The sequence below is a fragment of the Miscanthus floridulus genome, chromosome 3, assembly GCF_019320115.1.
Source record: "Miscanthus floridulus cultivar M001 chromosome 3, ASM1932011v1, whole genome shotgun sequence".
Classification (NCBI taxonomy): Eukaryota; Viridiplantae; Streptophyta; class Magnoliopsida; order Poales; family Poaceae; genus Miscanthus; species Miscanthus floridulus.
The window spans coordinates 148124260-148196197 of NC_089582.1; the positions used below are offsets into that span (position 1 = coordinate 148124260).

General features: G+C 46.2%; 3 protein-coding genes, 1 non-coding gene and 1 pseudogene across 4 annotated transcripts; all 5 read left to right on the forward strand.

Moving 5' to 3' along the window:
* The first annotated feature begins 15553 nt into the window (after positions 1–15553).
* On the forward strand, positions 15554–17108 carry LOC136547468 (peroxidase 42-like). The gene is made up of 4 exons (XM_066539415.1): positions 15554–15835; positions 16035–16217; positions 16323–16485; positions 16579–17108. Exons 1-4 carry the CDS (start codon positions 15632–15634, stop codon positions 16965–16967), a joined length of 939 nt encoding a protein of 312 aa, XP_066395512.1. The 5' UTR covers positions 15554–15631; the 3' UTR covers positions 16968–17108.
* A 3142-nt stretch (positions 17109–20250) lies between these two features.
* Positions 20251–22759, forward strand: LOC136547469 (peroxidase 22.3-like; annotated as a pseudogene).
* A 5561-nt stretch (positions 22760–28320) lies between these two features.
* On the forward strand, positions 28321–30556 carry LOC136547471 (WEB family protein At2g38370-like). Its single transcript, XM_066539416.1, has 2 exons — positions 28321–28549; positions 28747–30556. The coding sequence occupies exons 1-2, from the start codon at positions 28367–28369 to the stop codon at positions 30319–30321; spliced, it is 1758 nt and encodes a 585-aa protein (XP_066395513.1). The 5' UTR covers positions 28321–28366; the 3' UTR covers positions 30322–30556.
* Positions 30557–31199: 643 nt separating this feature from the next.
* On the forward strand, positions 31200–31281 carry TRNAS-UGA (transfer RNA serine (anticodon UGA)). Its single transcript has one exon. It is a non-coding gene; the product is annotated as a tRNA-Ser (tRNA).
* A 6617-nt stretch (positions 31282–37898) lies between these two features.
* LOC136547472 (CBL-interacting protein kinase 29-like) lies at positions 37899–39735 on the forward strand. Its single transcript, XM_066539417.1, has one exon. The coding sequence runs from the start codon at positions 38038–38040 to the stop codon at positions 39376–39378; it is 1341 nt and encodes a 446-aa protein (XP_066395514.1). The 5' UTR covers positions 37899–38037; the 3' UTR covers positions 39379–39735.
* Positions 39736–71938: the final 32203 nt, after the last annotated feature.

Genomic DNA, 71938 nt, shown 5'->3' on the forward strand with positions numbered 1-71938 from the left:
TGTTTCCCGTAGTGAGCTTTCTCCTTTCTTCTCTATCGATTCCACAGCAAAGAAGGTCGATGCCGTCTGCGTGGCCGGCGAGAGGCCGCTCGAGCTTTCACGCGCCGGCGAGAGGACTGAATCTCGACCGCCAAGCAAGTATCATCGTCTCCACACCGGTGAAGGAGAAGAAGGGGAGAATCACCAACATGTGATGCTAGTGGAGTTGGCATTGGTGGCGTTTTGATGCAAGATGGTAAACCCATTGCTTACTTTAGTGAGAAATTGAGTGGGCATGTTTTTAATTATTCCACGTATGATATAGAATTATATGCTCTTGTTCGAACATTAGAAACACGACAACATTATCTTTGGCCTCAAGAGTTTGTTATTCACTCTGATCATGAATTGTTAAAACATATTAGAACACAAAATAAATTGAACCGTAGACATGCTAAGTGGGCTGAATTTAATTAATCTTTTCCTTATATTATCAAACACTAGAAAGGGAAGGATAATGTTATTGTTGATGCTTTGTCTAGACGATATACTATGTTGTCCCAACTTGATTGTCATATTTTTGGACTTCAAACAATTAAAGAGCAATATGTAAATGATGATAAATTTAAAGATGTCTTGAAAATTTGTAAAGAGGGCCGAACATGGAATAATATATGATACATGATGGATTTTTGTTTAGAGCTAACCGCCTATGCATTCAGTTAGTTCCGTTCATCTTTTGTTGTTGCAGGAGGTATATGGAGGTGGATTGATAGGCCATTTTGGTGCCAAGAAGACAGAGAAGGTGCTGGCCACATACTTCTTTTGGCCACGGATGAGGCGAGATGTAGAATGGTTTGTGGCTCAGTGTGCCACAGTGTCAAAAAGCTAAGTCACGGTTGAACCCACATGGTTTGTACATGCCTATTCCGGTTCCTTCTATTCCTTGGGCTGTTATTTCTATGGATTTTGTTTTGGGATTATCAAGTACTAAGAGGGGTAGTGATAGTATTTTTGTGGTAGTTGATCGTTTTTCTAAGATGGCATATTTTATTCCTTCTCATAAAAGCGACGATGTTGTTCATATTGCTAACCTATTCATTCTAGAAATCGTTCGCTTGCATGGTATACCTTCTACTATTGTTTTAGATCGCGATGCAAAATTCTTGATTCGCTTCTGATGCACTTTGTGGAATAAATTGGGGACAAAGCTGATATTTTCTACAACTTGCCATCCCTAAACTGATGGACAAACTGAGTTAGTGAATCACACATTATCCACCATGTTGAGAGCAATTTTAAAGCACAATTTGAAGATGTGGGAAGAGTGTCTGCCGCACGTGGAGTTTGTATATAACAAGACGGAACACTCTACAACCAAGGTAAGTCTCTTCCAGGTAGTGTATGGCTTTAACCCCCGTGCTCCTATTGATGTTTTGCCTTTACCTACCACTGAGAGAACACATAGTGATGCTAGAAAGTGTGCTGAGTTTATTCAAAAGTTACATGAAACAATAAAAGCAAATATTGAAAAGACGAATGATAAGTATAGAATTGCTGGTAGTGAAGGTAGAAAAGAAGTAAAACTTGAACCGGGTTATTTGGTTTGGTTACATTTGAGAAAAGATAGATTTTCAGAGCTACATAAGTCTAAATTAATGCCAAGAACTGCTTGTCCTTATAAGATAATTGAGAAAATAAATGATAATACACATAAACTTGAGTTGCCACCCGAGTTTGGGGTTAGTCCCACTTTTAACATTTCAGATTTGAAGTCTTACTTGGGAGAAGATGAGCTTCAGTCGACGACAACTCTGTTTCAAGAGGGGAAGGATGATGAGGACATCACTCCTTCGGATGCACCCACTAATCCTCCAAACAATATGTAAGGTCCAATGACCCGAGCTCGAATGCGCCAGCTAAATTTAGAGGTGAGCTCGTTCTTACGCGATCCTTTTCATACTTTTGAGAATAGACTACTACCTAATGATATTATATTTCTTAGGAACATTGAAGAGGGTCATGAGGAACTTGGATGAAGAGATGGAGGCAAAGATGACCAGCAAGGACGTCCAACACAAGCTCGAGGTCCATGAATTCGAGTTTGCCTTGACCTTCAGGACCAGTCTGCCATAAACTAGTCATCCAGGACGCGTCTAGACTCCGTTTTCGACGATCCACATATGGATAAAAATATAATTTCATAAGGAAACCAATGAAAGTGGTCCCACATCAAAATCCCTTCAGAATCAATGGGAATCGTCGAAATAAGTCAGCGTCCAAAATCTGTCAGGGTGCTGCGTCACCGTATTTGGTCCAATGGGTCGTGTATCGTCTTTGAGCCCGTTAGGGGGGGCACGTCCAGGGTAGGCAACGACCCTAAGACCTTTATAATCATACGCCGCCGCCGTCGTTAGGTTTTGAGTTTTGCTTAGATCATTATGTCCATTGACAATCGCCGTTCATCGGTTTGTGAGACCCCACTTTGAAAACTTAATCATACAATCTGCAATTTGTCCCATACTTTGAGTTGCGTACTTTCAAGTTCTTACTTGTGTTCTTCGTTTTGCAGGCAGGGAATTAGCCTTCTTGGAGAGGTCAACTAGATTGGTGACACGGATTGATAACCAGAGGACTTGATGGTGCTAAGATTGCAGGGTTCGGGTCTTTCGATTTGAAGCCGGATCGGTGTGTCGTGCTCCACCTAAAACTGATAATTATCATTAACCTAACGGAAGATCGGGAATCATGTCCCCATCAAACCACTCGCCCTCATATGCTAAATTGTGATGCACACGGATTCAGACTCGTCTAGCTTGGTCATCATGCTTTTGCAGCTCCAAGCTGTAATGGCAACGTGTTGGAGGAGAGTATAGTCTACATACCTCCGCTGGCCCCTGGCCTCACACTCCTATCATAGATCTATGTTTGACATCCGTACGAGAGACGATGAACCGATGTTGAACCCCAGACCTCAAACTCTATGGTGGGTATACATTTGCCATCTGTAAAATCGAGAAGGATAGGAGTGAGAGACTATAGACCGAGAGATAGAAGAAGAGATATGGAAGAGAGGGATGATGGACCCAGTGACGGACAAAAGAAATTACCGTACTTTAATATTAGGTATAAATGTAGCAAGTCTCATGCAGATGAATAGTTGGGAGATTATATTATGAGTATCAATTATGTTTATAATCTCTACCTAGTTGTGATCGATAAATTTTTACCAATTACTCTATATGTGTTTTTATCTATTGCATTGCACTTTTGTGGATTTTTAATATGTATTTATTTGAAACATTAGCTTAAGTTATATACATTAGTTCCTGTTACATCACTTTTTTTAACATAGTAAATCTATATTTTTACTTTTAACTTTTCACCTTATTAAATTGTTGGAACTTATGATCCATGTGTCAAGCTCAAATCCCTAGTGCGTATTGTATCTTTTATTGATTTTTGATGTTTTATTAAAAATGTACTTAGGTCCTAGACTTTATTTACTCCTAGTTAGTACAACTATATATATGATGAGATAAAAGCTAATGCCATTGGTTCACATACTATTCCCTGACCATCTCCATCTATAAACATACTCCTACATGGCACTTGACACGTACGCTTCTGTAGAGAGTTAATTAGTTGGTGCCGGCCATAGCAATTATTTCGAACTGGACATCCGTCGGGGGCCCTCACATTGGATGCTTAATTAGCTAGCTTGAAAACAAAACTGAGCCCATGTGGATGTTATTCAGCCACCTAACATATGTTGTGTTTTTTTTGCATGCCGATGTATCACATGCTGTTCAACACCGTATGCTGCCGGGTCGAGCTAGTGCGTGGCTACCAGCTGCACGGCGTGACGAAAATATAGTTGCTAATAGTTCGGCATCCGGTTTTGGATGTTTTCTGATCCCTAGCTAGTGACATGCAGGCATCAGTGGGCCCTATAAATATGCATGGACTACACCATTCTCTTTGCACACCACAGGCATTTCTGTCGAGCACGAGCAGAAGCAACAAGCGGCTGGTACGAGGGCTTGTTCGGCTGCTGGGTTTCAGCTGCTGCGGCTGGCTGGCCCTAGGTGTCGGCTACAGTACTTGTGAGGGAGAGCAGCCAGTTCAGCCGGCAGCAGCTGTGCAGTAGGTTGCTAGTACCTGCCGAGAGAGAATATAGCCATGGCGAATTTTTTTCATTTTTAATACTTTTTTAAAACTATTTTTAAATCTGATATTGCTTTAATTATTTTTAAATCTAATATTTTTTGCAGCGCCTATTCGCATGGCGAATTTAAGCTACCGCGCCATGGAGAGACGCGGCAGGGACGCGCTACCCATGATAGCGCGGCAGCGCAAAGCCAGGATTCATGACCCGGTGAGGTCGTGCTCGATTGCGACGTCTCAAGCAGGGTCAGCTGCAGCACAGTAGGCAATTGATTCAATCCCACGTCGTAGCTGCAGCAGGCTACCTCGTCCTCGTCGTAGCAGACTAGCAGCAGCAGGGCTGGGTCTTCGGCTCTCCGCTGGACGGATGCATGGAGGATCCATCTCTACTCTACGCCAGCGTCGGCTTCTCTCTTTTTACTTCCATCGTGTAATAAGTAAAAAGAGAGAAGCCGACGCTGGCGTAGAGTAGAGATGGATCCTCCATGCATTCGTGCAGCGGAGAGCCGGAGACCTAGGCCTGCTGCTTGCTGCTAGTCTGCTACGACGAGGACGAGGTAACCTGCTGCAGCTACGACGTGGGATCAGAATCAATTGCCTGCTGTGCTCACTACTACATAAATTAACTGTAGGGGTGGCTCTAGAGCCTCTGTAAGGGCGGTTGCGCCAGCCGCCCTTCCCAGGGTGTTCCTACAGAGGGTGCCTCTGTAGGAGCGGTTTCCTGACCGCCCCTGCAGTGCCCTCTGTAAGGGCGGCTGGTGATGCCTTCAGTAGGGGTGGCTGGTGGTAATATCAGCCGCCCCTGTAGTGGACTTCTGTAAGGGCGACTGTATCACCAGCCGCCTCTGTTGTGTGTATTTGTAAGGGCGGCTGTATCAAGAACCGCCCCTACAGTGGATTTTTCAGCAAAAAATATATATAATTCAAATTCAAATCTGACCACGTATATATATATAATTTAAATTCGAATCTGACCGCCACAAATATACATATATATATCCACAAACACAAGACCATTATTTAGAATATCATCACAAGTCATAATTCACAAAAATCCATCATTACAACATAGTTCATTATGAAGTCCATCATTATAACATAGTCCATTAAGAAATCCATAAGTCCACATGCAAAATAAAAGTCCAAACCGTTCCAAAGTCTGATCCAAACCATACCACAACTCCACATATACATGAAGTAATATCAAAAGCCACTACAAGTCAACATACAGACGAAATTCCATGTTACATGAACTAAGAATCTGGACTAAGCTGCTGCATCACTACCTCAATACATCTTGAACTAAGAAGAGAAGCTTAATTCATATATAGCAGCTAGCTCAATACCTCACTACCTCTACCTTCCCATGACTATTTTCATCCTAATCACCACTAGTTACAGTTGTGAATATGACAGTCTCTCTGAATCAGAAAAATATTACTTCCAGTGGAAGATCTATCAAAATAAGCAGCAAGACATCAACTAAATCAGCTAAGAAAACTTACCCATATGCAAAATATGGCTCAACCCTGCGACGCATGTTCAGGAACACGCCATTGAAGATCTGCAAAATTAAATGCTCGGTTTTATGAAGAAAACAAACACAACAATAATCACAGTATTTGGTGTCATAGTAGCCTTGCAAGAATTTTCTTCAATTCATATCAGAATTTGGTGTGCATATATTCAGTTTCATCTCACATCATATGCAAAATCACAATAATTTTCCAAGTTTTTTCCTGAGGTAACCAGCCATATATTGTTAAGGTTTGATAAATTGCACAACATGATCAACAGGACTACAATGGTTAGAGTTGTCGTCAAAAAAAAAAAGACTACAATGGTTAGAGGTACAGAGGTGGACAATGCATATACAAAAATTCAGAACTGGATTGTAACCTATTTACTGTACAAAATTTGTTTAATAGAGAGTAATGCCCAATGCAAAATAAAATAATCTGAGAAGTTTGTGCATCCCAGAACCTAAACTGAGGATCATTCCTCTTACCCATGTTCAGATCATTCCTCTAAACTGAGAATGCATCTAGTGTGTAGCAAAATGTTTTAAATCAAGTGGCATCTGATGGTAGCAGTTGGTGACCTGACAAAATTAAATGATTGTAAGGAGTGCAGGACCTACAAAAGCTCGCCTCAATGTCATCAAATGACAGGGTCAGATTATTCCCCATTAGCAGTTTGGCCAGTATAGGAGGTTGCTGGTTCAAACAAGAAAGAAAAGGGATATTACAGTGATGGGTGTTACAGCTCCTTGTAAGAAATATTGACCTTTAATAAAGGATTCAAATAAGGATCCAGCATCATGCATACAGGCAGCTGTAACAGAAAAAATATCCCTACCTGTGAAGCAGCACTTAGATCAGAACTCTTCTCCACACTGCACTTGGCTCTCCAACCTTTCACTCATTATGTGGCTACAAAGTAGATGCTACTTTTTCTATCTCCTTTAGTAGATCCTTCTCAGAGCAAAAACAGAAATGGTTTAAGCTATAGAGAGAGAGAATATATGAGCAAAAATCAGTTTTAAGTTACAACTATAGGATGTCGTAATGCACCAAAAAACATAGTATCTTGCAAAGGGGTACCAGACATGTGTATGAGAAAGCCAACTCAATATCAACATATGTATGAGAAACTGGAATTCTTAGCTAAGTGTTACGGATCTAAATAAGGGGTAAAGATTTTCTATTATGAGCTTCTACCCTGTAAGCTGCAACAGTTTAATTAGTATCCAGAAATATAACAAAATGCATCAATGCTTAGATACAGACCATGTGGCATCATTCATAAGTCAATTGGTAAATCGACCTCATACCGGCACTACGTGATATTGAAGGGTCCTTTAATTCCTTAAGGATACGTTTTGTTGCCATGATAAGCCCCTGCATTGACCACATTTGCATACTGTGACTGGTTAGTCGTAAATGACCAATACAATAGTTCAAACAAATCTTATACAAATGCTACTTAAATAAAATATACTGGCACTCTGGCAGCATGAGTAAACAGATTAGTTTGGTCACCTGCATCCATTGAGCCCGCCAATCAGGTTAACAAGTCCACAATTAAGCCTAAATACTGTAAGAGAGCTAACGAAAGAGCTCGCAATTCCTCGCCAGATGTGAGAAGATATTCCGTACCTGCCAGGGAGTGGAATCGGGACGCCAGGTTGTGGATCCAGTCGCCGCCACCCCAGATTCTCTTCTCCTTGTCGAATCAGGACGCCGGGCCACGGAACCAGCCACCACAACCTCGGATCTGCCACGCCCCAACCGGATCAGGGCGCCGAGGATCCTAGTGTAGCCTTGGCCTTCTACTACCATGGAGATGAGCGCGGCCGGGGGCAGGTGGAGCAGGAGACGGCGCCATCGATCCCGCCGACCTCACCCGAGCCGGCGGCGACGCCATGGTCGCGACGTGGGTGGCGAGGAGGCACATGGGACGGCGAAGCGGGCAGCGGGGAGGCCTCTGGTGGCGGCGGCGTGGGCTTCGGGGAGGCCCCAGGGGCGGCGGTGCGGGCGTCGAAGAGGGCCGGAGCTAGGGGCGCGTCGGAGTTCGTTGCGGCTGCGCATAGGGTTTGGGGAGGATTCGACGGGTCCGATATGAGAGAGAGAGAGAGAGAGAGAGGAGGCGGCGCGTGTTCTTGGCGGCGCGCTTGTCGAGCCCGAGCGCCAAGCGGAGAAGGCGTCGGCGGCGAGAGAGATGGGGAAGACGAGGAGATAGACGGAGGAGACTAGAGAGTGACCAGGGATGAGAGAGTGATTGGGGGGAAGGGGTGGGATGCTCGCGGTGCCACGGACTTGAGTCCTTGGTAAGCTACCTGACAAAATTAAATGATTGTAAGGAGTGCAGGACCTACAAAAGCTCGCCTCAATGTCATCAAATGACAGGGTCAGATTATTCCCCATTAGCAGTTTGGCCAGTATAGGAGGTTGCTGGTTCAAACAAGAAAGAAAAGGGATATTACAGTGATGGGTGTTACAGCTCCTTGTAAGAAATATTGACCTTTAATAAAGGATTCAAATAAGGATCCAGCATCATGCATACAGGCAGCTGTAACAGAAAAAATATCCCTACCTGTGAAGCAGCACTTAGATCAGAACTCTTCTCCACACTGCACTTGGCTCTCCAACCTTTCACTCATTATGTGGCTACAAAGTAGATGCTACTTTTTCTATCTCCTTTAGTAGATCCTTCTCAGAGCAAAAACAGAAATGGTTTAAGCTATAGAGAGAGAGAATATATGAGCAAAAATCAGTTTTAAGTTACAACTATAGGATGTCGTAATGCACCAAAAAACATAGTATCTTGCAAAGGGGTACCAGACATGTGTATGAGAAAGCCAACTCAATATCAACATATGTATGAGAAACTGGAATTCTTAGCTAAGTGTTACGGATCTAAATAAGGGGTAAAGATTTTCTATTATGAGCTTCTACCCTGTAAGCTGCAACAGTTTAATTAGTATCCAGAAATATAACAAAATGCATCAATGCTTAGATACAGACCATGTGGCATCATTCATAAGTCAATTGGTAAATCGACCTCATACCGGCACTACGTGATATTGAAGGGTCCTTTAATTCCTTAAGGATACGTTTTGTTGCCATGATAAGCCCCTGCATTGACCACATTTGCATACTGTGACTGGTTAGTCGTAAATGACCAATACAATAGTTCAAACAAATCTTATACAAATGCTACTTAAATAAAATATACTGGCACTCTGGCAGCATGAGTAAACAGATTAGTTTGGTCACCTGCATCCATTGAGCCCGCCAATCAGGTTAACAAGTCCACAATTAAGCCTAAATACTGTAAGAGAGCTAACGAAAGAGCTCGCAATTCCTCGCCAGATGTGAGAAGATATTCCGTACCTGCCAGGGAGTGGAATCGGGACGCCAGGTTGTGGATCCAGTCGCCGCCACCCCAGATTCTCTTCTCCTTGTCGAATCAGGACGCCGGGCCACGGAACCAGCCACCACAACCTCGGATCTGCCACGCCCCAACCGGATCAGGGCGCCGAGGATCCTAGTGTAGCCTTGGCCTTCTACTACCATGGAGATGAGCGCGGCCGGGGGCAGGTGGAGCAGGAGACGGCGCCATCGATCCCGCCGACCTCACCCGAGCCGGCGGCGACGCCATGGTCGCGACGTGGGTGGCGAGGAGGCACATGGGACGGCGAAGCGGGCAGCGGGGAGGCCTCTGGTGGCGGCGGCGTGGGCTTCGGGGAGGCCCCAGGGGCGGCGGTGCGGGCGTCGAAGAGGGCCGGAGCTAGGGGCGCGTCGGAGTTCGTTGCGGCTGCGCATAGGGTTTGGGGAGGATTCGACGGGTCCGATATGAGAGAGAGAGAGAGAGAGAGGAGGCGGCGCGTGTTCTTGGCGGCGCGCTTGTCGAGCCCGAGCGCCAAGCGGAGAAGGCGTCGGCGGCGAGAGAGATGGGGAAGACGAGGAGATAGACGGAGGAGACTAGAGAGTGACCAGGGATGAGAGAGTGATTGGGGGGAAGGGGTGGGATGCTCGCGGTGCCACGGACTTGAGTCCTTGGTAAGCTACGTTCTATATTTTTTCGGTCTGTGACCTCTACGTTTAGGATTTGTTTTTTAAATGTATAATTTGTTTTTTAAACATGTACCAACCTCATAACTATAGAATAGCTTTGCGACACAACAATGCGCAAGCAGCGTGTTGAAGAGTTCAACTCAAAGGGTCTGGAAAATCTCTAACAATGAAGCTAAAAGGAGTTCTTTTGTTTCTTCATGTGGCATCTCCCTTAAAATCAAAACTACTAAAATAATTTTGAGACACCAAATGATGTCAAATGAAAATTTGATAAACATCAAAGTTGTAGAGGTCATGAAGATCTATAACTTTTATTTTGGTCATCTTGTCATTTGACAAAATTTGAACCTTTCAAATTTGAAATTTTAAAAAATGACAAGTTCGAACTAAAATTTGAGACCCAAAATGATTTCAACATAAAAAGTGATGAATACCAAAGTTGTTCAACTCATTAATATCTACAACTTTTATTTTAGTCATCTTGTCATTTGACAAAATTTGAACCTTTCAAATTTGAAATTTTGAAAAACAACAAGTTCGAACCAAAATTTGAGACCCAAATTGATTTCAACATAAAAAGTGATGAATACCAAAGTTGTTCAACTCATGAATATCTACAACTTTTATTTTGGTCATTTCTTCATTTGACAAATTTTTAGCACACATTGTTCACTAATCTTACACATGTCTCATATAGTTTATAAAACCTTATTAGAGACGTGTCACATTTATAAACAATGTCGTTACCACTTTGTCATATGAAGAAATGACCAATACAAAAGTTGTAGATCTTGATGAGTTATTCAACTTTGGTATTTATCACTTTTTCAGCTGAAATCATTTGGGGAACCAAAATCTTGTCTGAAGTTGCATTTTTTTGAAATTCAATATTTAAATTGTTCAAACTTTTCATATGTATATATTGACAAAACCAATAAAATAAATTGATAGAGAATGATTTTAGAAAATTTTAGGAAAAAAATCATCAGATTTGGAGTTATTATGAGGAAGAAAAACTAGTTACAAAGTTGACCCACAGATTAAAAAAAGAAATCACACTGTTCATTATGATCATGTAAGGATCATCTACAACAGTGTGATTTCTCTTTTTAATCTGTGGGTAAACTTTGTAACTAGTTATTCTCTCTCATACTAACTCTAAATGTGATGGTTTTTTTCCTAAAAATTTCTAAAATCATGCTTCAGCATTTAAGTTTGATCAAACTTGGATGTGACAATTTTTTACACATTTTAAAATTTAAAATTTAAAATTTGACAAGTTCAAATCAAATTTTCAAACCCTAAATGATTTCATATGTAAAAGTGATGAATACAAAAGTTGTTCAACCCATCAAGATCTACAACTTTTATTTTGGTTATCTTGTCATTTGACTAAATTGGAACCTTTCAAATTTTAAAATTTGAAAAAAGACAAGTGGGCACTGCAGGGGCGGCCGGTGATTGAGCCGCCCCTACAGATCAGCCCCAACTGTAGGGGCGGCTCAGGTTATCAGCCGCCCCTATAGTGCCATCTGTAGGGGCGGCTGGGCTGCTGGGGCCCGAGGACGCCCACTGTAGGGGCGCCCCCAACCCCAGCCGTCCCTACAGTAAAAATGCTCCGTTCCTGCTGTTGGGGTGCCGCCGGCTTGGCGGCACAGACGTTCCCGCGTGCGACTACAAGCGTGGGCGAGCGACGTCCGGGTGGCGTGGGCCACACATGGGCGCACGAAATGGCACAAAAATTGAACTGTAGGTGCGGGCGTCCGGTGTCCGTCCAAATGTCCGGGCACTAGCAGTGTTGTTATTTATATCCACATCTACGTATGTTACGAGTTCTCATGCAAATGCATCGGAAGATTATTCAATATCACTTATGTTTTAGGGAAAAAAGTTCAATAAATCCTCAAATTTGGTCTATGTTCAAATAACCCCTTAAACTAATAATTGATTTGATTTAGTTCCCTGACTATTTCAGTCAGTCCAATTAGTCTTAGTAAGATTCCTTTTCCCTACGTACAAGTTGAGTTTTAATTTAAAATTTTGTGATATAATAGGAGACATCATAATTTATGTGAAAAATATACATTATGATTATTATGTTTATAATTTATGTACTCATAGTGTGAACTTACTATTAGATGTCCTAGACTATCAAAATATGATAAAATAATGATGCGGATAAGGTGGAGTGGGTGTGTGTGCTCTGTAGTATTGGGCCTGGGCTTTTGTTTTTGTTGTTGAACCTTTTCTTATATCTCGGTTTTCTCATCTACATGGTTAACCGAGGTTAGGAACCAAAATAACTATACTAAGTCCAATTAGTTGGATCTGGGACTACTAAATTTTTAGTTTCAATCTTAGTCATTTTGCTTCGGTTCATCGGTTTCGGTTAATTAAGCCCACCCCTAGGGCCAAGGAGGGCCCAATATTAGTTAGCATGGACCACACCAGTGAGCACTTCATCTAGGCGCAAGGATGCATCCTACTGACCGATCTTCCTATGTGGTTGATTGTCTAGGGCTCCAATGTATCTTCAAGGTATAACCATGATGCCTTTTCAAAAAAAATGTATAACCATGATGCCATCTATATGCATCTAGTTGTGTTTGAGCTACATATCTTGCAACATTATTACCTATGATGGTTCTATGCATGATTCATGTTCCTTTATTTTATCATCTAGTTTCTAGGATAAGATGCATAGTTATGATCCAAGTCTGGTGACTAAACCGTTAGCAAAAAAGTATATCATAGTGCATTGCTCTAGAGTGATCGCATTGTAGCATAAGTTGTGATTTGTGAAGGGTAGCTAGTATATCTATTAGACTAGAGAAAATGCGTCAGTAGTGTATGATGGAATGTGCTTTGGTTGGATAGTTAGGCCTAGCAGATCTTGTGAAAGTAATAGAGTGGCAGAGTAGGTGTAGCCATCATCCGGCGAGTAGGACATGATCAGGGGGGTGATAGGCTAGCCTATGGGTCGACTTGAAACTTGGGGACCGCCAAATAGGAGGGAAGAGGTTTGAAGAAGCAAGTATGGTTCAAGTACAACAACGCTTTGTTGCCTTTGGCCACAAATTAGTATTGATTATGATCTCAGGTTACCAACAATATACCTTGTTTGCAATCCCTAGGCATTACCTCTCCTCGCACAAATACCGCTTGTTTCTAGGTCCTAGTGACTAGCCTTTTGCGTGTGATTGGGTCTAAGCAGCCAACAACCCTTTAAGAATATGTACTATGTAGTAGGCTGAGGTTTCCTTCTATATATACTTAGCTCATTCTTCTCCTTTGTTCCATGAGTAAGATATAAACTTTGGAATACTCCTAGTGAAAAGTACTACAGCATCATTATGTGTTGCAATGTAAGTAGGTTGCATAACTGATGTCACTAGTTAGGATGTGATATACATGTTCTAGGTCATGATGCAAGACAAGCGGCGTGAAGACCGGCGAAGAAATGGAGCCAAAACAAGCAAGTGCAAAAGTTGCACACGTTGGATGGTCCAACAACCATGAAGTTAAATGCACCAAACAATTGACAGATTCTTCTGTGATGTCCAATGAAGGCATCGTTGTGGAAATTGCCTCACTAGATGGTCTAGTAGTGGAGAAACAGAAAGCGCTAGCCTTGCCACAAGAAGCGGTTGCAGTTTGGCAAATGATACCACGAGCTCTTCGGGAGTTTTCCCTCTCTTGACTTGCTCTTTACCTTACACATTTAAGCTTTGACATTGCGCTTATCTTTTGTGACCCTTACCTTTCCTAGACTAACATGTAATATATGTTAGTTGTTATGATTTTATCAAGGATGCATAACTTTTTGTGGGTTGGCCGTTAAGACCGAGCACACTATATATAAAACCATAAGTGAATAATATGGTAGCTAGTTTATGAATTTTCTAGTGTAGATCGAGTTGAGCCCTAGGTTTAAGTTTTAAGTGACCCAGTTCACCCCTCTTTCGCTCACATGCTACTACAATTGTTTTATAAAAGAACATAGAAAGCTTAAAAATAAATTACCAGTATTGATATATCATAATGTTTCAGTTAAAATATATAAATTTGTCTAAAGTAATAGCTGACATGCTGTATTGTAAGAGAGTATCAATATAATACAAAGTGAATTGTTTATGTCATCGTCAAAGAAAACTTCTCTTACGACTTGTACATATGCATATTTACTTGGTATACATGGTGGTACCTAACATGTGTGCTTACTTTTAATTTAACAATGGTTGAAGTGTGTAACTAGAAACATATATAAATCATGCTTTGTGGTTATTGAATTATTTTCTATAATACCTTATATCGGTATTTACACGTAGATTTGAGGTATATTTAAGTTTATTTTTTATAACAGCAAAGTCAGGAAATTTAGATACAATTCAAATAGATTATTTTATTATGTTATTAGATGGTAGATGTGAATAATTAAGATTTAAAATTAGAAAGTTGTTTTAGATTGTCTTTCATTACACTGGTGGTTTCAGGGTCTGCTATTAAACCATCTTAATAATGGTGTCGGCAGAATTGAGACGCAATTTTATGAGTTATTTTGAATTATCTTTCATGATGGCATATGCCACTAATTTAGATACAAATTTAGGAGTTGGGTTATGTGCTTTCATAATAGTGACATATGTGAGTATTTTTTTAGAAAACATAATAAATCCAATTGTTATTATTGGTAAAGATGATTAGAGATTTAGAGTTAATCAAATTAAAGGTCATATATTTCTGGTTATTGTGAAAAAACTTAAAATTTATCTTTTTCCCTAACGCGCCTAGCGAGGAACAACGTGGAATCGTGGATGATCTCTGGTAGGTCCTCAATTAGTAGATTAAGATTAGGAAAAGGAAAATTTCGTGTTAGTCTTCCTAAAGTAGCGCCAACATATATAACAAAGCATATAAATTAAAGCTATCTTTTCAAAAGAAAATATATAAAAAGGTTATCAGTTATATATTAGTTAGAGCATCTCCAAGAGTTCCCAACAATTTTTTTTGCAAGACCATGGAGTTTTCTAACTCACCAAAAATTATTGGGAGGAATAAATAAGACCATCTCCAACAGTTTCCAATAATTCACTCATAAAATATAGAAGACAATTTTACATCAAAAATCATGTACTATTTCTAAATTATCCTAATCACTTTTATATATTATTTCTCTCTTGTACATTTGCATCAAGAACCACTTCTACCATTTATTTTTTTTCCACGCCCTTCCACCTTTAGATTGGCACATGGATACACGTGTCTCCCACGCGCGGATATACCATGCGATCGGTCTATTTTTCCAAGCGCGGAAAGATTGAGAACAGTTGGAGATGAGTTTTTTTCCATTCTTACCAAAAATTCTGAAAGCTTTATTGGGAACTCTTGAAGATGCTAGGTTAAAGATTGAGGTCATGCATCAGCGGCCAGCTGGAGCTGACAGGGAAGTTCAAAAGAAACACACCAGTATCTGCTCAACATCCGCTAATCTTGTCAGTATGTATGGCTCGCGCATACTTTTCGTCGCGCGCCCTTGTGTTGGATGCTTGCACAAAAAACTGCGCTAGCTCATGATGAATCTCAGCCGAACATAAATTATCTTCTATTTATGCCAATGTAACACAATTCAGATACTGGTCAACACTGTGTGCTGGGTCGAGTGGCTAGCTGCACTGCGTGACGAAAATGGTCGCTGGCTTTCGGAGACTAAGCATGGACGAAGTTTGGCGTCCGATTTGGATGTTTTCTGGTCCCCTAGTGGCATGCAGTCATCGGTGGGCCCTATAAATATGCATGGAGTAGGGCATCGCCTTTGCACACCACAATCACACAGCCAACGAGCTAGCAGAAGCAAGCAGCTGGGGGCTAGCTAGTGTGTGTAGCTACCGAGAAAGCAAAGCATAGCCATGGCTGCCTCTGCTTCTTGCCTGTTGGTGGTGCTAGCGGCGCTGGCCTCGGCGGCGTCGGCGCAGCTGTCATCGACGTTCTACGACACGTCGTGCCCGAACGCGCTGTCCACCATCAAGAGCGGCGTGGACGCGGCGGTGATGCAGGAGGCGCGCACGGGGGCGTCGCTGCTCCGGATGCACTTCCACGACTGCTTTGTGCATGCAAGTCTAGCAACACTCGCTCATCTCTTCTTATTCTTCTGTTTTCTAACATAAGTGATAAGTCGATCGAGATATTATTATCCAAATTAACTAAAGTTTATCTTTATATATATAGGAGTAGTACGTTGGCAGCAGTAAATATATATACACACAGGTACAAGCAGCTAACTAGAAATTTGTATGTAAACCTCAACTGCAGGGCTGCGATGCATCCGTTCTGCTCAACGACACGTCCGGGGAGCAGAGCTCGACTCCGAACAAGGGATCGCTGAGGCGCTTCGATGTCATCGACAACATCAAGGCGCAGGTGGAGGCGGTGTGCCCGGGGGTCGTCTCCTGCGCCGACATCCTCGCCGTCGCCGCCCGCGACTCCGTCGTCGCGGTGAGATAGATCCCTATGCATAAGCATATTCCATTCCAGTTCCAGCAGACACCCTGTTTCCGTGGTTGCTGACTTGCTAGTTGTTGGTTTGGAACTCCTGCCCAGCTCGGCGGGCCTTCGTGGACCGTTCTACTGGGGAGAAGGGATTCGACCGCTTCATTCCCGAACGAGACAACCGACCTCCCAGCTCCTACAAATAGCCTCCAACAACTGTTATCTGCGTTCAGCAACAAGAACCTCGACGCAACCGACATGGTTGCTCTCTCAGGTGCATATGCATGCTCTAGCTATAATGCATACATACCTTTGAATTGAATCTTTGGTTGCAGTCTGACGACGACGCGCGCATTGCACTTTGCAGGAGCTCACACCATCGGACAGGCGCAGTGCTCGAACTTCAAAGACCACATCTACAACGACACCAACATCAACGCCACCTTCGCCACGTCGCTCCAGGCCAACTGCCCCATGTCTGGCGGCACCAGCCTAGCGCCGCTGGACACCATGACCCCCACCACATTCGACAACGACTACTACACCAACCTTCTGTCGCAGAAGGGGCTCCTGCACTCGGACCAGGAGCTCTTCAACAACGGCAGCACCGACAGCACGGTCAGCAACTTCGCGTCCAGCACATCGGCCTTCACCAGCGCCTTCACGTCGGCGATGGTGAAGATGGGGAACCTCAGCCCACTCACCGGAACCAATGGGGAGATCAGGCTCGCCTGCGGGATTGTGAACTCGTCCTAAGATCGTGCAATCGTGCATGGACTACCAACGAAGATATATATATATATACACATATCAAGTGTACAGAGACGGGCTTTACTCCCGGTGGGGAACCCCCTCTAGTCCCGGTTCCCCACCCGGGAGTAAGCATCCGGGACTAAAGGGGGGTCCTTTAGTCCCGGGTCAGATAACACCAACCGGGACTAAAGGTCCTCCCAGCTTTAAAAAAAATAATACCTCCCACCGCTGCGTCCCGTGAGATTCGAACCCAAGACCTCATGCATTGCCTCGCGCGTAGCTTACCACTCCACCTACACAACACATCTGACAATGGATGGGATGCTTCCCTTTTGAACTAACCCATCGGGGGACCTTTAGTCCCGGTTGGTGGCTCCAACCGGGACTAAAGGGTCTACCTTTAGTCCCGGTTGGTGTTACCAACCGGGACTAAAGGTTGAGGCCTTTTAGTCCCGGTTGGTGGCTCCAACCGGGAGTAAAGGTCCACCTTTAGTCCCGGTTGGTGTCTCCAACCGGGACTAAAGGTCCCCTGCCACTGTGCCGAGCGCAGTAGCCGTTGGGCAGGGACCTTTAGTCCCGGTTGGAGACACCAACCGGGACTAAAGGTCTCTCTAGTCCCGGGCGCAAAAAATGCCGGGACTAGAGTCCATTTTAGCCTCGGATGAAAGGTCTGTTCTCTACTAGTATATGGAACGGAGAGAGACCGTACTTATTGCCGTGTATCGATCTACATATATATGTAACGAGGACCTCTCATGCAAAGGCATTGGGAGATTAATTAAGTATAAGTACTACTATCACACTATCACTTTCCCTAGCTATATATATGTTTCCACATTTCCTATAGTTCATCATATGCTCCAAATTGACGTCAAGTTCAGGCAACGCTCAAATCGCCGAACATCTGATTCGGTGGCTGGAGTTAGGAGAGGAAGGTCACCAGGGAATTGAAGGAGCTTAATGGCCAGACTTAAAAACAGGTCGAGGGTCTGTATGCAAACCCGGCGGTTGCGGCGGTTTGAGGGTGGTGTGGTGAGGCGGCGAGAGCCGAGAGCATTATGTAACGTAAGATTCTTAGTTATGTGTTGTAGCATGGACTGATGGACTAGTTACTACGGTAATTAAAATGAATCACCTATATCCATTTACTTCTATCTACCGGTCCTCCTAAGAGCAGCTCCAGTGTTGAGTTGAAATCGAACCATGGCAAAAGAAATCGTACACAACACATTGTAGACATCGACTGCTACCTGTCAGACGCAAAATCGGACTCCAAATAAACTTGCGTCGAACCCTAAAATATTTGCTCACCAATGCATAAAGACAAGGCGATGCACAATCAGAAAGAGAGAGTACTTTTTTATTGTTTCTGGGTACTACAAATCGATGCCCACACTACAGCTTGCCGAACTCTGTTTCCATTCGCTTTTCGTCCACAGCACGGTTCGACGCCACACTGCATATGCCCTAAATTAGCGCCAAAGTACATGTAAACCGTGTGCTAACGTTGGGGCAAATAACAGTTCATGCTGTCAGTTTCCATACCCTACATAGGAAAAATCTGAAGATACCTTATTCATCAAAAAGAAAAGAAAAAGGCTAGCTCCTACAGTATCAGTCAGGCTGAGGCCACCAGCGCTGCTAGCTGGAGCCTGACGATAGGGTTCCTATTCGCTTGGTTGATAAGTCATGGCTGAAAGTACTGTTGGTTGATTTGTTGTGAGAGAAAAATACTATTCATTGGTTGAAAAAGTACGGCTTATAAGCTAAGCAAACAGTATGAGGGAAGTGTTCAAAAGATAGACTAGTATCTCGTCAACATCTGGATCGATGGGCTAATCTTAGGCCTGTTCGGCAGGACTGAAAAATACTGTTCCGGCTAATTGTTGTGAGAGAAAAATACTGTTCTGGCAGGACGTGAACAGTGATTCTGTGAGAGGAAAAACAAGCCAGCCGAACACGCCCATTGTCGGGGCCAAGACATGCAGCTAGAAGGCGTTTTCAGCAAGTGTGAAATGACTGCACAACGGTCAGAGCAAGATGGAAGTGTCTTGGACGAATGCTGACCGGCCTCTTGGCGAAATATCAACGTCGATAGATCCTTTCTCCCTGTCTCGTCCACTAGTGCAAAATTTCCACACAAGACATGGAGCATGAAAGACTTTGGAGGCTGACGTTTGGCCAGCTTACGACGAAAACGGCGTCCTGCAAAGCTACAAATGCATTTGTTATATATACTGCTAAGATCCTGAACTGAACTGGCGTGCTTGCAGTTTCAGTTTAGTAACCGAACAGAATAATGTTGCCTTATGGTAATTTATCTAGCTGATGAACTCCACGTCAGCGGCCAGTTATTGAGTACAGATACTCTCATTAAAAATAAATGGCTGAGCACACAGTGCACACATGACACATCACATGCACTGCCGTACAGCACGACTCCATGGAATTGCTCCCTGCTGCTCCAAATCGTCAATTCGAAAGCTCTTTATTCGATTTGCTTTTGAGCGAACGGTCACTGAAATTGAATCAGGGAGAGATTGAGGAAGCAGATGGAATTGACGAGGATGCTTCATTGCTTCTAGTAGAAGGATTTGATTGGGGATGGCATTGGTTGCGTCCCTGTTCGGATTCATCGATCCTTGCCCTACCTCCAACCTTCAGCATGCAGTTCTTGCCTGACGGACACCCCTGCGCTGCTGCGCATGCGTGAATAGCAGCTGGAGGAAGAAGACAAGCTGACTGACGCGGGTTAAGCGGTTCGGAACCGTATGCAAACCAACCCGTATATGGCCTCTGAGTAGGGTTTGCAATGGCCTGGTTAACGGGTTGGGTCCGGTTTAAACCGGACCATGTACAGGGCGAGTCTTCACTTCCCACAACTATAACCGGACCATGTACAGGGCGAGTCTTCACTTCCCACAACTATATGCATGCGCATTAATGTGCTGGGTGCATATGGACTAAAGATTTCCAAACGGGCCGCACGGGCACTACACGGCACGAGCACGGCTGGGCACGGCACGGCCAGGCACGGCACGGTCAGGCACGGTAGCCTTGCCGTGCCGCCGTGCTCAGCCTCTGGCCCAGGCACGGCACTAAGCACTCCAGACCGTGCCGTGCCGTGCCACTGGGCACGGTAGTCCAGCGTGTTAGTGCCGTGCCTTGGCACTAACCCACAAAACCACATCAAAATTTCAGAAAACAGAGAACAGCTCAAATATGAAGAAATCAAAATCAAGAAGAGAACACCAGGCAACAAAATATCAAAAGGAAGGGCTGTGCAATGGCTGCCTCAGATCCGGCGTCCTGGTACCTCAACGCATCATAGCGGAGCCCCAATGACGCCGGAGTCCGGCGAGATCGACGAGCGCGACGAGCGCGACGAGAGAGAGACGAAGACGATTCGTTGGAGATCTCAACGACTAAGTTACATCGCCGGTCAGAGAGAAGAGAAGGGGTGTACAAGGCCGTGCCGTGTGCCCGTGCAAGCCACCGCCGCTGTCACCAGCCACCGGACGGCGAAAAGAAGAGAGTGAGCGGCTAGGGTTTCGAACGAGAGAGCAGAGCCGAAGAGCGAGGTGCGCGCGGCGCGGAGGGGGAAGAAATGAGCACAGTAGCTTCCCCCGGGCGGCTCCTGGCTTATATAGGCGTCCCACCGCAGCCCTTCATCCAACGGCCAGCGCTCGCGGGGGGCTTCATCCAACGGCTCTTAGCCGTGCCGACCCCATGCCGGTCTTTGGAGCGGGCCGTGCCCGTGCCGTGCCAACGGGCTAGCATAGCGGCCCAGGCACGGGCACGAGGCCGTGCCGTGCTTGGCACGAGCACGGGAGAGGCCGGGCCGGGCCGTTTTCGGACCGGGCCAAATCAGCACCGTGCCCGTGCTGGCCCGATGGGCCAGGCCCGTTTGGAAAACTTTAAGCTGGCTGTCCAACTCCTACAGGCCTACGCCACTTGCCCGCGTGTCTTTGGTGACCATGGAGGACACTTTCAGAGACTGTTCCACTCCAAGACTGCGACATGCACAGCACTGAGGTCGATCTATCTCATGCATCCTGCGATTATTTTTTATATATGACAGTGATATTTGTTTGGAATATTCTTCCTCGAGCAACGCATGCAGAGGATGAACTTTCAGAGACTGTTCTACTACAATGCTCGCTGAGTTGGCGTAGGTGGGGAGTGGCAGCAATAGTTTAACCGGACCTGTGTGACTCTTGGCCCTGGGGTTCGCCCGTTCGTGCGTTCTGAACTACTAATCGAATCGAATCGCATCTCGCGTGTGGCCCATTTTGCACGAATTTTGGTCAGGACTCGCGGTTTTTTCTAGACGAGTTAGGCGGCAAGTTTGGATGGGTGCTGTTGCCACACCGGAGTGGAGTGATAGATTGCACTTAACTGTTACACTGATGATGAATTGGCGCCAAATCTGTAACCATATCTATATATATAGCTGCTTTGGTCTGTAGGTAATTAGTCATACAGAGAGACAAGCTAGATATATAGGTGCTTTGATCTGTAGGTAAACAAAACAAACGCAGTCTGATCGTGATGGAGTCGGCTTCTCGCCTCAGCTTGCTGGTGGTCGCGATCTTGGCGCTGGCCACGGCGGCCACCGCGCAGCTGTCGTCGACGTTCTACGACACGTCGTGCCCCAAGGCTCTGGCCACCATCAAGAGCACGGTGACGGCCGCGGTAAACAACGAGGTGCGCATGGGGGCGTCCCTGCTCAGGCTGCACTTCCACGACTGCTTCGTCGATGCAAATCTCGAGACTCTCGCTCTCGCATGGATCTTTGAAAAGTTGCAGTCACACGTAGTACGTGGATTATGCATGTGACCAGATTTCACTACGTGTGGTGTGACTGCAGGGCTGCGACGCATCTGTTCTGCTGGCGGACACAGGGAGCTTCACCGGCGAGCAGGGGGCGATCCCGAATAAGAACTCGCTGAGAGGCTTCAGCGTCCTCGACAACATCAAGACGCAGGTGGAGGCCGTGTGCAACCAGACTGTCTCCTGCGCTGAAATCCTCGCCGTCGCCGCCCGTGACTCCGTCGTGGCGGTAAGTTTTTATATGCATGATAGATAGCTAGTACTTGTGTGCATAGCTAGGATGATCGATAGAGGTTTACTGGAACTCGATCTGCAATTCTGCATGCAGCTGGGAGAGCCGTCATGGACTGTTCTTCTAGGACGAAGGGACTCCACTGCAAGCAAGGACAATGCAGAACGGGACCTGCCGGCTCCATCCTTCGACCTCGCCAACCTCACCCAGTCATTTGCAAACAAGAACCTCAGCGTCACTGACATGGTTGCTCTCTCGGGTCTATAGGATGCCTACCATTCATTCATACGTCTGCCTGCACGAGGACGTACTCTGACGAGAGGAGAACACAAGCCATGCAATGATGCATGTCGGCTTTGCATTGCAGGGGGCACACGATCGGGCAGGCGCAGTGCCGCTTCTTCCGCGACCACATCTACAACGACACCAACATCAACTCCACGTTCGCGGCGTCGCTGCAGGCCAACTGCCCCCGGGCCAACGGCAGCGGTCACCCACCGCCTTCGACAACGCCTACTTCAGCAACCTGCTGTCTCAGAAGGGGCTGCTGCAACCCGACCAGCAGCTGTTCAACGGCGGCAGCACCGGCGCCGCAGTCAGGAGCTTCGCATCCAGCGCGTCTGCCTTCAGCAGCGCCTTCGCGACGGCCATGGTGAACATGGGGAACATCGCCCCCAAGACAGGGTCCCAGGGCCAGATAAGGGTCACCTGCTCCAAGATCAACTCCTAAGCGGGCCAAGCGACCATATGCAAGAGATAGAGACGCCCTGTGCCTCTGTGCGTGCGTGGAATAAAGCTGCCTATATAGGCCCTGGTGGTGCCAATAACACTGGAACATCAGAATAGCAATTGCTTGCATGTGTGCGTGTGACAGTGTGAAATGCAATGCATGCATCTACGTGTGTAATGAAATCCTCGTGCAAAGGCATGGATATTTGGAATACAAAAGTTTACATCTATAAAATCTTAACTTTAATTTCTTTATGATTTCATTTTTATACGAGGTTATAGTACTCCTTCTCTATCAATGTATGCCCGGCATGCTCATGTCGATGGCTTTTTTTTTTAAAAAAAAAAGAGAGGTTATAGAACTTTATATATAGCCCACAACCTTTTTCGTTTGGAAACGTCTTGGTGCTGAAAATATAATTGATAAAATGTTCATATTTGTACCTATTGCGTCTATTGTTCAGCGTCAATATGAATTCAAACAGAAAGGTTGTGAAGTACAATTAAGGTTGTAGACTTGGTCCACAATTTTCATGTGAATTTTATGGGAGTTGCAACATTTCAAGTGCCTAATAACAACTAAAAGGATAACTCACAAGAGAAAATTTATACTTTTTTCTATATAGTCAAACAATGACAAAATTACATGTTGCCTAGAAATGAGGCTTCTAAAGTATAGGAGAAGTGGAATTTTATCTCCATCTTGCTCACATGGAAAAATTATGAATGTTTAAGAAGAGAAATTTTGTCGCTTCAATTTGTGAGATTTTTTTATTGGTGAAAAATGAAAAATCGCTATTTATCTTTTTTTCAGGGAAAAAATCGCTTTTTATCTGTTGTCCGACTCGGTAAATGGACTCGAATCCAGTCCCACAACAGTCGAGCCGTTCTGGATCCAACTACTCTACCCGATTGGGCTCTTAGCCTGTACGCGGAGTGGGCCGGCTTGGCAACTATAGGCCCAGCACGGCCTCTTACTAAAACCCTCTGCTTCCGTCTCCGTCGGCGGGTGCACGCAACTCCTGCGAAACAAGCAGGCAGAGCCGAGCGAGGAGCCACCGGCAAGCGGCAACCGCCGCGGCGAGTTTCTCGCGGCTTGCTGGCGCTGCTGCCTGCTGCGGCGGAAGCGGCAAGGCTTCAGGCCAGCGTGGTGGTGATCACAGCGGCCGGAGGCGTGGCGTGAACCAGCAATCCGTCTAGAACACACGCAGCGCAGGGCCAGGTTTCAGGTTTCGTCAGGTTTGCGACTCCAACACCGGACCTAACCTAAATTCCCGTATTCTCCATGTTCAATTGGAAGACCTAGGGGAAGTTAGATTCTTCTCGATTTCGGCAGATGAGAATTGGATTCAGTTCTCGTCAATTAGTTACACCCATGAGCCATGTCCTGTACTGGCCACTGGGCACGCCCCTGGATATGGGGAAGTGGGGAATTGAGTAACATATAACATGGCCGGCCGTCAAAGCCTTTGATTCGAGGAAGATAAGTGGGAGCGAAGTGGGGGAACACGGATCCCAAACCCTTTTTTTCTCAATATGCATGCATTTTACACAAATGAACATGATTTCATATGTGCTTGCTTGGAACTGAGCAGGAATTGAAATTCATTCAAAATTTCACAGGTTGATGTGAGCTGCTGATCATCATTGGTTGTATTGTATCCTTCAGCAATGGTTTACTGCGATCACTAGTTGTATCCTTCAGCAATTGTATCCTTCGACCTTTCCATCATAGATTTGAGACATGTTTCTCTCTCGACCATTTGTACCCCCTACTATGAATATTTTTCGATACTAATAACACGAGCAGCAGCAAACTGGACATAGGGACATTCTGCCCGAATCAGTATAAACCTTATGTCCTTTAGTACACCATCCGAGCCTAACGCATAACAATTATAAATTTACTAGTTGGTGTTTGTTCGAAACACCGACAGGTGTCCTCCAGTCAGTTAGAGTGTCAGGCTTTGCCACTGAATCTTCGTCAAGCTCCATGACTTCGAGGTCAGAAGGAGCCGATGGTCGGTCAGCCCCCGAGCCTAGGGTAGGCGGCCCATCATGGGTCTGTTCTGGCTCCTCTTAGTGGACCATGGGTTTGTACTAATCGCTAGTATAGTTGGTCAACGGGCCGACCCGACTTGGCATGGCATGGGCATGGGCCAGGCACGGCCCGCAAGAGGTCGGGCCGGCACGGCACGCTGTGCCACCCGGGCCGTGCCTCTTTAGGCCTCGTGCCTAGCCTTCAGCTCAAGCACGGCACTATGGACCGTAATTCGTGCCGTGCGGGCCCACGAAGCACGGCCAGATCTACGGGCTAGGTCGGCCCAAAGCCCGGTGATCTTAAGGCACCTCAAAATTCTTCTCATCTAATAGTTAGCACATATTCATTCATTTAAATTTCAAAATCTCAATTCACAAGTCAAGAATGTCTAAGTCACAAACTGATCACAGATTCTATTCCAACACTCAGCAAACTCCAAATGACCAAATTCTTCTCAGATTCTAACTTCTAAGTAAAGAACTAAGTAAACTCCAAAATTCTTCTCATTCTCATCCAACACTCAGCCACAAACTGATCACAGATTCTAACTTCTAAGTCAAGAACAGAGCAAACTCCAAATGACCAAATCCAATAAAACAAAAGGCACCAAAGGAGATAAGATAAATGAGTTGTTTGTGCAATGTTGCCTCATTAAAAACCTTTCTAGGTAAAACTCACCCTTATGAGAAACCCTAGAAAAGAAAAAAAAAAGTGTGCAGTATAGCTCTTAATAAGTTTTCCGTCATTGTTCAAAGGTCCCAAGTCACACTTGTCACAGTCACAGATGACAGATACAAAATGGAGATAACACATTAACTACTAGGTACCAGCAACCCTAGATGTACTAGCCCAGATGAACCAGCCCTAGCCCCAGATGAACCAGCAGTACCAGCTGCACCGCCGCGTGCTCGAGCAGCGTGCGGATCTCGTGATGGGCCCGACAGTCTTCGGGTGTCGTGGGCTCTAGGAGCCCTTGGAGCAAGGCCACCATGGCAGCTATATTCTGGCTTGCTCGGGCGAAGTGTAAGAGGCCTTTGTCATCCTCAATGATCCTCCAGTTTACGTCGCGGGCGATGGCACGTGCACGGCCACCGTCCCCATGGCGTTCGATCTCGCGCTCGAGCTCCACACGCTCTTGCTCCTGCTGGAGTCACGCGTCCTCGATCTCCTTGTGTCGTGCCCTCAGCTGCTCCACTCGCAGGTGAGGTGGTGCCCCTACATCTCCCTCAACCTCATCGTCGGGGTCATCCGTAGGAGTAGCCCTCCCTCGTGGACGCTTTCGACGTGTCCCTCGGGGTTGTCTGCCATGAAGCATTCTCACGAGGGATGATGGCTTCCCCTATTGGAGTCAGAGTAAGAGATCCTCTTTGAATCTCCCATGAGAAGGTCGTGGAAAGATTCCACGGCGTAGTCCGTCATACCCAATAATTCGTTATCCATGGGGGATGGGTGCATGCGCTGTGCCGCGAGGTGACCAATGGTCCTTGCGACGTTGTGCGGACTGAACAGGAACGCTGTCGGGGCGCTCCGGGTGAGGTATTCCGAGAAGAGCGGTTCCCCTCCAGCAAGCTACGTCATGACGTTGGCGAACAAGAAGGTGATGCAGCGTAGGTCCTCCTAGGACGATCGAGGTCCTAGGAAGGCGTCGAGCTGGCGCTCCAGCCTCCCGTAATCAAAGCCGAGGAGCTGGTCGCTCTTGAGAGCACATGCCTATGGGGTGTGCAGTTGTAGCTCTTCGACGGAGGTCGGTGGAGTGAAGAAGTTGAACGAGGGTGGGAGCCTGCGCCAGCTCTCCCTCTGTGGTGATAAAAAAATCTAGGCTCTCGAAGCGCACGTGCGCGCTCGGGACCCAGCTGACGCCGTGGCTAGCCATTCGTGGCCTGTTGTGAACGACGAGACGCGCAAAAGGCCCCTACCTGGCGCGCCAACTGTCGGTGTTTTGAACCGCCGACTAGTAAATTTGTGTTTGCGCGTCTGGCCCGGATGGTGTGCTCCGAGGACATAAGGGTTTATACTGGTTTAGGTGAAATGTCCCTATGTTCAGTTTGAGGCTGCTCGTGTTACCGGCACTTGGTTTTAGTAGGGATTACAAACGGGCGAGAGAGGGAGAAAGTCACAAGTGTCTGATGGAAGGATCGAATAGAGTTGAGTCTAGTTGAACTCCCTGAACCGCTCAGTGTTGAGCTGTGCCCTTCGTGGGGCGTCCTGCTTCTCTTTTTATAGTTGAAGGGGAAAGCGCAGGTTACACGAGAGAAAGAGAGAGAGAGAGAAAAGCGAGGAGGAAAAAGGTCTCTGGGGTTGCGGCGCCCTTCATCTCCTTTACATGGGTCCCGCCGATCCTGTAGATGATGACGGGGATAGCTCCACGTTGCGACCCTGTTCATCACTGGCGCTATACGTGGGCGTCGTCAGCCGGTCGTGGCGCTCCATTCCGTCCCGGCGGGCGTCATGGTTAGCAGATACCCCCGTTGGAAGTCGTACGGGATTAGGTAGCGTAGCGCCGGCACGGCCGACACTGTTGGTGACGTGAGTCCTTAGGTATGGCCTGTCGTGGCCGCGGGTCACGTCAAGACGCGCCTACTCCCTTTCTGGTGTCAGAAATTTGACCCTGGGTTCGTACTCTTAGACCCGTAGTGGTTGGAGGCGGTACGGACCCCCGTCGGGCGAGGCGGAATCCCTCTTCGAGGTGTCTGGCGAGGCGAAGTCCGCGTCCGAGGGGTCAGGCGAGACGAAGCCCGCACCCTCGGGGTCAAACGTGATAGAGCCGCGCCCGAGGGGTCTAGCGAGACGAAGTCCGCGCCCGAGGGGTCGGACGAGACGGAGCTCTCACCCTCAAGGTCAGACGTGACGGAGCCCGCGCCCGAGGGGTCTGGCGAGACGGAGTCCGCGCCCGAGGGGTCAGGCATGACGGAGCTCGCCCCCTCGGGGTCGGGCAAGACCAAAATACGCTCTTGACCATTCGAGCGAGTCAGTGTTCGCGTCCATCAACTTTCTTCTTTCAGGTATCCCTAATACTGTTACCCGACACTTGGTCTGCCTTTTTTTGGACTTAGTCAACCTTAAACTGTTGAAGTACTTGAAAGAGCAAGATTTTGCTTTTTTTTTACCGAGGCAGTATTTGCCAAATGTTGTGGTGCTTGAGGCAGTATTTGCCAAAATCTTGTGGTGCTTGCACAACGCAAAGTCCAATTTCAAACGTCACCTTTGCTGTCGGTAGCAAAAAGGCCAAAAGGCAAGGAAAAGCCTGCAAGTGCACAGACGCAGGAGAGGAGAGCTGGAGACGAAAGGCAGCAACGCGCCAACGGCTCCCAAACGGCTAAAATAATTACTGTACAATTTACTGTATCGGCGGACTGGTCAACAGTCACCCATGGCGATAAATAAATAGAACAAAATCCATCCAAACCCCGCGTCCCCGCCGTGCTCGCTTCCACTGGCTTCGATTCCTTTGGCTCTCTCTGTCGTCGGTCGTCCTCTCCTCGCCCCCGCCCCCGCCCCCACCAAAACCCCTCGGACGGAACCCAAGAAAGAAGAGAGGCATCATCTTTACTCGCCGCACGAGCCCCCATGAACGGCGAGGCCGAGGCGCAAGGACTCGCCCTCCCCGGCGGCGGCGGCCTGGAGGGCAGGGCGGAGGTCGACACCTCGGCGCCCTTCAAGTCGGTGCGCGAGGCCGTCGATCACTTCGGCGGCAGCGCCGCCTGGAGCTCCCACCTCATCAAGCGTATGTTCGCGCCCCCAAACCCAAAGGTAGCCAATCTGTGTTCCTCGCACGGCGCCGCCGCCGCAAATGTCTCTTGCGTATGGCGTGTATCGTGCTTTTTGTTGGTTGGTTCACCACTCGCGATTGTGTCATCTGTGGTTCCTAGATTTATTGGGTGGGAAATGCGGCAGGTAGATAAAATTTCGCGCTGATATGTTCTTTCTCCTACTACCTTCTGCTGCAGAAGCAGGAGGGGGCCGAAGAACTGGCCGATCTGGAGGAGCAGACCGCGCAGCTAGAGAAGGAGCTCAGCGTCAAAGAAAGGGAGACGCTTGATGTGCTCAAAGAGTTGGAGTCCACCAAGAAGGTAGTTGCAGACTTAAAGCTAAAGATACAGAATGAGGATGCCGGTGCATTCTGCATCCCTGAAGAGTGGGTTCAGGGTCAAGCCGAGGCGCCCACTGGTACTGAAGAGCCCGCAGAAGTGCAGCCTGAGAATGCTGAAACTGATGCGGTTATGGGCGCGCTACATGTGCAGCTGCAGCAATCCCCTAGTTCTTCAGTGCTGCCCATTGGCACCGGAGAACCTGCAGAAGTGCAGCCTGAGAATGCTGAAACTGGTGCGGTTATGGGCACGCTACATGTGCAGCTTCAGCAATCCACTGGTTCTTCAGTGCTGAAGGGCCTTGAGCAGGCGAAAGCCAACCTAAACAGGACCACGAGTGATCGTGCGGCTATCAGAGCGTCTGTTGAGTCGCTGCGGAACGACATTGCCAAAGAGAGAGTCTTGGCGGAGAGAAGCCGAGAGAAGGTTTGTGCCAATACGACGTTGATTGATTCTCTGGAGGATGAGCTGGACCGGACTGCACAGAAGCTGCAGACGCTGCGGGGTCTGCAGAGGAGACGTGATGATCCATCAGACATCTTCGCTGAGATCAAGAAGATGACATCTGAGCTAGAGCAGCTCAGGAGTGCGGCGAGTGCGTCGAAATCTGAAGCTGCTATGCTGTCTGCTGAAATTGAGCAGATGAGAGCTAGCATTGGCACTGCTGAGGTGAGGTGTCGTGCAGCCAAGAAAATAGAAGAGGCAGCAAGAGCAGCAGAAGCTCTTGCCCTCGCTGAAATCAAGATCCTACTAAGCAATGAAGCTTCAGCTGAGGACCTTCAGGGCACGGAAGGCGTGAGCCTTTCATTGGAAGAGTACTCTGAGCTTGCTGCCAAAGCTCAGGAGGCTGATGAATGCTCAAGAAAGAAAATCGAAGCTGCAATGGTGCAGGTCGATGAAGCCAACCAGACAGAATCTGACTCTGTCAGAAAGCTGGAAGAAGCTCAACTGCAAGTTGAAGAATGTAAGAAGGCACTACAGGAGGCCAAGAAGACGGTGGATGCTACTAACCAGGGGAAGATCGCAGTAGAAGAGGCTCTTCGCAGATGTCGATCCACAACTGGACACAGGAGGCGTTCAGTCCATGACCCTCCCAAGTTCAAACATCCAGCTCCGCGTTCCAGAGATTCTCAGAATATGGATATCGTTGACACTTCAAAGGGTCCCTTGAAACCAACATTGTCGATAGGGCAGATATTGAGCATGAAGCTAATGGGACCAGATGGGTATGACAAAACCGTTCGGGACGATGCAAGTGAACCTTCTAATATGTCGCTTGGACAGATTCTGAACCGCAGGCGTGCAGTTGTGTATAGCAGTGATGCAACTGCTCACAAGAAATTCTCAGGGAAGAGGAAGAAGTTTGCCTTTACAGGGCTGTCAGTTTTCTTGGCGAAACAAGCCAAGAGCAAGAAGAAAAAGGGATCACATTAGAACTACTGAAGTCAACTTGGGCTGGGAAAAGAAAACTGTTGTAGTCTACCTTGCTAGCTGTTAATTTGACTTAGTTCTTGTTCTTGTAATTTACTAGCATGTATCGTTTATAGATGCCTAGATCATTGATTCTTCCGTAGCAGGTTAGTAACTGATATTTCTGTTTAGTAGTAGTTATCAGGTTTGCTCTGTGAACTTGAAACGTATCAATATGACTAGTAGTTGATATCAAGTATATGAGGTATGTATTCACTACAATTCAGATGTTCTTCTCTGCTATCTGATTCCACAAGCATTCACTGGTATCTCTGCTTTGTGCACTTGGTCTTTTCGACCATGGTTTTCTTTGTTTCTAACATCTCTTGATGAAACACGTGCAAAGCACGTTGTTGAAAAAAGAAAAGCTTTCCCATTTCAGTTGTGCAGTCCCCTTAGTTTGGTGTTCCAGGATGGGTGGATATGGTTCTCTTGGTTGGGATAATATGGATAGGATGAAGCCATGAATGGACATGGAATGGTCCAATACAACCAATGAATATGGCGTTCTTTGTTTTCTGGTCTCAAGTTGGACAATCAGTTTGGAACTGAGTCACGCTTTGGAGAGGTGAGCAAAATAAAATGCAGCTGAGAAGAAAGTCATCAGCAAGCAGACTAGCTAGCGCATTGCCTACAAAATCACTTGCTTATACAGAACGGTGGACGCCTGCTAACGGAGAAGGGGAAGAAGTCCTTTCAGATTTTTGGCAGTCATTTTCGCTAGTCTCTGTAGCAGGACGAGCTTCAGGTGGGTCAATTTTGGGTTTTGGTCGTGTTGGTTCGCGGCGTTACCTGAGAGCATTCGCTCACAAATAACAACAGAAAATTGAGGTGAACCAAAGGTCGATATGTCCGAGTGGTTAAGGAGACAGACTTGAAATCTGTTGGGCTACGCCCGCGCAGGTTCGAACCCTGCTGTCGACGCGTTACTTTTTGTCTTTTGTGTATTTTTTTAAAAAAATTATGTACTACTCTTGGTGAGCATTGGGCTGGCCCTTTTTCATCTTGGGCCTCATTCATCGAACGATTCTCGTGTTATGCGTAGCCCATGACTCATTGGCTGCAAAGTTTTGAAGCTCCGTTGTGTGCTGTCGCTCTCGCTCCCGGCCGGCGCTGTCGCTCTCGCTCCCGGCCGGCAACCGGCAGTGAGTGCACACAAGGTTCAGGTTCGTCTCAAGTCTCAATTCTCAAAGTCTCAACTGCCGCGGGAGCCGGGAAGGGAGTACTAGTATAGGCCCCGTGCGGCGGCGGGCGACCGGCAACAAGTCCGAGTGGCACTGGGTCTCGCCCGCCGCTCGCCGTCGCGGTCAGGTCACACTGCTACACAAACGAATATGCGCAGCGTTGCACTTTTGCACTCCGTGGCGGGCACCTATTTTTGCCCGCTGCGGTAAATCCCACGATTTACCGCGGCGGGCATTTTTTATTTACCGCAGCGGTCACTTTTGCCCGCAGCGGTAAATCGATTTACCGTGGCGGGCATCTTAATATGCCCGTCACGGTAAATACCCTATTTACCGTGGCGGACATCGTAAGGTGTCCGCCACGGTAAATCGATTTACCGTGGCGGACATATTAAGATGTCCGCCGCGGTAAATACCCTATTTACCGTGGCGGACATCGTAAGGTGTCCGCCACGGTAAATCAATTTACCGTGGCGGACAACGTTGAAAGCCCGCCACGGAAAAGCCCTACACGTATATATAGGTACACTTAGGCGCAGTCGGCCTCTCTTCCTCCCCACTCTCTTCCTCCCCATGCGCTCCAGGTCAGGCCGCCCCGACGGCGGCGGTGGAGGCCCCGACGGCGCCCCTTCCTCTCCCTCCTTCGGCCGTCGGTGGAGGCCCCAACGGCGCCCCTTCCTCTCCCTCCTCCGGCCGGCGTGGAGGCCCCGACGCCGGCATGGAGGCCCCGGTGGCAGCGGCGGATCCGGCGCAAGGTGTGGAGCCCTCTTTCTTCTCTCTCAGATCAATGGTGGATCTTGTCCCTCTCACACTCGCACCCTTGCAGATCCCCGACGACGGTGGCGAGCAGCGGGTGACGGGTGCTCCTCCGCGCACGGTGGCGAGCAGCGGCGTGGCGGATCCACGGCGGGGCGTCGTCTCCCTCCCACCCAATCGACGGCGGCGCAGATCCGGTGGGCGTGGCGCCCACCCCGGCCCTTCCTCTCCCTCCGGCGGTGCGGCGGGTTGGAGCTGCGGCAGATCCAATCGACGGCGGCGGCGGGATCTAGGTTCAGTGCGGCCCGGATCCAAGCCCGTTTGGGCTTTTTTTCTTTTTTTTGTTTTTCCTAAACGATTTGCCGCGGCGGGCGTTCTTATGTGGCCGCCGCGGTAAATCGAGTAACCGCGGCGGGCGTTCTTATGTGGCCGCCGCGGTAAATCGAATAACCGCGGCGGGCAAAGCTGTCCGCCGCGGGAAGCCACGATTTACCGTGGCCTTTCGACGCCGGCGGACCGGTTTGCCCGCCGCGGAAAACGCAAAACGCCCGACACGGATAAATATTCTGTAGTAGTGTCACCACCAGAACCTGGGTCGTGCAGTGGATGCGAACCAATGCTAATGGGCCGCCAGCCATGAGTTGAAGTTGGAAGTTGGTCCTGGCAGGCGGCTCATCAGTTTCCGCGGCATACGGTGGAGTCTATCCACCAGCCGACTGCCGAGAAATTCTGGTGTGAGCACAAGTCCGATGGTCTGGTGGACGATGATGACGCTGGAGGAACGAAGAAACTTCCCCCCCTTCCCTGGACCCTGGTGATGTACTGTACTAGTACTAGTGGTTCCCTGGACCCAACTGTATGCATGCTTCCCGCACATGCACGAGAGACTGTGTACGTGCATGTCTCCGCCGCGTGCCTGTCATCTGTGTGCGTGCTACGTGCATGTTTGACGCCAAGCGAAAGACGTACGTACGTACGGCGTCACTCTTCTCGACCGATCTCGTCGCGCAGCACGCACATACCGCCCGCCGCGGCGGCCACATCTCTCTTCTCGATCCATCGATCGAGAGTCGAGGATATATATATATATAGGCTCCGTTCGTTTCGTTTAAGAAACAAGCCGAAACACCGTTCCGGCTGATTTGTTGCAAAAGAAAAATACTGTTTCGACTGAAAAAAAAAACAAGCTGAAAAGTACGGATTATAAGATAAACGAACAAACATAGCCATAATGTTACATATACAAACATCTTCATAATATGGACGTGTAAAATATATATATATATATATATATATATATATATATATATATATATATATATATATATATATATATATACACACACACGTCCACGAAGATGTTTGTATGTGTATTAGTAGCCTATATAATACTTAGTAGTACGTACTGTATGTATAGAGAATTAATATACTAGCGACAAACTGTCATATATCATCATCGTCGGTGTGTGTGTCGCTAATATGCGTCTCCAACTCCAACTTTAGTTGCTGTTTTGAGTAATAAACAAGTACACAAGTAGTATCTCGATCAGGTGGTGTCCATATTAGCCTTACTTTGCGACGGTGGGACGTGGCCGCCACACGCGACGCGGTGCACCGGCCAGAGAGACTGCAAGTTAAGTCGCTAACACACGTACTGTGTGCACAGATCTTGCCTAGTATCCTACTATAGCTAATAATGCCGGCCGGTACCGTAGCACATTAGCACATGACACCCATGGATGGGTCCAGCATGCATGACCGTGACGTCCAAAGGCCGGCCTCCAGCTCGCGCCTCGAGCTACCTATGTATGGTGACGAACTGACGAACGACATGCTTGACATACAGTGTATGCGAATCTATATTATTACTGTCATTATTGGTATTATTTGTGTATCTATGAATTGAACGAACGCGATTGTAGGTGTTTACCCTTGACTATTCGATCACCTTTGCTGCGTCTTCCCTTGCTGTCCATGTCAGGTGATATGGCACCAGCTGATTCCATCGGTCTCCGTCGAATTGTGGTCGAGGTTAATTGGTGGAAAACTGGGTGCGTGGCTTTTAATAAAAGTCGGAATATCTAGAGAGGGATAGGAGCTCAATTGACATCAGCGGAAATTAATAACCAGGAAACATCGGTGAAAATGATGCATGTAGACTATAGATTGAACCGGTTAATTATTAGGGGTTGTTTGGTGCCGTTTCTTTAGCTCTGACTTCTTGCACACGAGCATTGTCAAGCACCGTAGATCACTATAGCATGGAGGAAAAAACTGCTCTAGCTCTGGTAAAACAAAAAAAAAATTGAGAAGGGAAAAAAGGCGCTGAAGCTACGCTTATAATTTGATGAATTACTCGTCCAAATTTGTAAATCTTGTTCTTTTCTGGTATAAATATCCATGTCATTTCTGGAGGGATGGAGTGATCCACAAACTTTTCAATGATGGAGGAATCCGAGTCTGAAACGTTCATAGGATGATCCACAAGCCAACAGCATATGCCCTTATATATGCTCCTTTGCGAAATGGGAGCAGCAGCCAGCCTCACACACAGTCCATTGGGTGGAGACTACTAGCGGCTAGCGTTTGCTGCGTGTAGCTTAAGCAACATTTTTTTCTTTTTTTTAGAATCAATGCAAGAGCGAACGGTCAAAATATATATAAATGGCTTCGATATATGTCTTTGGCGGGGTTATACGTTATGTAACAGCACTGCACGGCGCGACGAGCGCCGGAGCGCGCGATCGAGGGGCGGCCGGAACAGTCGAATCGAGCAGGCGCCTCTCTGCAGCTTGCCGGCCGGGATGATACCTGTTCAATTCTCGCGGCAACAACTGTTTTGTGTTAACTCTTGTCATGTCGCCCAATCGCAGGAGACGACAAAAAGGTGTCCCGCACGCTTGCCAAGCTGCCGCCTGTCGACGGCGCCTGCACGGCCGGTGCACGCACGCGCACCGGGAGGAAACGACGTCAGAGCCCCCGAGTTGTCGTCTTTGCACGGCAACAGCCGTCACCGTCACGGTCGCCGCGCCTCTTCGTTAATTTCCACAGCAGATGGCGATACTCAACTCAAACTTCACTTTGCGGTGTATCCAAAATAAAGCCAAAGGGAATGGAATTTGCTGACCTGACGAAGATCTGTTTGCACGGAGCGCAAGAGCGCACGCGTAAACGCGGCAAACGCAGATACCACGTGCGGCCCGCGTGCCCCCGCCGCGGGTTCCCGCGCGACGCGGATATCACACACACGCTCTCTGTGGTGATGCCAATGCCATGCTACCGTACCGTACCGCACCGTACGGCCCGTACCACCCTGCATATCTGGCAACTAGCTAGCGACATGAAGGTGCCAACACGCACTTTTTTCTTTCTTGCTTGCTTGCTTTTTTAAAATAATAAATAGAGAAAAACTTGTGCTCCTCCTCTAGATATACTACTGCTCCTAGATAATTTCTACGATCCTACCTCCACTGCGCTCTGCTCCCTTCTTGGCTGATCGGTAAGACTTATTGGTTTCAGCCAGCCTGTTCGCTTGTTGATTTCAGCCAGTCCAAACCAGCCAGCCAACAGTGTTTTTTTCTCACAATAAACCAGCACCAGTCAGCCCAAACCAGTTCAGAAACCCACCAGCGAACTACTATCTTGGAGAAATTTCCTCAAAAATGGAAACTTGGAGAAAAGATGTGCCACTATGCTACGTTTTCGAGATGGAAAGTGTATCTCATCATTATAATAATAATTCGATCGACCTGGAGCTTTTGTTTAGATGTTTTATTTCGGCACTTGTTCTGGCCAGTCATGCAGTTGGAGAACAGCTGCTGCTACCTAGCACCAGTTGTACTATTTGTTGCTCTTATTATTAGTATAGTAGTTTATTTTCCTTTAAGCAACTCTTTCCAAATACGGGCCTCCATGTCGCACGTGTACACTCACTCCTAAAAATACACGCACATGTAAACTCTATCCATTTGATCACCTCGAAAGAGTGATCTGAGAGGTCTCTAAATACCATTAAATTTTAGAATAAATATTAATAATATTTTTTTAGTAAACTAACATAAACTTAAGAAAGTTTGACCCAGTCCGAACTCAAAATTGCTGGTGCACCCTACACATGTGATTCTAAGTTCTTTCTTATTTGTAATCAATATATGCCTAAAAAAACGGGGCTTTAGAATAAGAATGAAATATCGTACCGGCACAATTTGCACGCGATGCGGAACAAAAACTCTATTTCAGAGTACATTTGACACGTCCCACCAAGATGGCCACACTCAGCTTATACATTTGACACATCTCGGTGAGTGTGGTCTCCGTACAGCACGTGGCAAGCAAACGGTGTTCCAGTACTCTAGTTATTTATAAACAGATTAATTAACAACTCTCCAAAGAAGACTCCGTGTGTTGTTTTCCAGCCTACCGTTGTTTAATGGCTTCACTTATTGGTCTACGAAGGTTGCTGCATACGTACTTTAGAAATGGTGCAAGTGTTGATGTTTAGAAATGAAGAAATCCAAACATATTTTCAACACTTCCCAATTCTAACTTCTAAGGAAGCTCATGCTTGGGTCGCGTTTTACTTGCTCCGTTCCTTGTATCTTGCCGTTTTACGAGGCTTGTTCCACTCTCATCTCAGTGGAGTATACTAATGATGACAAGTACACGAGACAAACGACTATAGGTCTGTTTGATCATCACTAAACTAAACTTTAATCATCTGAAATTTTAGTTCTAGATCATTCAAACGTATGAATTAAAACATCGATTTAAATTTTAGTCTAGCCTAACTAATTGTTAGGCATACTCTGTAGTGTATGTATCCAGACAATATGGTACTAAATTTTCGTCATCCGCTCCCTCCATTTCGAATAAAATACATCAACTTCTGCTATGGCTTCGTTCGTTTCGCTGAAAAAACAAGCTGAAATATTGTTCGGGTTGTTTTGTTGTGAGAGAAAAACACTGTTCCGGTTAAAAAATAAACTAAAAAGACAGATTATAAAAGAAGCGAACATGACCTATGCATCTAGACAAATGGCCAGAAGGTGATTTATTTTGGTACAGGGAGAAAAAAAATTTACCTTGATTTTCACTGGACTTACAACTACTCCATGCATCACATAAAAGGAGTTAACACTTACAACTACTCCGCCTTGCGATTTACACAACTCACCAAATTTAATTTGGTGATTGCTTTGCACTTTTAAAGTTTGAACGCAACAAGTGCCAGTTCGACTCACATCTCACACGTACCAGTAATAATCATGCCATACGGCATTTGGAAATTCCGGTGGGAAAATGCATGAATATATATAGAGTATATACTCATATATATACGTACGGATATACAAAAAAAGGAGGAATAATTACGATCACCGGCATTTGAAAGCACGAACTTTCGCTGCTCGTGCACCCACCCAACCGACCCCAGCTGTCATTGAGTCGAAACTGCCGGGCCCACTCGTCAAGCTCCCAAGTGAGAGTCCGAGTACTCCCACGCAGCAGCGCGTCTCCTCTGCGTCCCGCACTCGAAGCCGGCCACCGCGTGATACATAAATACGGGCACGACGGCGACGGCAAAGAGCAAACCCCCCAACTCAAACTGCTCCAGCCAGCCGCAGCAAGAAGCCACCCAGCACGACCGCGATCACCGGCCAGTGAGACGGTACGGTACAGGAAAAATTCCCCCGTCACGCCCGGCCATTACGACGGCGCCGGCCGAGCAGACGCCGCCGCCACGATGCCGCCCGCCACCGGCGCCGTCGCATCCGCGGCCGCTGACTCTCCCCACGCCGCCGGGACCGTGCTCCTCGGAAGGTACGAGCTCGGCGGCCTCCTGGGTCGCGGCGCGTCCGCCAAGGTGTACCTGGCGCGGGACTTGCTCACGGGCCGGTCTGTGGCCATCAAGTCGTTCCCCAACCCGCGCGCCGCCGCCAGCGCCACCGGTGATCGGCCCGTGGCCATCGAGCGGGAGGCAGGCATCCTCCGTCTCCTGCGGCACCGCCACGTGGTGCGGCTCCACGAGATCCTGGCGACGCGCAAGAAGGTTCACTTCGTGCTGGACCTCGCCGGCGGCGGCGAGCTGTTCTCGCTCGTGGACGCGTCGGGCCGCATGACGGAGGACCTGGCGCGGCACTACTTCCGGCAGCTGGTGTCCGCCGTGCGGTACTGCCACGCGCGCGGCGTGTACCACCGCGACATCAAGCCCGAGAACCTCCTGCTCGACGAGGCCGGCGCGCTGATGGTGGCCGACTTCGGGCTCGGCGCTGTGGCCACCGCCAGCGCCGGCGCCGCCGCCGACGGTAGTCTCCTCCGGCACACGATGTGCGGCACCCCGGCGTACGTGGCCCCCGAGATCCTGTCGCGGAAAGGGTACGAGCCGGCGAAGGTGGACATCTGGTCCTGCGGCGTGGTGCTGTTCGTGCTGGCGGCGGGTTACCTCCCCTTCAACGACGCGAGCCTGGTGAACATGTACCGCAAGATCTACGCGGGCAGGTTCCGGTGCCCCGCGTGGTTCTCGCCGGCGCTGCGCGACCTGCTGCGGCGCGTGCTGGACCCGGACCCGTCGGCGCGCATCGACGCGGACGGCATCGTGGCGCACCCGTGGTTCCGCCACGGCGCCAGCGACGAGGAGCTGGGCCGCCTGATGCACGGCGGTGGTGAGCAGGAGGAGGCATGGTTTGGGCCGGCGGAGTTCAAGGCGGACGAGGAGGACAGGGAGCCGACCGCGTTCGACATCCTCAGCTTCTCCCCGGGCTCCGATCTGTCGGCGCTGTTCGTGGGCGGCGGCAAGGAGCGGGTGTTCGTGGCCGAGCCTGCCGCGGCGGTGCTGGCCCGCGTGGAGGCGGCCGGGCGGAAGGGCGGGTACCGCGTGCGGAAGGACGGGAAGAGGGCCGGCGGTGGACCCGTGTACGTGGAGGACGAGGAGGGCGGCGGCGGCGGCGTGGTGGCCAAAGTGAGCGTGTTTAGGCTCGCGGACGCCGTGTCCGTGGTTGAGGTGGTGAAGGGCGACGGCGCCGACGCCGCGCTGTTCTGGACCGAGCTGCTGGAGCCGGCCGTGAAGCCCCCGGCGGTGAGCTGAGCTGTGAGTGAAGCCGTGCGTTCCCGCCGCCGCGTTCTGCGATGTGATTCTTTTGTTTGTTCTTTTGATGCGTTTGTTTGGTGCCTGCTGTGGCACTCTGCTCCGCGCCTCCGCCTCGGCGAAATCATCACCTGTAAAATACGACTCCATGCTAGTATGCATCAAAGCAAGGAAGAAGAAGATTCCTTGCGATGTTGGCAACACAAGTCTGGACGACTGCTGTGTGCTAACTCCGTAGACGGGAAATCGTGAAGATTGACCTCCATCTCATCTCCTCCATGGTGCCAGAGTCAGCGGGCAGATACGCAAGAGCTCTGCGTTTATCATTGTAATTAAGAGGAATGAGTTTACGTTACATGTGAAACCAAACTAACTTAGTGCCTATTTAGTTTCTAAAATTTTACAAAATTTTTCAAGATTTTCTGTCACATCAAATCTTTCAACGCATGCATGAAACATTAAATATAAATAAAAAATAAAACTAATTACATAGTTTAGACGAAATTCACGATATGAATCTTTTAAGTCTAATTAGACTATGATCGGATACTAATTACCGAATAACCACGAAAGTGGTACAGTAACATTTTCAAAAAAAAAATTCACCAACTACACGAGGCCTTGCTAGTAGTAGAATTGAAAAAGCACAAGTTGCAAGGGAGTAACAAGAAGAAACAGAGCAGCAGCAGCTACTCGTCGGTGGGTCAGTTGGAAAGCACATGGCTCCGGCACCGGATAAGAAAGGTTGCTGGGAGTGAAGACAGCGGACAACCGCGGATGGAACGAAACGAACGCCCGCAGCCAGCCTACCATCTGCAGGTCTGGTGTGTTTGTGCCGTTGGATCACTAGGATCGTAGATATAGTTGGTAGAGTGATTTTTTACGGGATAAAGAACATAGTTCATTCTAATACATGTATAACAAGAGAGATAGAAAGGGAATGAAGAAGGTGTTGATCCTGACACTGCAGAGGGGGTGGGTTCAGTGGACGCCTTCACGTTCGTTGATGTAGTCTACGCATGGGCAGCGACGGTCAGTGAAGATGGCGATGAAGACGTCGATGTCGATGGAGCGGGCGGCGCGGCTGGTGTCTTTCCGTCACTGGTTGCGCCCCTATCTGATCGGATTAGGGTTTTGGTGTTGGTGGAGAGCTCGGCTCAGGTCAACCTCATGATTAGAGTCGTCGGCCCCCACTTCTTTTTATAGCGCAGTGTGACATGAGCTCTCCAGCCATGGTAGGCTGAACGCCCCCAATCAAGGCGCGAAATCAAAGGTCCAACTAGGCCGTTGGGTCCAGTTAGAATTAGAAATCAATCTAATAATCTCTCCCTTGATCTATTTCCATCTTTTACTTTCATATCATTTACTTTTGTTCATTCTATTAAAGATTAGCGCATAGAGCATGTTTCATCGTCACGGTTCATTGTCGATAGATTTAACAGCTACAATATACCACTCTGTTCTGAAATAGATACTTATTTTTTGGCTTTCTTTTATCCAGAAATTATAGGCTTTCCCTTAAACCCATGCCGGCTATATATTCTCTAAATACGTTGGGTGGTAAGCCTTTTGTAAGTGGATCCGCGAGCATCTTTTCGGTACTTATATGCTCAAGACTTATGACTTGATCCCAGACTTTATCTTTCACAACATAATACTTTATGTCAATGTGTTTGGCAGCAGCACTTGACTTATTATTGTGAGCATACTGTACTACCGGATTATTATCGCAGTATAACTTAAGTGGTCTATAGATATCGTCAACCACCTTTAAACCAGGTATGAACTTCTTTAGCCAGTTCATCTGCCCCGTTGTCTCATAACACGCTACAAACTCGGCATACATTATGGATGATGTAGTGATGGTTTACTTTGAGCTTTTCCATGAAATAGCTCCCCCTGCGAGAGTGAATACATATCCAGACGTGGATTTTCTATCATCTTCCACATAATCAGAATCTGAATATCTCACTATATGGAGTGAATCCGATCTCCTATACGTCATCATGAGGCCTTTCGTTACTTGCAAATAACGCAATACTTTCTTTACTAATTTCCAGTGTTGTGTTCCAGGATTGCTCTGGAATTTGCTAAGTAACCCGGTAACAAATGCTAAGTCAGGACGCGTGTATACTTAAGCATATTGCAAGCTTCTGATAGCTGAAGCATATGAAACCGCTTTTATTTGATCGATCTCAAATTGGTTCCTAGGGCATTGAAAATCCATATATCTGTCGCCCTTGACAATAGGAGCAGGTGAGGGACTATATTTGTGCATACTGAATTTCTTTAAGATCTTTTCTATGTATGTCTTTTGTGACAGTCATAATACCCCTTTACTTCTATCTCTGTGAATCTCGATCCCTAGAATGAACGAAGCTTCACCAAGATCTTTCATATCAAATTTTGAGGACAAAAACTTCTTTATCTTCAGTAGTAGATTGACATCACTACTAGCAAGTAAGATATCATCCACATACAGGACAAGGAAGATAAACTTCCCATTCTTAAACTTTGTATAGACACAATTGTCCTCTACATTCTCTTTAAACCCAAAATTTCTTATTGTCTGATCAAACTTCAAGTACCACTGTCTTGAAGTTTGTTTTAATCCATAAATAGATTTCTTTAGGCGGCATCCCATTCGTTTTTTTCCTTCTATGACAAAACCTTTCGGTTGTGCCATGTAAACATTTTTCTCAAAGTCCCCATTGAGAAATACCGTCTTTACATCCATCTGATGTAATTCTAAATCATAATGTGCCACTAATACCATTATGATTCTGAAGAAATCCTTACATGAGAGTGGAGAAAAGATCTCATTGTAATCAATCCCTTCTCTTTGCGTAAAGTCTTTTGCTACAAGTCATGCTTTATATCTCTCTATATTCCGTTGAGAGTCAAGTTTTATTTTATAGACCCATTTACAGTCTACTATTTTGGCTCCTTTAGGATTATCTCTAAATCTCAAACTTTATTGGCATTCATAGATTTTATTTCATCTTCCATGGCCTCAAGCCACTTTGATGAATGATCACTTCTCATGACTTCTTCAAATGAGGTGAGATCATCCTCCATTTGAAATTCCTCAGTGTTGTACACTTCATAATCAGCAGGAATAGCTGATTTTCTAACTCTTTGAGACTTTCTAGGGGCCTCCACATTTGACACATCTTCTGTTTGAGGCTGTTGTTGCTCCCCTCATTTGTGACAATAGGTTCTACAGGATCCTGAAGAATAGGTTCCTCATCATCATTCATTGTTGCCACAGGTGGAATAACAACAGGTGCTGGCACCATATTATCTTGCACTGTCGGTGCAGCGACAGCAAGTAGTGAGAAAAATAGCTCATGAGTCATCGGAGTGGGCGCATACACCCGCTTCTCTTCAAGGTTAATTTCTCGAGCTACCATGCCCCCCTCATCATTTCATCTTCCAGGAAGACTGCGTGTCTCGTTTCCACAAACTTTATATGTGTTGTCTGGACAGTAGAAACGAAAACCTTTTGATTTTTCTAGGTAACCAATGAAATGGCAACTCACTATTTTGATATCTAGCTTCCCAATGTTTGGGTTAAATACTTTAGCCTCAGCATGACTCCCCCATACATGTAAGTGGTTTAGTGAGGGTACTCTTTCTGTCCACAACTCATACGGTGTTTTTGACATCGACTTACTTGGTACTCTATTAAGAATATGAATAGCGGTTTTTAACGTCTCCATCCATAGACTCATCGGTAAGGTGGAGTAACTTATCATACTGCGTACCATATCCATCAGGGTATGATTGCGCCTTTCGGCTACTCTATTCTGCTGAGGTTCGCCCGATGTAGAATACTGGGTTACTATGCTATTCTCCTGTAAGAACCTTACAAAGGTTCATAAACTTGGCCATATGGGGTATGCCGACCGTAGTACCCCCCGGTTAGACCTGACTATCTTAATCCTTAAATTGTGTTGGTTTTCAACTTCTGCCTTAAATATCTTAAATTTATCCAATGTTTCTGTTCTTTCTTTGATTAGACAAATATAGCCATAACGGGAGTAATTATCTGTGAATGTTATGAATGAATCATAACCATCCACACTCTTTATAGAAAATGAACCACAGATGTCTATGTGAATAATCTATAGAATTCCTGCGTTTCGTTTGACATCTTTCTTAATTTTCTTTACATACTTTCCTTTAATGCATTCTCTGCATTGTTCTAAATATGAGAGCTCTAATGGAGGAAGAATATCACTCTTAACTAGTCTTTCTATTCTTCCCCTCGAAATATGGCCTAAACGATAGTGCCATAATTTCGACAATGCATCGTGAGCTCTCTTTTGTTTTCTGTTTACATCCGCAGACGAGGATACATTTACATTGTCCCACGCAACGTTCCCATCATCGCATATAACATTTACATCAGTGGCAGATTCAGAAATGGGTTAGGAGGGGGGCTAAATTATTGTAGACTAGAAACTTTACTAACATACACCTTTTAGAAGGCAAGAAATTTTTGCTAAAATTCAATTGCAGAGCTGTTAGGAGGCGTTGAGGCTATGTTTCGGCACTGTTGAGTGGGGCTAAAGGCTATTTACTTGGGCTCCTTTTGCACTGGATAGCAGTGCTGTTACTAGAGATTTTGGGCTACGCCCCGGGCTACAGCCCTAGCAGCCTAGGCCCTAAATCCGTCCCTGATTTACATCATCACATAGAGATAACAAATAAAGCTCATATTGTAAGATAGCAAGACCAACCCATGCATTATTAAATGTTATCTTACATTTGCCATCTTTAAAATGGCAATCATATCCATCATTGTTCAAACATAAAACACTAATCAAGTTCCTCTGTAATGAGAGAACATAAAGAACATCTCTAAGTATAAGTTTGAAACCATTAGCAAGCTCTAGAGAAAGATCGCCAACGGCTTCAACTTCTGCTCAGACTCCATTTGCAACTTTAACGTGTCTTTCACTTCTTTGCGTAGTCCTCATCGAACGGAATCCCTGTAAAGAATTAGCAACATAAATAGTTGCACCTGAGTCAATTCACCAAGTAGATTTTGAATACTGTACATACAGGGATTTATTTATGAACGTAATAATGTTCTCAGTTTTCTTTGCCATGATCATCTTTAAGTAATCAGGACAATCTTTCTTATAATGTCCCATCTTTTTGCAATAGAGACATTGATCTTTCTCTACTGTGAATTTATTTTGCTGAGGCTGATGCAGCATAGGACCCTTTCCCTTTGACTTTGAGGAGAAGTTAGCATTAGTATTCTTTTTCTTGTTATCTTTCAGATAATTGATAGAGCCACCATTGGCAGCTTTCATTCTCTCCTCCTCTTGCACACACATAGCCATGAGCCTCTCCATGTCTCATTTCTCGGGCTGTATGTTGTAGTTGACAACAAAAGTGTCAAACTCTTTTGGCAATGAAGCAAAAATCAGATGGATAAGGAACTCTTTCTTGAGAGCCAGATCCATTGGTTTTAGCTTAGATGCCAAATTGCTCATCCTTAGTACTCTCTGTCACCAGCTGCTTTATCAGCTGGGTAGCATATGTCTTTGAAGAGCTAGTGAACTGACTCTTTATTCTTTCGAGGTACTCGGTGATGGTGTTACACTCTAGGATTGAGCCCACAATTGTAGGCTCAATCGTGTTCTTTATCACAGCCAAATATTTTTTGTTGGCAGTGACCCATTTCCTATGCTCAAGGTCATATGACATTCTTTGGGATGCAAAATTCCTCTCTTTGGTTGCCCAAGCGACATCAGTCTCGTTTGTCTCCATCACCGGTGCCACAGGCTCTGTGAGACACGGTGTGGTGACTACCTAGTCCACCTCAGCCAAGATGAAGGCTAGGTCAATATTTTTCTTCCACTCTGTGTAGTTATCACCTTTGAGAGTGGGGATCTCTTTGATACAACCCATCAAGTTGTATCCGTCGGAAAACACAATTCATATAGAGTGAGAACATAAATAATAACAATAACAATTGCATGCCCTAGTTCCAACGTTGGTCAAAATTAAAACATACAATTGTCCTCTATATTAATTCTACATCACTGTTGGGCAGAAATAGAATTAATGCATGACAAAACATCATAATATTGCCATTAATCAACGTTGGTCAGAATAATAACAATATTATAATCAATTAAAACATATCCATTTTTAAAATTAAATTCTCCCATTAGTTCAAATTTAATAATGAAAATAACATCTTTAAATACGTAGCGGAAAACGTAAATATTCTCATTATTATTTTTCCAGAAACTTTATAGAACTTTACTTTTCTCTGAACAAAATTGTCGTTGGAACCAAAATTGTGCAGAGTTGGACATCAAAATTCAATTAAAATTCATCAAATATGTATCAAAAAGTTTTTGGAAAAAAATAAAACGAAAAATATTCTATTTCACTGTGTTTGGCTATTTCGGCCCATAGCAGCAGAAGTGGCCCACGGCCCACGGCCGCTCGCGCGCTTCGCGCGCTCTCCCCCGCGCCCAGGCCGCAACCTAGGCCTGGGCCAGAAATTCAGCCTCGCGCCCTCGCTCGCCTGGGCCGAAAGACAGCCCAATCAACCGGCGCCGTCCGTTCTGATCCGACGGCCGAGCATCGATGGTGTAGGATCAAAACCCCCTAGCCGCGGTTGACCCTAAAACCCTAGATCATTCGATTCTTTGCTCTCTCTCTCTCTCTTCGCCGCTCTCGTTTCTCTCCTCAGCGCAGCAACAGCAGCAACCGAGCGAGTCGAGCGGGCGAAACGGTGGAGCGATGGCGCCGTCGCCGGCCCCCTCACCGGCATGCGCGCTCCCCAACGGGTGAGCGCGCCGCCGTCGAGCGGCCTGGCTGCGGCGCCCCTTTGGCCAGAGCCCGGCGAGCAGCGCCCCCGGCTCGGCCTTCTTTTCCCCGCGCGCTGGAGAGGCAGTAGCGCTACTCAACGGCAAGGTAGGCCTCCCCTTCCCTAACATCCCCCTCTGATTTGCTTCTCTTTTTTTTCTCGGATTCAACCGATCGGGGATAGTTAGGGTTAGGGTTTCTTTTCTTTTTAGGGTTTCATTGTTTATTTTCCCCGTGATGTTTTCATCGGTTTAGGGTTCGGCTGTTACGTTCTTAAGGCCGAAACCCTCTTCTTCTTCTCCTTTCCTTAACCCAGTTAGGGTTAGGGTTCAACCGAACCCTCTGTTCTTGTTAGACCCGCACTGGATCTAACCTTCTACTTTCTTTTTTAATCGGTTTACCCGTTCTAGATCTAAAAACCCTAGAAACCGATGGTTCCGATACCATTGTTTATGCTGTAGGATCACTAGGATCATAGATCTAGCCGGTAGAGTGATTCTTTACGGGATAAAGGACGCAGTTCATCCTAATACATGTAGAACAAGAGAGACAGAGAGGGAACGGAGAAGGTGATGAACCTGACATTGCAGAGGGGGTGGGTTCAGTGGACGCCATCACGTTCGTTGATGTAGTCTACGCATGGGCAGTGACGGTCGGTGAAGAGGACGATGAAGACGTCAACGTCGATGGAGCGGGCGGCGCAGCTGGTGGCTTCCCATCACTGGCTGCGCCCCTCTCTGATCGGATTAGGATTTTGGTGTCGGTGGGGAGCTCAGCTCAGGTCAACCTCATGATTAGAGACGTCGGCCCCCACCTCTTATTATAGCGCAGTGTGACAGGAGCTCTCCAGCCATGGTGGGCTAGACGCCCCCGATCAGGACACAAATCAAAGACCCAACTGAGCCGTTGGGTCCAGTTAAAATTAGAGATTAATCTAACATGGTGGGCTTGGTACTGGTGCCCGCGTGCGCTGTGCCTTCTGCCTTGCCGGAGGTTCACTCACGCGTACCAGCACCACCAAACGCGGCACCAGAGGGTTCCGGCTTCCCAACAGGTTTCCAGTAGTGTCCCAGTCACCCACACACGTACTATTTACCTAGACAAGGCCAGCCTGCTCCTCCGCCAGGAGCGCCGTCCACGTCGCCCAAAATTCTACCGTTCATTGGATCTTGACCATCGACGGCTCAGGTTGTTTTCATCTGATTCTACTGAGATCAGCTTCTGATTTTACTGCTTAGCTTCTACCTGGTCTCTTCTACCAGAAACAACTTGCTCTTGCTTCTCATTAGAATCTGTAAAAACTAAATATATACTCAGCTTCCCTTCTCTTCCCTTACCCAGAAACTTCTCAGCCCGTCCCGATCCATCCATCCCGAAAAAAATCCTCCCTCTCGCTCTCTTTCCCGTCTCCCGACACCCACAGGGGCGGCGACATGGGGAGATCGTGCCGCGCTGCTGCCGTCCTCCTCCTCTGCCGTCCTCCTCCGCCATCTCATCCTCCTCTCTCCCCTTACCTCCCGAGATGCTGGCGCCATCTCATCCTCCTCTCTCCCCTTACCTCCCGAGACGGTGGCGGGCGTAAGGACATGGCGCTGCTTCGAGCGGCGCCGCTTGAAGCGTCGTGGCGGTGGGTCGAGCCGGCGGCTCCCTTCCTCTTCCCCATCCTCTGTGCGGCCTCTTGATGCTTTGTCTCGCTAGGGCACGTGTGCTCCTTTGGCCGGTGAAAACTTAGGTACCATTCCGGATGGGCCTAACCCTAGACCCCGCCGTGCACTCTTTTCTCTTCTGCCTCCCCTTCCCTACAGTTCGATATTTGCGGTTCTCTACTCTTTGATTCATAGCTATTGTAGGTTTAGGATTTTGAGCCAAGTTTATGTGCTAAAATATGGTGCTCTGGTATGCTCTACGACTTTCATGCGCTTTTGATCAATGGTCTTACATTCATGTTTTTTTTAATTTGGCATATGATTAATAGTCGAGGGCTTCAATTTATTTGTTTTTAGATATAACAAGATTACTAGGCCTATTAAACAAGGGGTTGTTCCTATTATAATATTTTGTTCATTTATTGTGGCAGTTCGAAATCTAAAATATATTAAACACACGTTGTGCCTTGTGCCTCTTTAATTGATCTTGGTGCTTATATTTTTTACTCTATATTGGTACCTAAATGTTGATCCCAGTGCTCATATTTTCTACTCTATGTTGGTACCTAAATGTCTAATGGATCAACTACATCAAACCGATCTACCGCTGCATCTCGGTTCAATGGTGTCTCTTAGGCCTTGTACACACCTATATATAATGTTTCCTTCTTTTTATAGTCGCGGTTAGAAGTCTAAAATATCTTAGACAGCGCCATGCCTTATGTCTTTTTAGCTTATGTCGATGCCCATATATTCAGCTCACTTTATTTAGGAGGCTAGCAAAATATCCAACGTATCTGCTAACTATTATTAAATATCTTATCCTATTTATCAGCACATGACTTTGTTAATTATATTTGTCAGCAATATTTATGAATCCACCTTCAGATACAAGTAACACCATGTATGCTAGATTTGCCTTAGGAAAGTAAAAAAAACCCATGTCTTGTGTCTTTTTAGCTTATGTCGATGCTCATATATCCTGCTCTCTCTATTTACGATAGTACAAAAATGTCCAAAGTATCTGCTAACTGTTATTAGATACCTTATACTATTTGTCAACACTTGACTTTATTAATTATGTTTGCCAGTGATATGTATGAATTATAGCTCAACATATGATTAACACCATGTATGCTAGATCTGCCTTAGCATAGTAAAAAAACAAAGCAGTATGGTCTCTTCAGTTTGATTGCCCTTTTTATGTTCATTTCAATGGCTGTCCGAACCATATTTTTATTAGATTAATGTGCTTTGGTACTCAATAGTAACCTTACTTGACTTTTCTACAGGTTTCGTCATCCGCCTGCTAATGGGTTTGTTAACTATTTTTCATCGACATGGACCTTAGTTCATTGGCTTTGTTGTTCACAAAGACGGTTAGTTTGGCTAACTAAAAAAAATATGAGTAGCCTTGAACTCCTTAGTACCACCTCTTGGAATTACAGTTTTACTGAAATGAATTATTCGTAGGCTCATCTATTGGCCCTCTTATGAATCCTGCTAATGCTTGGTCTGCTATGATTCCTGCTGCAATCTCTGCTTCAGACTATTAACTAAATGAACCTTAGAAGTTGATAGTACAAATTAGAAGTTCACACATATTAGAAGTTCATATTACAGATCTTGAATTTCCATTAGTAGTTCTAGATTTGTCTACCACATTAAGAAGCAATTTATTCATTACAAACTTGGTATTAAAAGAAGAAAATCCATGTTGATTGGTACATTCACTGAAATATTGTGTTTCCTGTGCTTACTCACACTTAGATTTGAGGCTCCGTCTTCAGAACACTGTTTAACTGCTAATGTCGGTTTATTGTATGGAGTATTGCTTCATCTGGTTGAAGTGCTATTTCAGTAATGTCTCTTCTGAGCAGATTGCATTTTTCGTTTAGACAGGCTAGCCTTGTGTCTTGGTTCCAGTAATTTGATAACATGGTGGTATGCTCTATTTTTTCAGAGAAACAAGAGGCAGTGAGGAAGCTGATGGAGACCTTAGGTATCTCAGGTATCTATGAATATTTTTTCTGTATCTCTGAATGTCTTTCCTCCTAATGTTACAGCAGTCAGTGTTGTCATTCGTATCCTTGCGATGCAGCTGTGTGAGGTCAGCTTCCAATTCTCTTAATTTTTTCTGTATATAGAATAATGTATGATATCAATTAGGATAGTTACCTTTTTGTAAACAGCAATGTTGAATTCTTTCAGTCCAGCACTAGCTATGTCTGACAATGATTAATGTTGATCATGATGATCTTCTTTTACCTAAATTAGGTGAAACAATACAATCTGATAATGGATTGGAAGCAGCGCTTACACACGCATACCCACGCACACACTGCACTGATCAACCATAAGTGTTCTTTCCTGATTACTGAAGCATGGATTAGTTGAAGATTCAGTGGACCAAACAGCTATGCCAAGGTACACACATCAGCAGGTGCAACTTCATAAATCCTTACTGCTCTGCAGGAATTGTTACTTCCTTTATTTGCCATAGGGCTGCGGTAGGAAAGATGTATCTAGATCAAAGCCGGTCTATTTTTTAGGAAACAAGGAGGGGGGTCTATTTTTCACCACGATGCCAAAAGTTAATAATGCTATATTTAGTTTTGTTAGTGCTCCTATGTGCACCAAAATAGCATTCTCTATTCCTATGTGGCCATGGTTCAGTGTGTATCTTAAACTTACACTGGATAGAATAATATGTTGTAACGAGCCTCCATAGTATACTGTGCAGGTTACTAAAAAACTCATTCTAGATAAAAAAAAGAATTACTTCATATCCTCCATTCATTATTCTATGCCTTCAATACCTTGGGCCTAAAGAGAATTCAGGATCTAACTTTTCTAGAGCAAGGTGGTGGTGGAGATTTCCTCAGTATAAAATTGAAAATCCTGAAATGAAACATGTGTGTGCTTCTATGGAATAATTGCAGTATGGTTCTGCTTCTGCTTTCTATTGAGTAACTAAAGGTGCTCATACAGATAAAAAGTGGTATGCATTTCCATTAGTTTTGTACCATTAAATGGTGATGTTATGACCGGCATCCATTATCAGCGCAGGAGGCCCAATCGTGGCTAAGGAGACGCCGGCATTAGAGGGCCCAAGGGCCATAGTTATATTATTTATAATATTAGGAAGGGGTTATTTATAAATTATTATTAGCAGGAGACTAGAAATATTTGTAAGACAATTATTGTGGAATTAGGCAGAAACAATATAACTATTTCCGGCTTCCCTCAGGGAGCCGGGAGCTTGCCTAATTCCTGGTGTGCGGCACGGCCGTCCGGAAGGGCCCCGACGGTGGCTGCCTTCCGACACGGAACGCGCGCGGCACAGTGGATCCCCGCAGCTGGCTGCAGGCGCCGCTGCCCCCTGGCTCCTCGGCGCTGCCTCCTGACGTCGATCCGCGTGGCCTCGACGAAACCCTAGCTTGACACTTCATCATCGACCGCGCCAGTGGTTCTGCTCGGCGGCCACATCTACCGGTACGTAGTCCTCTTCTTCTCTTCCCTCATTTGATGCCTCCTCCGCCAGAATCCTCTCTCCTCCGCGGACGTGCAATGGCCGGTGCCAACGTCTGGAACGCCGCTCGCGATTCGTGGCGCAACGGCTCGACCGGGCCCCGTCGGTACCCGACGATGCGGGTACCCCTCGGCGCGGCCTACTCCCGTCAGAAGCCTCCGGCCCAGCTTCAAATCCAGCCAGTACAGACGCAGGTGCTGCCTTGCTTCTCTCCTACCTCCTTTTTGCTTTCAGTTCCGTGTTAGTCTTTAAAATCCATGCATGCCAGGTACTATTTTCTAAAATGTTGTCGTACGTATATGTTGGATTCTTCAAATTGTTATTCCGTACTTAATTAAGGAAACCTCGTCAAATGGTCAGACCAATTGTTTAAATTTGAGTTATGCCGTTAGATGCTTTCCGCACAATTTTTTGTCCCAGATAATTTGTTGCTCCACAATTGCTTACCCAAACCTTCTACAAAGAGACAGTTCTATAACGACTGCTAATTTGGCAATGCTTTTTTTTATTATGTAGTTTTCCAGGCCAGACAATTGTTTTCTGAGTACTGTCCATGTCTTGGAGTGTTTTGTGCACCAGTGCTGTGATTGGCCTCAGATTTAGACACCACATAATTTGATAAAGTTTTACTGCCTTCCTTGGCTCCCAGAGGATTTAACTAAACAAAAGTAGATCTCGGCTGCAAATTTTTTAGAGTATTTCAATTTAGGCTTCGTAATTTTAGTTCATCTGTTCTACCATGATCCCAACCGAATCTTGATTTTGGGATACCAGCCACCAAAGCATTTCCCATGAATGGTCTTACCCTATTATGTTTATTTCCTTTGTTACATTTGTTGATTTGGAATTTTGGATACCATCCTTGCTCACCCTTTATTTGATTATTATGCATGCTAAACAGTCGTACCTCCATCCTCATCTTGCTATGAGAGAACGCATCTATAGGAACAAATGCTGTGGAATATACGCTGCATAGTTTCTAGCTAATATTGAGAGGAGAGCTGCAAATTTTTCTTGCTTCCATTTCCCCTCAATATTTTTTAAAGAATTTCCAATAGCAGATCAGATTAAACTCTGGACTTCCATTTTTGTTATACATTACAAACCAGTAAAGCATCGTCTGATTCCTTTCCGGTAAATAGTTCCTAGGTGATGGGTAACCTCATTTCTCTGCCATATTTCTTTACTCTATTTCCTTCCTTGAATTACTACATGCCTTATTCTCTTTAATCCCTATCACCACACTCATCATGCTCTTCATCACCCACTTTTTGCTCCTATTTTTTTGGTCTTATTGTTTCACTACATAAAAATCTGGCTATGTGTAGTTTCCCATATAAAAAAAATGGTACAGCAAGAAATTTCGTATGGCAGATCAAATTTTTGCCAGGCTTATTGCATCAACCTGTAGAGTAAAGTGAATGAAAATTGAATGAACACTTTTGTAACAAATGCCGAGTCACACTAAATTAAATGAGCAATGCAAATTACTCTCCGAATATTGAATAATCGATGATATCCTAAGAAACTGTGCAATTCATATTACGATTTTGATTGTGCTCATCAAATTGATTTGCCTTACATAAGAACTCATGCAAATTTTACTGCTCCCCATATCCAGGTTCCCCTGATGCTGCTCCTTTCTTCCTTTTGCAGCGCCCAGGAATGGAGACCTACCCATCTAATCAGGCTAGGTGTGTGATGAAGCGCATATGCTACTCTCTGGAGTTTGGAGAACCAGGTCATTTGCCTGATCCATATGTTGAGATTGGATGAAAAGCTACTTTCTACAGCATAGGATTATGGGAAGGAAATATCACTTGTGAGTGATGATGAATTCATTATAGCAGATTGCAGGTTCAGTTGGTTGCTTCGGAATAGTTTTGAGTTAGGACGTGAATATCTACGTAGTTAAAATGTTTGGTGCATGTCTCTAATCCCCTTCATATGTCTGTTTTGCTTCAAAGCAAGTGCTTGAACTACTTGATTTTCTATCTACTACAGAGTCATAATAGTTTGTTTTTCTGGAATAGGTGCTTGATGAAGCAGACATGCTGCTTAGTGAAGTTTTCAGATACAGGTTATTTGTCTCATCCATATGTTGACATCTGATGAAAAGCTACTTTCTGCATCACATGTTTCTGGAAAGGAAATACCACTTGAGAGTGATGATGAATATCATAAGGATTCAATGTTTGAAACTGCTGAATCAAGTGATTTTGACGACGAAATTGAAGGCAATATTGTGCAAGATAGACCTGTTAAGGTAGACAATGGTAATGTTCGACCACGCAATGATTCGAGCAGAGTTACGAAAAAAAATTTGAAGCAAGCAGTATGTCTTTGCTGCTACGATGATAAAACTTATGTTTCTAAATTTTACGTGTCTAAGCTATTTACAGAAATGCTGATGATAAATGGGAACTTGCCAATATCATACCGATGCATACTTGCTAATATATTTTCGGCAGTTTCTCATTTCTATAGATGAGTCCACATCCATACATCTAACCATCTCATTTTAAACTTGCAGCCTAGGTCGTCTTGGTTCCATACATTGTCGAAGACAGAATTACTGTCATAGGTCTTCTCACATTATCTTAGTGAGTTCCTACATGTTTGTGCTGTGCTCTTTATGCATGATACCAGGGTTGGTTTGCATTTTTTTTCTATTTGGTTAAGTACCTCTCAGGTTCTTCATGTCCCTGTTTACATTTCAGGACCAGATATCATGGGATTTCGAATTCTTCGTGCACTTCGCTTTGGAATGAATGATTTAAAGCTACTTTATCAGATATCGTAGATGGTACGGGCCTTGTGCTTCGTTAACTTCGCCACCTGCTTTCTTACCATGCCTCTGATCTTACAGGAATATTAGAAGCAAAGAAAATTAAAGTGTTTTGCTTGTTCTTCCCATTGCAGTATCTTTAGTTTATTCTGTTTACCTTGGGTGTCTGCTTTTTACCATGCCTCTTTTCTTAGAGTAGAGTGTTAGAAGCAAACAAAGTTAAGTCCTTCGTGTGTTTTTCTCATTGGGTTCAGGGGCTGCCAGCCATCATATTTGTAGTGATCATATTCCTTATGCCTCACAGACCACAGAGAGCTAACAAAAGCAAATCTGCATATAGATCCATCCACCTAGGAAGCTTCTGTCTCCACGGATAGTGACCTCTGAGACCGAGAAGCGAGATGCTAACAAGGTCATCACCGAGTGCTTGACCTACAATGTTTAATTACCTGAACCTGTCACCGTGTGTATAAACTATGTGTCATCATATCAGCACTGCCGTTGCTACCTAGCATGAACCCTAATGTATAAAGCTTGCAAGTGTCGTCAACTGTTATGTTAGCTCTATAGACCTGACCTGTGCATCTAAGGGACCATTACCGCGCTTATCACATCTATGTAAAATATATGTACATACCATCCTCATGCTACGACCATGAGGAGTTGTCATGTCAGTTGCTAAAGATTAGTTGATTGTTCAATCCTACGTTGTATCTTTGGTTGGATAACCGACGCGCGCAATGGCGCGCGCAACATACTAGTACACTACACCTCGCAGGAAGAAAGCAGGACGGTCGTTGCCATTCGTTCATAGCAGCGCATTAATCTCTACGGCAAGCAAGCAATTCTGCAGACGTTTTTCCTGTTTAATTTTAGGCTCAGTTTAGATGTGAATTTTTTTTGCAAAATGCAACTGTAGCGCTTTTCGTTGTTATTTGACAATTAGTGTCCAATCATAGTCTAATTAGGCTTAAAAGATTCGTCTCGTGGATTTCGTCTAAACTGTATAATTAGTTTTATTTTTTATTTATATTTAATGCTTTATGGCGTCCAAAGATTCGATGTAACGGAAAATCTTGAAAATTTTGGCAAAATGAAGTAGAACTAAACAGGGCCTTAGTAATGGAAGAGAAGCTACCCATATAATGGGCCGGCTGGGCTGGGCATGAGTACTAGTACCCCAAGTATACTATTACTGGACACTGCAACAACCAACCTTCACGGGTGCCTCCTTCCCGACTCCCAACTCCAGTGCTGCACTATTGTGCCGGTCTATTCTCGTTCCGTTTGTTTGGCTTTGTTTAGCTTAGAAGTCATATTTTTTCAGACAACGAATAATATTTTTCACTCATACTAAATTAGTAACGGTACTTTTAGTCTAAACGAACAAAGCGTCTATCTATAACCATTAGTCCTCAATCTGCCACCTCACCTCTCGTGATGGTAGATAGACGACGGGGCAAAAATTTATGAGCATCACATACATATTATTATATATGTTTGTATGTATATGTGGGCAGATGAATATATAGCTAGCTGATAGAAAAGATATATACGGTGATGAAGTCATCGATGCTGCTGATGACGCGGCCCGGGATTCCTTGTCTCCTTGGTATGGTTTGGTTTTGGATGGATACTCCAGAAATTCAGTGACCTAGCTGGATGATAGAGCGCAATACATACGAGAGCTCTGTGAGTGAAGCATCAGTGCATCACCTGAGGCCATGTGGGCCATGTGGCAGAGGAGATGTAGGCCCTGTTTGTTTTACTGAAAAGCTACGACTAAAGTAGTGTTTGGGAGAGAAAAACACTCTTCTTCGCTGAAACAAAAAAAAAAGTCGAACACACTTTTTTCATGACTCGTCATTTCTTGGGACTAATGAGTGCGTTTGATTGGAGATTGATGACTACAGCTGATGGCGACGGCCAAACAAATGCCCAGCTGAGACGTGCAAAGCCGGCGTATAAACATAACATAACGTTCTGTCCGATATACTAGCTCGCTTTCGTTTCAAAATATATAATAAAGCGTATATTTATCACCACGCCATACTTCGTGCGTACCTTAACTTGACGTTGATGTTTTTATTTTGTGGACTAGAATTTAATGATGCTATTCTTTAAGCTATAGACAGCCGCGGTGTTTATTATAAGTTCGTCAATCTTAAATTATTATAAAGCTGTCAATGTTGACAAAACAAAACGGTGTTTCATCAAGCAATTATTTGGCTTTATTTGTATGTGAATCCATTTCCAGTACTTCACAAAACGTAACCTCTGTTTGGCTTCGCCTCCTTCCAATGCAAAGTACAAAAAATGGTTCGTGGTGGTACAATAATCTCCAGCGTTTTCATCAGGTGTACGACGTGAGCAACTCCAGGAATAAAAAAGCAGCTTCAACACACCCTACTAGAGCTCTGGGATGAACACCCAAATCTTCCGCTGGGACCTCATTCTTGTTGGCCCAACAGCCGGCCCCTATCCTTTGGTTGCGTCGTTTCTGTGCCCCGCTGCGCGAGCGTGCCGGTGCTATGCTCCGCCGTGTGGGCCTCTCCTCCACTGCGCCAGCGCTCTGCCCGGCCGCGAGAGCGTGCCGGTGCTCTGCTCCGCCACTCGGGCGCGTGGGCCTCTCTCCTCTGCTGGCCGCTCCACTGCCCGCACCGAAGATCGGAGCCCCGCGGCAAGGCCGCTGCCGTGCTCATCCGCGTTGCGCTCGGCTGCTACGCCCGCGAGGGCTGCATGCCGCTGCTCGACACCGACCCCACCGGCTTCGTCCTGGCCTGTGTGTGGAGGATGTGGGGAAGAAATATTTAAGCCAATGACAAGTGGGTCCCCTACGTCATTGACTGCTGATTTGAATTTAGGGGCCTTCATTTGGGTGGTGCTGTTGGAGTAGCAGCAAAATTTTAGACATCCATAAATAGGAGGACCACCTAAATAAAAAATAGAGACCCTGTTTTCGGGGCTACTGCCGGAATTGCTATGTAACACGGTACCAGGCACCAGCCAGGGCGGCTGCCCAATGCAATGTAAGTGCCTGCAGGCTGTCTCAAGTCTCCCGATTCACCAAGAAGAGCTAGCTAGCTAGCAGATATTAGCAATTAATGCATATTTTAAGCAAGTCGACAAGTTCGATGAAAGTTTATTAGAAAAGAAGTTGGGTGCAAATTCATAGGGGGTTCGAAAAGGTTCCGTACCAACATGCATCAGCAACAAGCATATGAAATGGATACAGAGCCAAAATTTCGTACAAAACGTCAAAAAAAAGAGAAAGAAACATTTTGATGAACAAGATAATCAAGATGAGGAAATACAACGGTCTGCTGTGGACTCATTTAGAGTAGAGTACTTCAATGTTATGATTGATGCTGCAATTGCTTCATTGACTAGTAGATTTGAGCAGATGATTTTTTTTTGTTGTATCCATACTAGAAGTGAAACCTTCATCTCTATACTTCTTAAAATATGATATGACACCTTCAATATGTTTGAGAGTATCATCTATACTCATAATTTTAGATTGTAACCTCTTACTCACCTTATTTATAGAGAATAAAATATCGTGCCAAATAACCAAACCAACTAAAAATTCAAAATTCTCCAGTGCACTCACCAAAGATTGACATTCAGTAACTGCCATTGGGTCATCAGTTGAAGCCTTCTCTAGCGCTATTCAAGCTGATCTTATCTGAGGAGTTTGAAATATGATAGCTTGAACACTTTTTATCCGGCTTTCTCAACGTGTATTAGACCATGACTTAACTGTCAATCATGAGACATTGTCCATCAAAATCTTCCACCTTTTGGTAGATTTTGCAAACAATGTGTATATACGTTGGATGAGACCAAAAAAAGAAATAGCTTGCCTGCAAGATTTAACAAATAGTAAGTTTGAAACTTTTCCTAAATCATGCCATATTATATGAAAACAATGTATAATAGAAATAATAGTTTACATGCAAGATTTTCCCATATCACAAAGAGTAAGATTCAGACTATGACATGCACACGACATGTATAGTGCTCTTCGATTAATTTCAAGCAAGCGCTTCTGAACACCTTGGTGAGCACCCTTCATATTTGAACCATTATCATAGCCTTGTCCTCTCACATCATCAATATTCAAATCAAGAGAGACCAATACATTCTTTAATTCATTAAAAAGACCCAATCCTGATGTGTCATCTACCTTCAAGAACTCTAGAAAGAACTCCTCTACCATTGAAATATTCCTCGACATATTGACACACCGAATAATTAGAGTCATTTGTTCTTCATGGCTCATATCTAGAGTATAATCTAAAATCATAGAAAAATATTTGGCATCTTTGATGATCTTTAGTATAGTTTGTTTCACACAATCTGCAAGAAGAGAAATCATCTCATTCTGAATTTTATGCCTAAGATAATGATGATGAATCTCACTATTTTGAATCCGCCTAATATGGTCTTGCATCACATGATCAAATTCACCCATCATTTCAATTGTGCCCAGAAAGTTACCATTGCTATCTTGATATAATTTCTCATTTTTCCCTCAAAAAGCCAAATTATGCTTAGCAAGAAACTTGACAGCAGAAACAATTCTTACTAAAATTTATCTTCAACGCTCTCTCTCCTTTACAATTTCTCGTTGCAAATCATCATCAATTGTTTTATTTTTGCTCAACCTTAGCCTAAGTTCATTCCAAGTATTCATGTTTGTTATATACTCAACACTATTCTCATGTTGCTTGAGTCTAAGACTAAGATGTTTCTAATCCCTCAATCCATCATGTGCTAGCAAACTTTTGCTCTAACTTGATTTGAACAATTTGCAGCAAAAACAAAAAACTTTATCCACATGTTTAGAGTAAACCAAACATTTTCTATCAACCACCTCACCATTGCTTAACTTTCTCGAGTAGTAAGCATATGAAAAATGTCTATTAAGAGCATCTGTAGGGAACTCAAGATTCAATTCTCTCACCGACCCCTTTTCAATCAATATATCTCTACCCTTATTATCAAGATTTCCCTAAGTTCTAGGATCAAAGACATCATGAATAGATGCTTCTTGCACATCATCAATTGAATTTTTAGGTTAAGAGAAAGGCCGTAAATTTTCATTTTTTGTAGCATCATCAATGTCATCAACTCGTTCACTTAAATTATCATTAACTTGTTGCTGTTGTTGTCCTTGTTCTTCAATATCAAGTGCATCTACAGGATTATCATCAGGCACAACACTGCTTGAAGCTGAAAAAAACTTATGTATAGCACCTTTTTGAGATTCAATAAATTGATCTTCTACTCTTTTTCATTTTCTTTTATGAGACCCCGACAAATGTTTCTTAGATAACATTTTAAGTTTTTGACACCTAAATTAAAAGAAAAACACGACTATATGAGTACCGAGTAATAGAAGTCTGAAGTAATTAATTTAGATTAAAAAACGGTTGAAAAAAATACCTAGATCGTCGCACTGGTCGGCGTGTCGGCGTCGCAGGCAGTACTGGTCGCAGCCTCGTAGGAGCAGGTCATAGCCTCACACTCGCCGACTCGCGGCACGGTAATCGGTGACTCAGCGAGACGAATCACAGACGATGGCGTAGGTCCTGGACGACAGGGCAAGCGTTCACGACGCATACACGCTAAAGGCAACCGCTAAAGCCTAAAGGGCCTAGTGGCCTGGCCTACAGTAATGAGTGTGTGTCCTATCAGTCTGTATACGTCAATACGTGGGGGCTCCTGCCATCCTGGCCTCCTGGGCTGACTGCTAAAGGGTCAGGCGCTGGCGGCCTATAGTGACTCTGTCCGTATCTATAGTGTATACGTGGGGTCTTGGGCAGGCCCCCCTTCCATGGGCCCTAGGCCATCGCACCCCGTGCACCCTTCAAGGGCTGACACTGTACGTCACGCCTTCACGCATGAGAAACCTAATCGTGTTTATTGGAAGCTCATCGATCAACAGCACTACGGCAAGTAAGCAAGCATGCATCAAGGAAGAAATCTACTAGAGCATTACAACTTGTACAATAACTAAACACAACGGTGCATTTTACCTCGACGCGGCGAGGGTCGTAATTTGGTCCAAATTTGAAATGGTAATGCTCCTTTTCGGTCGTCAATCTGTCCGAACGGACCTTGTCTAAGTCACGCCGCTCTATAACGGACCCTGCCTGCACCGCGTCCCATATAGTCGTAGCCTCTCGCCCGCTCTGGAATGGACCCTGCTGTCTCCATTCTTCACAAAAAATCACCCCTACAAACGCTAGGGCGTCCCCTCCTGTGCGTCGTAGCCTCCCCTCCCCTCCATGGATCCAGCGGCACCCCTCCTCCATGTGCGTCTTCCCTCAAGTCTGGTGGCCTCCATGGGTCCCCTTCCTCCACTCTATGGTGGTCGCGACCTTCCCCGCGTGCCACCGGATCTAGCTCGCGGCCAGTGGCTCGAGCAAGCCATTGGCGCACGGTCGGTGAGCTCAACCAAGCCACTGACCCTCCACTACCTCGGCCGTCGGCGCCCTCTCTAGATCCGACAATGTTTCCTCTCCCTTGGGCAATGGTGGGCATGGCGGGGGCATGCGGGTGCACACCATCCAGCGAGCCTGCACCACCATAGTTGCCCACCAGGTATGTCCTGGCCGCGTGGCGATGCTATGTTTCAAGTATTTCTGGACGCTCTTTCAGACATGTTGCAAGCCCATGTTTCAAGTGTTTTAGTTGTTTTAGATATATATTTCAATTATTTCATGCGGATGTTGCAAAATTAGATCAAAATGTTGCATATGTTGCAATGGTTGTACACGTATGTTGCAAGCATCTATCCACAATGTTTTCATCTATTTTTTGTACACGTATGTTGCAAGTGTTTCAGACGCATGTCTCAAGTTTTTCATTTGTCTTCTTTTGTATGTTGCATGTGTTGCATCTGGATGTTTTAAGAGTAGATAGGGATGTTCCACATGTTGCAATGGTGTTTCAACTGTATGTTCTAAATGTTTTATCTATTTTAGATGTATGCTACAAAAGTTTTATCTGGATATTGCAAAAGTAGATCGGGGTGTTGCATGGCGTGACTTGTGGTTGTCGCTGCTGCTGGGGCGTAGCCATGGCTCAACCCACATGGGTTTCCCCGTGCAGGGTGTGGAGTGGGCACGGGTCCCTACGACAGACACAGGCGTAGGTGTTGGGCAGGACTCGGGGCATGGGGCACGATTCGGACATGGGAGCAGCGCAGGTGTTGGGTTCGTGACGTCCCGTCCAGAGTCCATGAGCTAGGCATTTTGAATTTGAAACGTACGGCCAAAGATCTGTGGATAGCTAGTTTTGCCACCATATCGTGCACTTAAGTTATCTTCTAGCACTCCACCACTCCTACTAAAAGTGGTCATTTTGTAGATCGACCTTCGGTGGGCATTTTGTTGTGCTAGATGGTCAAGCGGATTCAAACAAACGTCTTTTATATACACACACTAATCAAATATTAATAGAGACCAGCATCTAAGGTTGTTGTCCCTATTATAGAGATGGACTTCTTAAATCCTCAACTTTGAAAATGACTATTAATAGAAGTGGGCACTTTAAGGGCAGAGGTGTGCATTGCCCATCACTTGTGTAAATAGCTATTAAAAGTGACCATTTAATAGAAGGGATTGGTTTGCCCGCCTCTAAAAATGCTTATTGCAGTAGTGCTCCCTCAACCCAAATCTTTAATAAGTGTGTGTGTGTGTGTCATGACACATGTTGATGCACGAACGCGTGTCGACGCTCTATGGATGGTGTAGAATTGACACCTACACGCCTCATCTTCCTCAGTTTTGACACGACATGTGCCTTGTCTCCTTCACTCTGATTCTGGTTAGGCCAAGCATGTGCCTCTTCCTCTAATCCAGGTTAGGGAAGGGACCATCTGCGATCTTAGAAGATGGGGGGCCTAACGGTGGCTGATACAATGGTGGTGGCAGTTTGATGGGCGGTAGGAGACATTCAATGGGCGGAGTCAGCGGTCATTAAGGACCACATTGAACTAGTACCACCATGCAAGACTAGCCACAAAGCTGTTGAGGCCTACCAAAACCTACAGCCACACCGATGACCACACCCTAGTTTTACGACTTGCTGATTGTAGCCATGGAGTAGGGCCAAGACCAGCACACCAACGAAGAAGTTGAAATGGCCAAGTGCCCATACCTAGGCATGCTAGCTAGGGCACCACTACCTCACCATCACCGAGAGAGAGGTGCCTCCAAGCTTCTACAACACCACCGCCATCAGGTTGGACTACAGCGCCACTAAAGCTACAAAGACCCACAAATCTGACAAGGGGTGGGGTGGCAGATGTGGACCCCAAGGCCGAAGATCTAGGTGGAAAAACACCAAACCCGCCGAGTATGTTGTAACCGACACTTGAGACATCGTTAGATTTAGAAAAGAAACACCCACTCAAACAGGGGAGAGGCCCCACCCCTGTTATTTTTGTGGATGTGTAGACCATCGGTCGCCCACTCTCGGGGTGGTAAGGCAGGCAGGAGTGGCTAAAGCGCCTAGCGACAATGGTGTTGTGTGCCGCCCATGCCGCTGTGAGGGATGATGAGGCGGCATGGGTGTAGATGAATATAGAAATGTGTTTATCTGACTATTAATGACTCAAAGTTAGGATCTTACAAACCGATGAATAAATGTTCAATGACAGATTAATTTAAGCAAAATTCAAATGCGAACATAGAAGACTACTAAATATATAGTATCAGGAGTGGCCATGGATCCCTAGATGTGCCACTAACAAACTCCGATACGATACACAGCCCAACAAAACCCTAACAGATTCTCTGTCACTTTTTTCTATGACTATCATTGACTTATAAAGGATATTTATATGTTGGACAGGTGCCAGACATCATCTCCTTGGCTTTCCGTGCTCATGCGGTGATTTTGTTAGCCCGTAGGATCACCAGCTCAGGTGAGTCGACCACTCACTAGTCTTGCCGACCATGGCCGAGCACGACCGAGGCTGTCCGACCACACACACTATGGCTAGAGGTAGAAGAAGAGGGAGAACAGAGCATACACACATAGTACAAGCACCAGCGTTGCCCGGAGCCCTGTATAGGAGATGACAAATCTGAACTCTCTCTTTATTGAGTTGCAGTGGCAAACTATATATACAACTCTATCCATCTAGTCCAAGTACAGCGCACATGCTACAATAGCAACTAGATAACACAGTAGAACTGACTTCTACGTCTATCCCTGCATGTGGCTACAGTGCGGCAAGTGAGTCATTCGGCGCCTGCCTCTACAGCGGCTACAGTACCACAGTAGGGGGCCTTTTCGACGCCGCCTTCCCTTGCTATGTGTTCACACAAGGAAGCAATAGATTATCTAATAATTCTTCTCCTAATCCTACTGCTACCCCTTGTACCCCATCTATGCCGATCATCTCCTTCAGCTCCATGAGTCAAAGACGTCCGAGCGGCTTGGTGAGGACGTCCATGAGTTGCCGACCAGTTTCGACGAACTCGATGACGATTTGCCCTCCATCGACATAGTCCCTGAGGAAGTGAAACTTCACATTGATGTGTTTGCTCCGGTCGTGTAGAACCAGATTCTTCGCGAGGGCGATGGCAGACTGGTTGTCCACCATCAGTGCTGGTGGATGAGCTTCCACACCGGTCAGCTCACCCAGCAGCCGGTGCAGTCATACAACTTGGCACGCCGCTGTGGCCGCCACTACGTACTCTGCCTCGCACAAAGATAGCGCCACCATGTTCTGTTTCAGCGACAACCATGAAATTGGAGTCGGTTTGAGGAAGACGAGCATGCCAGAGGTGCTCCGTCGTCCGTTGATGTCCCCTGCCATGTCTGCATCGCTAAACACAGTGAGCTGCAGCCTACTCCTATCGGTCTTTGGGAAGATGATTCCATGATCTACTGTCCCCTTGATGTAGCGTAGTAACCGCTTCACCATAGCCCAGTGATCCTCTCTGAGATCCTCCATAAAGCGACTGACGTAGCCCATGGCGAACGCAATGTCCAGCCACGTGTAGACTAGGTAGCGTAGACCGTCGACGATGCTCTGGTAGAGTGTTGCATCCACCTTCGCCGCGGTGCTGGCCTTTGTTAGCTTCAGCCGCTCCTACATCGGAGTCACGCATGGCTTGCACTCAGCCATACCACTCCGCTCCAACAGCTTAGAGGCGTACACGCTTTGACCGAGCATGAGTTCCTCCTTCCCCTGTCTCACCTCGATGCCGAGGTAGTAGGACAGTGCGTCGAGATCGCTCATTCGAAAATGAGCCGCCATCTCGCTCTTAAAGCTGTTGACGTCCTCCGTGCGGGCGCTGGTGACGATAAAGTCGTCCACATACACGCCGACGACGAGGTCCTCCTTTCCCCGCTGGAGTGCTCGGCACCTCTTCCCTAGCGTCTCCACCACTGTGGATGACCAAGTGCTCGACGATGAAGGTGCCGGTGAAGCCGCCAGCTTCCCTCGTGCTTGGACTGGTACAGTCCCAAGCCACCTTCTTGCCGAACACGACGTCGCACGAGACAAGCACCTTGTCTCCACGTGGGTCATAGAGCCGATACACCTTGGTACCCTACGCATAGCCCAAGAACACCATCGGTGTGCTCCTATCCTCCAACTTGGTGAGGATCGGCTTTGTCTTCCTAATGTGCCCAATGCAGCCGAATGTCTGGAGGAAGAACACGCTCGGCTTGCGTCCATACCAAGCTTCGAACGACATCTTGCCCGTCAGGGCCTTGGTCGGAGAGCGGTTGAGGATGAATACCACCGTGGTCACTGCCTCACGCCAGAACCTTGTTGGCATGCCTTTGGCCTTCATCATGGATCGAGCAAAACCGATCACCGTCTGGTTCTGCCTCCCCACCACGCCATTCTATTGTGGTGAGCACGGCACGGTGTGGTGTCGCACCACACCTTGATCCGCGTAGTACGCAACGAACTCCACTGAAGTAAATTCGCCATCGCGATCAGTCCTCAGCACGTGGAGCTTCTTGCTGTTCTCGGCCTCTGCGCACATCTTGAACTTCTTGATCACCACTGCCGCTTTGTCCTTGCTCATCAGGAGTTGTAGCCACATGTAGCGACTGCAATCATCCACGAGCAGGAGAAAGTACCGCCGACCACCGTTTGTAGCTGGCATGATCGGCCCCGTAGAGGTCATAGTGGACGAGGTCGAGAGCGTCCTTCGTGCGATACTTGGTCGTCTTTGGGAATGGTAGCCTCATCTGCTTCCTAGCCAGGCAGCTGTCACACAGCTCGCCTCCGTGCTTGATGTGGGGTAGCCCTTGGACCATCTTCTTCAGCCAACCAAGCGTGTCGAAGCTAAGATGTCCGAACTAGGCATGCCACATCCACGGTTCCTCGGTGTGCCTTGTCGCAAGGCACACCGGCTGCTCTACTTTTAGGTCGAGCAGGTATAACCAGTTCTAGGACATCTTCACCTTGGCGAGAAGTCGATGCTCCCGGTCTCTGATCCTAAGGACCCTGTCCTTGATCAGTACCTCGCTACCGCGCTCATCTAGCTAACCAATGCTGATGATGCTAGAACACAGCTATGGGATATAATATACATCCGTTAGCACGTGGTGCTTCCCGTTCTGGCACCTGAAGATGATGGTGTCGCGCTCTTGGATTGCCACCCGTGAGCCGTCACCAAACTTCACCGTACCGGTAACATCATCGTCGAGCTCGAAGAAGGATGCCTTGGAGCCCGTCATGTGGTTGCTGGCACCAGAGTCCAAGTACCATCGCTGCTCCTGGTCGGTGCCCACACGTCTGAGGTGGACTTGGGCGCGCGGTTCGTCGAGGTTGATAGCCTTCAGGGCCTTCCCAGGTTTTTCCACCGTCGTCACCTCTTCCTTCTCCTCTGCCTCAACGTCGTGCAGTGCACAGAACGTCGCCATCAGGATAGTGGCCTCATCATCAGCAGCAGCTTACGCTAGATGAGCCTCAGTCTTCTTCTTCTGCTTACAATTTAGGCACTTTCGTGCCCAATGGCCTGTCTTCCCACAGCGTCGACAGGCGTTGGGGTCGACCTGCTTCTTCTTCTTCGAAGAAGCCTTGCCGCAGCGCTTGCCATCGCCACCATGACTGGAGGAGGCTGCCTTCCCGGAGTTCCTCCGAGCAGTCCACTCCTCTTCTGTTAGCAGCAGTTTGCCGTCGTCCTTCGTTGATGTCGCCTGCTCTAGGTGCTCGTCCACCGTCGACAGACGACCTCTCACATCCTCAATGGTGAGGGTGGACAAGTCCAGCATCATCTCTATAGAGAGAGCGATCTGGATGTACTTTATCGGCACGGAGTAGAGATACTTGGAGACCGTCTCCTCTTCGTCGATGGTGACGTTGTGGCTCTTCAGCTTGTTGATGAGCGTCTGTAGGCGGAGGAAGAAGTCCTCCACCATTTCACCATCCTTGAACTTGAGGCTGACGCACTCCTGCTTCAGAAGCTGGGTTGTCGCCTTCTTTGCACGGTCGGAACCGACGCGCATCGCCGCAATAGCCTCCCACGCCTCCTTAGCAGAGCTCTTCGCTCCTAACGGCTCCCTGTACTCCGCCGGTATAGCAGCGAGGATAGCCTCCAATGCTGACATGTCATCTTCCTCGTTGTCAGTACCCTTATCAATAGCAATCCAGAGCCGTCGGGCTCTGAGCTTGACCTTCATGATTGCTGACCACTCTCCATAGTTGGTGCGAGTCAGCGTCGATCAACTGGTGCCGCTGACCTCCCACACCGTGCGAACAATGACCTCCGGTCGTGGCTGGGCAGCCACAGCAGTGCCAGTGCTATCGCCCATCTCCAAACCGTTCGTCATCGCCAGCGGTTAGTCCAGCGACGACGCTTTTACGGCTCTGATACCACTTGTTAGCCCACAGAATCACCGACTCAGGTGAGTTGACCACTTACCAGTCTTACCGACCACGGCCGAGCACGACCGAGGCTGTCCGACCATACACACTATGTCTAGAGATAGAAGAAGAGGGAGAACAGAGTATACACACACAGTACAAACACCAGCGTTGGCCGGAGTCCTATATAGGAGATGACAAATCTAAACTCTCTCTTTGTTGAATTGTAGTGACAAACTATATATACAACTCTATCCATCTAGTCTAAGTACAGCGCATATGCTGTAACAATAACTAGATAACACAGCAGGATTGACTTCTGCGCTTGTCCCTACATGTGGCTATAGTGCGGTAGGTGAGCCGTTCGGCGCCTGCCTCTACAGCGGCTACAGTACCACAGTAGAGGGTATTTTCGACGCCGCTTTCACTTGCTATGTGTTCACACAAGAAAACAGTAACAGTAACAGATTTTAGTGTGGATTGTTGCTATAGTTCGAGGTAGACTGAAAACTTAATATGAATTGGACCTCTTGCTTTGCTTGGTCGCCCATGCTTGCAGCTGCTGCCTGCCGGATTAACTGGCCTGTGCGTTTGATTGAGCATGCACCACCTGTGCCCCAGCCCATCCTTGACGAGGACGTACGGGAACCCGGGTGCAACGAGCCAAAAAGCAGCGGCAGCGGCAGCGCGGCCGTGGCTAGTTTGCGTCGTCTCTAAACCTAAAAGATGCGATGCGCGTTTATTGTGGTCCGGTCTGCGCGGTGACCGTCGGGCGGGACAATAGACGGCGGCGCCGGCGGCTGCATGCGGCTTGGTGCATTGTACTGCCGCCGGGCATGACCGCGACGTACGGCCGAGCTACGACAAGTTCAAACGGGACAGCTCTATTGCACTGCACCACCCGCGCAGTCTGGATAACACAGCTAGCCTTCGTCTTCATGAAGGCAACAGGCAGGTAGCGATGGCAGGTTGAAAAAGTGCAGCGCTTTTCCCAGTGTTTCTATCAATATCATACCACCGCTGACGATTTCGCGGTCAAGATCGACAGAGGTGTTGTGCTCTGACTTGATGGAGGACAAACAAGATAGATAGAGAAAAGGATGTGCAGCCAGCCACAGCCATGCGTAACAACGGATGGATCGAGAGAAACTAAACTGTGGACCCTTGGACGGATAACTATGGATCGATTACACGTTAACCTCAGCCATCGAGCTCGACATTATTTTGCATTGGAATCGATCGACAACAACTTACACTTCATGAATAATGCATGCTAGTACTAGCTAGGTCATTGCATTGATGGTTCATGGACCAAATTAAGGTGATGTTGGGATCCAGTGACTAAAATTTAGGAGGTGTGTCAGGAGGAGGTTGCATGGGGTGTTCGGATACTAATAAAAAATAAATTACATAATCTGTCATTATTTCACGAGACGAAATTTTTAAGCCTAATTAATCCGTCATTAGCATATGTTTACTGTAGCACTACATTGTCAAATCATGAACTAATTAGGCTTAAAAGATTCGTCCTATAAATTAGTCGTAAACTATGTAATTAGTTTCGTAATTAGTCTATATTTAATACTCCATGCATTTGTCTAAATATTCGATGGGACAGCGACTAAAAAATTTAAGAGGGACAACCAAACACCACCTAAACGTACGTATGTTCACCAGATGTTTCGTGGCCAGGTTCGATCCAACTGCCCAACCATGCATCCGATCCTTAAAGTGATCCAGAAACTAGCTCTAGTGTCCCAGTCAGCCACACACGTACTACACCTAAAATACATGAACATGAACATGAACATGAACATGAACATGAACATGACATAGAGAGTGACATCTGTAGCGAGAAGGAAGACAGAACAGAACGCTCGGACCTGCGGCAGAGCCATTCATGCCTGGACAGAAGAAGGGAAAACTGGTAGTAGCTAGCAGCCGTCACTAGAACTGGACACGAAGCAATGGGCCGGTTGGCCGTCAGCAGTATACTGAACACTGCTTTAGATGGTGCACTGCAACAGCCTTCACAGGTGCGTGCCTCCCTCACAACAACACCCATGCTTGATGCCTGCAGCTGCATTATTCTGGCCTTTAGTCCTTATCAATCTGCCACCTCACCTCTCATCAGAATTGACGGGCCAAAACTACGAGGACCAGTTGAAGAGCGATGCCGGTGTCTCTTCTGCTTGTGTTCCTTGTTCAATTATTAGCTGTGTGATATATATACAGTCAATACAGAATCAGATGGTGTCACAAGGCAAGGTAGCCAGGTATATGTAGGTGAGGTCACATGAACAACTGATAGAAATTAAAGATGGTGTGATGAAGGCATGAAGCCTGATGGATGCTGCTGCTGACGCAGCGGGGATTCCTTTTGCATTGGTCTGTCTGCTTTTCCTCTCGGTCTGTTTTTTTGGATGGATGCGGCCGGCTACTAGGCCCTTCTTTAATTTACCAAGCAAGCTAGATATTAGTGGTAAACAAACTATTGAATTGTCATGTGTGTGTTGGAACTAATTAACGTGTGGATTTGATTATATACTTTCAACTGATGATGGTGATGGGCAAACCAATTAATGGTCAGCTGAGACGTGCAAAGCAGTCGTGTATATATAACATACGTTTCGTCCAATGTACTCTACTCGCTCGCTCGCTTCAATTTTTAGAATAGAGTATATATACCACGCCTCATTCACTTTAAGGTGTAATAATGGTAGAAGAACAAGTCCAAAGCTAGCTGAAAAATTCGTATACGGAAGTTGTCAATGTTGACGAAACAAACGGTGTTCAAGCAATTAGCAGACTACCAGGGAAACATCGAGCATAAACTGCTAGCGATCTCTAGAACAGGACATATGACGAAGTAAAGGACCGGCTAGCTATCAGTATTCAGTAGTACTGAACATCGCTTTAGATGCTGCCCTGCGGTCTGCAACCAAACTTCACAGGGGTCCCTCTCCCTCAGTCCCTCCCAACTCCGTTGCTTGACGCTTGCAGCAGCTGCGCATTATTGTTCTGCCCTATAGCCATTATTCCTTATCAATCTGCCACCTCATCTCTCATGACGATAGACGGGGCAAAATAATGAGCACTGATCGAAATGCTGATTATTCCTGGTGAACTGATAGCATAGCATGGTCACATGTGATGTGTAGTGGCAGCATATATAAGCTGCTGATGAACACCTGATAAAAAGTTGCGGTGAGATGAAGTGGTTTCATCTGTATATATGCGGCTATGCATGTGGTCCATGTGGGATGGGAATGGGATGTAACTCGTCAGCTAACCTGAGCCATGATTGGGTGGGCATTGTTTGTTTGTCCAAATGATATCTTAACAAAAAGCCCAAAAGTGTTCTCGAAAAAACAAAAAGCCCAAAAGATAAGGGCAGGAAATGGGAGGGAAATGTGTAGATATACTAGGCCCTTATTTTCTCGAGCTTGTTGGTGACGATCAAACAGGCTGTTTAATTGTCATTTCTCTTGGAGCTATATACAATGAGTGCGTCTGATTATTGGAGCTGATTAGATCATGTGATGGCGATGGGGCAAATTTAATGGCTTCATAGAAATCAAATCAAACACAAAGTGGTTTCCTGCGGTGTGCAAAGTTGTCCCACTCCATTCCCTTTTCAAATGAAAAGTATACCGCCCGCTTTACTTTAAAGAGCAGCAGGTAGAACAGGTCCGGAGGCATGCTGCTGAACTTTAGGAAGAAGAAATGAAATAAACAACAACTGTTAACGTTGACAACGCAGACTAAACAAATGCACAAAGTCCATCAGTATTTGGCTTATACTTCATTCACTAGTGTTTGGCTTTATTTGTACTTCCTCCAAAGTCCAAACATATGATGGTGGTAACCGGTAAATAAATAATATAATACAATCTCCATCCATCTGGCCGGGTATAATAATATATATCCCTATATTTTGACAGTTCACGGCAGCCAACGAAAGGCTTGCAACAATAATGCAGTGTATATGCAGAACAGAAGCAAGAGAACTACGGTTTGGATTTTGGAAGAAAAGCTGGTCAGCGCAGCGATCAACCAAATAAATTGAAGCCGAACATTCATTCCCTGATGGGTGATGATAGCGCTGCTGCCGTATTATCATTGGGTTAAGTTATCATCGTCTGTCACCGGTTGGGTTGGATCGATGGCAATGTGGTGTACGGTATCGGTACTGCTTGTCTGCTTGCATGCATGAAAATTGAAATGCACAGCTCACAATCACACCCCATGCGCTGTTTAATTAGGTGGCCGGAAATAATTAATGGTCACATGCATGCATGCTGCCATGTTCAATTCATCCACGGAAGCTAAGCTACCTACCTTATCAAATGCTTATATATTCCTATATTAGTATACGTGATTGAGCTGCTGCACACTGTCTACCAAAGAACACGGCAAAGCTGGCGGGATTTCTTCAACTTTTGAAGATATTTATATGCCGGAATCTGAGAGAGAGAGAGAGAGAGAGAGAGAGAGAGATTTCTTCACATTTGTCGACAGAAAAAACTTTTGTTCAGAGAGAAGATAGGAAACCGGCAGTTTAACGTACTGAATTTCACAGTTTCGCAATACTAAAAAAAATACTATAAGATCGGCGTGTGAAACGACTCCATTGATAGTTCATGTTTTTTTAGGGAAATGGTTCATGTGTTTAAACATACCTTGAATATGAGCTGTGGATGACCAGCTTCAAAAAAAAAAAAAAAAAAACAGAGCTGTGCCAAGCCGAGACTTATGGAGCTTCACTGCTTCATCCTCTTTACTATGTGTGGTCAGCCAAGCCCAACCCATCACCGGAGACAACAGGCAGCCGAGGACACAACTTGGGCCAAGCCCGTGGAGTCGAAGCAGCAGGTGTAAAATGGAAAAGGTATATTTTA

What these genes read in the sequence shown, in the direction of transcription:
- LOC136547468 (XM_066539415.1), top strand. Translation starts at nt 15,632, where the DNA reads ATGGCTGCCTCTGCTTCTTGCCTGTTGGTGGTGCTAGCGGCGCTGGCC. An exon ending in TCCACGACTGCTTTGTGCAT is followed by an intron (nt 15,836 to 16,034) that starts GCAAGTCTAGCA and finishes CCTCAACTGCAG; the next exon opens with GGCTGCGATGCATCCGTTCT. An exon ending in CCCGCGACTCCGTCGTCGCG is followed by an intron (nt 16,218 to 16,322) that starts GTGAGATAGATC and finishes ACTCCTGCCCAG; the next exon opens with CTCGGCGGGCCTTCGTGGAC.
- LOC136547472 (XM_066539417.1), top strand. Translation starts at nt 38,038, where the DNA reads ATGCCGCCCGCCACCGGCGCCGTCGCATCCGCGGCCGCTGACTCTCCC.
- LOC136547471 (XM_066539416.1), top strand. Translation starts at nt 28,367, where the DNA reads ATGAACGGCGAGGCCGAGGCGCAAGGACTCGCCCTCCCCGGCGGCGGC. An exon ending in TCGCGCCCCCAAACCCAAAG is followed by an intron (nt 28,550 to 28,746) that starts GTAGCCAATCTG and finishes CTTCTGCTGCAG; the next exon opens with AAGCAGGAGGGGGCCGAAGA.